This window comes from Panicum hallii, chromosome 2 (genome assembly GCF_002211085.1).
Source record: "Panicum hallii strain FIL2 chromosome 2, PHallii_v3.1, whole genome shotgun sequence".
In the NCBI taxonomy this organism is placed as follows: domain Eukaryota; kingdom Viridiplantae; phylum Streptophyta; class Magnoliopsida; order Poales; family Poaceae; genus Panicum; species Panicum hallii.
In genome coordinates, this window is record NC_038043.1 from 42,238,475 (window position 1) to 42,299,422 (window position 60,948).

Sequence of the window (60,948 nt, forward strand, 5' to 3'; positions counted from 1 at the left end):
AATTCGAATTGAGTAGCATCGATTCTTGACTTCTCTAAATCGCTGAATGTACTCCGCCACTGTTTCTCCTCGTTTCTGGCGGACCTGTGCCAAATCAACAATCCCAGCTTCTGCAGCTTCTGAATGATATTGTATATGGAACTGTTCCTCTAGCTGCTTCCAAGTGCGAATAAAATCAGGACCCAATGATGTGTACCATCCAAAAGCCGGCCCTGTGAGAGACTGCGAGAAAAACCTCACCCGCAATGGATCTAACACCGAAATCATCCCTAGCTGTGCTAGATATCGGCTCACATGTTCTATGGAGCTGGATCCCTCTACCCTGTTGAACTTGATGAACTCAGGTAGCCGATACTTGGGCGGCAGGGGAATCAAATCGTATTCATTTGGATACGGCTTGGTGTAGCCGATCGCTCGACTTCTTGGGAGAATGCCAAATTGATCCCTCAAAATAGCACTGATTTGATCTACTGTATGAGCTCCTGGGGCCGAGTGCGTACCTTCATGACTCGGCCTCGTTGCATAAGTAGCCAGCCATGCCTGTTTATCGGCATCGACTACTGATGTCCCTCCAGTAACTCTTTGCGCTGGGTGCCCACCATCTGGTATATACGCACAAACATATCCGTGCGGCACCTCCTTGGGGGGTTTGCTGAAGAACTGGTGATCAGCAGGGTCACCTCCCACCTTGTATATGACATATGCTGGAGAATTCTGTTGCTCTGGGGCAGCAAATGCATAGGGCACTGGTGGCCTGGCTTGAGAAGGCAATTCCCCCTGTGACTCCTTAAAGCAGGTCCTGTTGGAGAGTACTGGTGTTTCATGATTTCCTGCACCACGCGCAGCGCAACGCGCTCAAGGGTGTTCACCAAACTCTCAAAATATCGATGCAATGAGTGAGCCACCATGTAGTTGACTTCCTGGCGAGAGCTAGCGTACGTTCTTCCGTAGGAGTAGACAGATCTACTTCATCTAATGCACCCTCAGATGAAAATCCCTTCCATCTGATACCGTGGTGTCGAGTTCTTTCAAACGAGCCGATGAGATCGGCTTCAAAAGCAGCTTTTATTTCATCATACCTCTGCTTATGCTCTTCAGATAACTCTTCATAAGTAATCGGGTTCTCACTCGGCATCTTGACAATGGAAGTCGATGAAGCTAAAAAAGATGATGTAGTCGATTGCAGTCGATGTAGTCGAAGTAGTTACTGAAGTAGTCGATGTAGTCGACGCAGTAGTCGATGTAATCGGTGAAGTCGATGAAGTAGTTGATGTGGTCGACGCAGTAGTTGATGTAATCGGTGAAGTCGATGAAGTAGTTGATGTGGTCCCACCGGACGTGCCAGAATGTATTGTCGGTCAAAACCCGCCGGCGAGCAGCGACAGGCAAGACGAGGAGCCGGGAGGCTTTCGGGACTGCTGGTGGGCCCCGGTCCCTCGGTCAACGGCCCAAGAGTTCGGCACACGCCCTGGCTTGGTGAAGTGCTAGGCGTGCCACCTGACCTATACCTGATCAGGAAGGTGTAGAAGTCGTTTGTCAGCTATCTTCCTGCATGCACAGACATGCTAAACATTAGTCCGAGCCGTGATCGGCTCTTACAATGACTCCCAAGATCAGCTAAAGAAGCCGACGAAGTCACTGTACTAGGTCGGACCTGCCTTCATACCAGGTTGGACCTTCGGGTACTTATCAGAATCAGCTAGAAGAAGCTAATTGCCATGTTTAACAGATCGGATCTACTAAACATATGAACGTTTGCACAAATCCGATAGAAAGGATAGAAACATGCTCTGTAATTACCAAGCTAATTCAATCTGCAACGGTGAAAGCTTTCACCGTACAACTGGAATATCCTACGCGTGGTTAAGCCTAACGAACATGAAAGATAACAATACGCTAACCCAAAAAGAGGACTAAAAACCAACTAACAAGTCAATTCCCGGAACAATCCCTCGTCAGGTTATCATAAGGCACCAAACATACAGCCGGAACATTTAACCCGTTTGAATGGTCTAATCATACGGATATTAAACTAATTCTTTGTAACACAAAGAACTACCATAACAGATTAGATCTACTAAGCAATAACGGAGCAAGGCGCTACCCCTGCGCCCGAAATCGAACATAAGGACAGCTAAACGATTACAAGCAGCAAGCAAAGCATGGATTCACTGTTCGGAATCATTGCAGCATCATAATCGTTTAAGATAACTAGTGCTACTCGCCATAAAAAATGCTTCAGTACGAGCAACACAAGGATAAACAGATAAACGCGACGCTGCTCCGACCATGCAGGACATGATCGGAGCAGCATGTCGATTACCTGGAGAAAGCCCTTGGAAAGGGGTGGCGATGCGCCGAGAGTTTGTTGTGGATGATTGATTCTATCTTGATTGAATCTCCCGATACATATTTATAGTCCGGAGACTTAATCTTTTCTAACTAATCCTAGCTGATTACGGTACAATCTCTAACTTATTATATTTAAACTATCCTTAGATACACAGCCATCCTGGCCCTTGACACGTTCGCTCAGAAGCCGATTTGCAGATTATTACGATGACTTCCTTCAGTCCATGTTGCTCTCGGCCCATCCTTTGGCCCAGTCAAACTATGGCGATAACAGGATCGGAGCAAATATATACTATAACAAAAGATTGAAATTAGACATACCCAATATGGTGTGAAGCGTATATAGTATCGGCCACGGCTTGCCAGTTTACCATCATAACCTCTATGTAGACCGCAACTCTCTTCATGACATCTTTGTGATATGACATTCGTTTCTTATTCTTCTCCTCGGATGTTTTACACCCAGCTAGCATGTCATGATTGTCCGCGCACTTACTTGGCCCGCCGTGCCTAGTCTCGCAAATAGCTGTAGGATCAAGATATTTGCTCCTTTCACCTAAAATAATGGCATCATTTGTTTGTATCCTGTAGAATTGAATGTATGACAATTAATTAGATTTGCATATATATAGTAATTAAGACCATACAAGATATTAGTATCGATGAGGCACTTATAAGCACCAGATTCTAACCATTTTGATGTCTAGTTCACCGAGGCGGAACATGTTGTGGATGTCTCAAAAATCAAACATGACATCCATGATGCCCCAACCTTGAAGTCCGAATACTTGCGGATGGTATGGAGCGCATAGGGTACGGAGCCGAAGTCTACGTGCCCTCAGGTACCAATTATGCATCCTCTGCATTTCACTTGGAACCTTTGTGATAGCCCACTCGGGTAGAAATGGTTTACCGCACTCAAATCTTTGAGGATAATCCGGTAAATCTGGCAGTGTATCAACCCCAACATCCTATTTGAAGTCCGTGTCAGTGCATGGCAAGGAAAAGCCCCGTCATCTGCTGGAACCAGAATTAGAATCATCCTTTGACTTAGCTTTTGACTTGTCCTTCGACTTGTCCTTTTTGTTTGCGGTGTGCCATAAATCTGCAATCGCTTTCCCTCCTAGATCGTTCCCTGAAGCCCATATCACTCGGTGCACCAACTGGGGAGCCATTGGCAGAGCCGCTGGAGTATGCTCTCATGATCGAGCAACCTGAGCAGCAATAGGTTGTGCACCAAGCAGTACAATATCTCGTTTATACCACAGAATAGTACTACTGACGCATTCTCCAAGGCAACTCTTCCTATCTGCAGTGGGGATGTCTATCCATTATCATCATAGCTTGATTTCAGGAGTTGCTCCACTTGTACGCATGCATATAGGGGCGGGATCGGTTTTCCCTCAAACAAACCCCCACCCGGATACACCTGGGCCTTGGCAACTTCCTTTGTATTCCCAGCTCTGCCGATCGGATACAACAACAAGCAGGGAGCAATAACGGATATGCAATCTACCGGGTATGGCTGTGCTGTGGTAGATGCGACACTGCTCTGAGCACATGCCGTATTCACTTGGCTCAATACAGGAGGGGCATCATCACCATCTATTGTTGTCCCACCTCTTACGATGGGTTATTCCATAATAACCCGGACTGTTGCTCCTCTACAACTGCTGCCCGAAAATATTGCCTAAACTTACTTTCTAGGGCTTCCTCGATCGCTTCTTGCAATTCTTCCTTGTAGCGGTCATGCTTCCTATAGCTAGCCCGGTCCTGCTGGAACCTATCCTTGATGGTAAACTTAGAGGACAAGCCTCTGACGTGGCCTCCTTGCTCTTTGGACCCGATGGCTGTACTGAGCACATCCGTGTCCCTCTTGGCTTTAAAGTTTCCTTGCTTCTGGAGCTCGTTAAGTTCATACATTTTTTTGCCACCGCTTCGGTCTCGGATTGGTCAAACTATGGCTTGCTATCCACTATCTTAGGCTTCCTTGCTTGAAGCCACATCCAGGCATATTCGTCAAGGCCTTCAAAAGGGTCGGGTTTCCCGACGGCTATTGCCACCTCTCTTTCTCGCCGCCACTTCTCGAGCTACCTTTGGTGTCCACCCGGCCCAAGATGAACTTTATGTATGTTGCTCAGTGCAAGTTCTCTATTTTTCTGGCTTAGGGCTAGAGCTTCCTCAGTGGTCTTTTCCCGAACAAACTACTCCCATTGTGCCCGTGTGATTTCCTCATAATCTACAAATGGCTCTCGGCTCTTCTGGACATACTTGGTATTCAGATCACTCTTCCATCGGCGGAAATTTTCACCAAGCATCTGCTTAGCATAATTCTTAACTCTTTCCTGAGTTCCTCGTGGCAAGATAAATGTCTTGCTCAATAGTGTCCATTTCGCTTCTTTTTTCCCCTCAGGAACCGTGAGCCAATCAGGTATCGTTGGATCCAAAACCATCTTTGTTCTAATTATAGGACCGATTGCGTTTCGAAACTTTGCACAAACCTTAGGGGGCTCTATGGGCTCGCCTGCTGCATTAAACTGCGCTGACCGTCCATTGGCCTATGGGGTATTGTTTTCTTCCTCGTTGACCCTATTTCCTTTTGCTTTGGCTGCCACAGGTCATAGTTTGAGGTTCTGGACTAGAGCTATCATTGCCTTCAAGTTCTTCCTCTATGTGGCTTGGGTGTCGGTGTCGGCGTTTAATCCTTCCTGTCGGAGCCGCCTACACAGATCATAGGATTTTGGATAGTCATTAGGCGTACTTGATGAAAAAAATATACTAAAAGCTAGGTGGTAATTAATTGCGTGTAGTCATTACCTGAACTGGATTCAAAATGTAATCTGGATCGAACTCCGACTTGAACAGCGCTCTCTTGGAGCGATAGGATGTGGATCTATCGGATCGTGCTATTGACCATCCACCGAACCCCCGTGTCCAACCCTAGGTCCTTCATTTTCCAGGTCGTCGTCATCATCATCCCCAGATTGCACACTGTCGTCAGCATCATCGTTCTCGAATTGCACACCAACGAAGGCCAGGTCGTCCCACGACATCTGGGATACAATTAGCTCAACTTCATCAATTTTCGGTGCTGCATCCTCCCTGTGCGGGGATGATGATGACGGTTGATCTATTTACGAGTTCTACATATTTCTTAGAAATATATTTGAATACAAAATTTCAATAGAATCATATTTGAATACAAATTTTGAAAAGAATCATTAGAGTGTCATAATAATTCATTCATAATACAAAATTAAACTAAGCTCACAACTTTTTCAAAAAATGCTTGAAATATACACTATCTCAAAATATTTGAATAAAACTACGGTATTTTTAAATTTTCATATTGAAATTAAAAAAAAGAACTAACAATAGACAAACCTCGTTCTTTCTTATAAGAAGGACTACGCAATATCCATATTATCACTCTCTCTATGTGTCTCTCAGTATGTCTCTCTCTATATTTGTCTATGTATTTGTCTCTCGCAAGAGAGAGAAAGAATGGGACATCGCAAAATCCTTCCTATAATCGAATCGAGGACTACTATTACACTCATATTTATCATATATTCAATTAAAATTTCATTCACAACTCCTCATACATTCCTCACACTCACTTATCAAATAAATTGAAATTGGATACAACTACAATGAAAAAGAACTAATTATCATTCAAATGAATTCACATTCACATTCAAAAGAAAAGAACTAACCATCATTCAAAATGAGAGCACATGTACATGGAATTTCACTAATTCACAATCATTTCATTATTTTTCTGTAACAACTCAATAATTCACTAACTATTCAAATGTCACATTTTTTTTCACTAACTATTGACTTATCAAATAAACTGAAAATGGATATAACTAGACCTAAACCCTAAACATTTCAATAACTATTCAATAATTACAATGGTAAATAATAAAAAATTTAAGAACCTTGCTTGGTTCGGGTCGGCGGGGAGTAGGAGGCGCGAGTAGGGCGGTGTGGGGACGCGACAGGGGCGCGGGGAGGGGTGGCGCCGCCAGGGGAACAGCATGTGCTGGGCTGCAGCGGGAAGGAGGACAAAGCGCCGGCTGCGCGGGTGGAGGAGGAGGAGGCGCCATTGAAGGAGGACGCACTGGTGAGGTGAGGCCACGTGTGGAGGAGGCTCCGAGGCTGGCGGCCATAGATCCGCAGAGAAGAGAACGAGGAGGAGGGGCCGCCGCGCGGCAACGTGAGGCGGCGGCGGTGGCGGTGGCGGCGAGGAGGCTGACGAGGAGGGAGGTGCTGCTGGATCCACGCGGGACGAGTGCTGCGAAGGAGGCTGCCGCGGGACGGAGGGCCGACGGGGAGGAGCGTCACGGGGTCGGAGGGCCACCGGGGAGGAGAGCGCTCGGCGCGGCGGTGGGGAGGAGCTCGAAATTTTGGCAGCCTGACGGTGTTGTGAGCGCGAACCGGAAAAATTGCTAAGTCCCCGCGCCGGCTTGTTTATATAGGAAGGGATATGTAGGTGCGGGTGGGGATGTTACCTACCCCTACAAATGATTTTATTTTTTTGATATTTTGTTTATATTGTAGACTATAGAAAAACACATCCGAAAAAAGTTAAACTTGTACACTAAGGTTATTTTGACCTATAGAACTTAAAAAAAATATGAAAAGCTTGTTTCAATGCGTATTTAGATTAAAAGTGTGGAAACCACAATGTATGGGCTAGCCACACTACTATCTCATACAACTGAAGTCATACTTTGAGGTTTGCACACCCTTATGTATTAAACGTCTTGTTTTATGGGTCAAAAAACTTAGTGTACAAATTTCACCCTTTTTTATGTGTTTTGCTATTTGTTATGATTAAATCTAATTTTTCAGATTAAATTTGAAAATGATTTGTAAGGGCGGGTAAGGACGCCGCGCGCCCCTACAAATATGTTTCCGGGTAAGTGTAAGGATCGATGGACCAAGAGGGGGGGTGAATTGGGCCTTTTTCAATTTCTAAAACAAGGTAAAGCAACCTTAACCTATGCAAAGCTAGTAAGGCACCAATTCACCAAAAGAATAACTAAGCTACCTACACAAGCTAAGAGAGATAAAGAGATAAGTAAAGCCTAGCAAGGTGGAGCAAAGTAATGATCCCTAAGTCAAGCACATGAATAAATTGCATGAAACAAAAAAATGCTTGAATAAAGAAAGTGGACAAGAGACAACCGGATTTTTTCCCGTGGTATCGATGTGTTGGCACACACCCCTAATCCACGTTGTGACACTCACAAAGAGTCTTGTCACCTCCCAAGTCACCGAGACGAGGGCGCTCACTAAGAGTCTCCGTTCACCATCCCGGTGTGGTGGAGATCAAGCCATGTACAATCTTCTTCTCCGGGCTCCCACAATCCTTGGCAAGCTCCGCGAGAAACACCTCGATCACCAAGATCGTCTAGGTGATGCCAATCACCAAGAGTAACAAGCTAAGACCTTCACTTGAGCAAGAACCGATCACCAAGAACGGATGCACACAAGCTTCTCTCTACTCAAGTCCTTAATCTTGCTTCTTGATTGATTGAATGAACAAGTATGTGAAATGATGAAGCTCAAGGTGGCTCTTGACTATAGTATGAGTGTTTGGATGTTGCCCCGTGTCAAGAAGAGCAAAATGACCCATTGGAGGGGTATATATAGGCAGCTCACACAAATAGAGCCGTTGGTGAAAAATCTGCCAGAAAACTGCGTAGCGCCGGTTAATTCGACGTACCTCCAATAGTCATCGCCGGTTTAACCGGTGAATGTAAACTGCCCCTTCTGAAAACTAGCCGTTACAGCTTGGGTAGATTAACCGACGTATCATCGGTTTATCCGGTGAGTGTAGTTGTCCACTGATCAACTGAAAAACCAAGTCTCTGGACAACTGCACCGACGTCCCATTTCAAACATCATCTGTTTAACCGATGTATTGACTGTTCAGACTCTGCTGCCTCCTTTAACCGACGTGTAGAAAATTTAGATCGTCGGTTAAACCGGTGTTAAAGATTTTTCCTGATTTTGCCTTTTCTGATTTGAGTCTTGAATGAAATCCAAATATTCTTGAGATATGAGTTGAGAACCACTTATTTGAACTTCTAGAAACCTGAATGACCATTGTGTGCATCCATTTTCAAATGACCATATCCATGCTCAAGTTACTTAGCCTTAACCCCTCTTAATAGTGCGATCACTACAAAACTATAAAACCTATACTAACCTAAGTGTCCTTCTCAACCTTATGACACTTAGGACTAGAAACATCCTTAGTCTTGACATATAATTGAGTTGAATGCCGAGATCGCTTTTTGAATTAACGAAAATTAGGGGCCTCTTTTGACATATGACCAAATGAGCGATAATGATCTATTGAGCTGCACAAACTCATTAGTCACAATAGTGGTTGTCATTAATCACCGAAACATACCTTGAGGGCCTAGATGCTTACAATCTCCCCCTTTTTGGTGATTGATGACAACACAAGCATAAATAACGAGAGAGCGATAAAAAATAAGGCAAGAATAAACACAAGCAAACTTAGAAAGAGAGAACCAAAGAACTCAACGGCTCAAACGAAATCCATAGATATGTCTCAAAACACAGCATACTCAAGCGACAAATGTACATATCCATGAACTAACACCAAATGTGATATAAAACATCAAAGTCCTGATCACTATGAGCTCTCTCTAACTCTATCCTCCCCCTGACTCCAACTCCCTCTCCCCCTTTGGCATCAAAGCACAAAAAGAGGCGAGCTACTGATCCGGCTGTCGCGGTATAGCGAGAAAACGGTCTGGGTCATCGTCGTCGTCGTCGTCAGACGGAGGATCCTCGGTGACGGACGGGAGCTGCTGGTCAGAACTGCCTGCTGGAGCTGAACAAACTGGAGGTGTAGCTGTCGTCGAGGCTCTCGTGCTGGCACTGCCTGGAAGAGGGTCCGTGGAAGTAGTAACCGGCTCAGCAGAAGATGTGTCAACATCTGAAGTAGTAAGTGCTAAAGCTGCCGGCTGTGTCGACTCCTGAAGCAAGGAACCCTCTCCACCTCCCCCTGAATGTAATGGCTGTGGTACGACTGGGAGGGTGACTGTCTGCACTGCTGACGGAGACTCCTGGAAGAGTGAAGTCGCTGGCAGTGGTGAGAAGAAAGGACGACCCACAGACCCAAGTAGTACGAACATCGAGAACATGGTCTCCGAGGTCGCTGAGGTGGCTGGAGTAGCAGTAGGGGCTAGAGCTGGTGTAACGGCAAGCGGAGGTGCTCCAACACCCTGAAGGCCTGGCTGTTCTGGCTGCTGCGGGGCGAGTCCGGTGTGAGAGTAAAGCTGTGAGATCATCCCGAACATCGCCATCATGCCCTGCTGCATCTGCTGGAACTGAGCGTCTGTCCTCTGAGATACTCTATCAATAAGTCCGACAAAACACTCCTCAGTCGCAGCCCGCTCTCGGGCGGCCTCTCTCTGTATAGCTGCAAGCTGAGCCTCATGGGCTCTCCTGGCCTCCTCCTGTGCACGCCAGTCCTCTCTCTGCTGAGTCACGAGCTGCTGTAGAAGTGCGGTGAGCTCAGACGGTTGAGACACCTGGGACTCAGAAACTGGAGCAGCAGCGGCTGACTCTGGGGCTGGCTCTCTGGACCCCCTGCCTCATGGTTGTGACTAGCTGGGGCTGGTGCAGGGAAGTACTCCTCGTCCTCGCAGGAGTCTGACTCAAGATCGGACCAGTGTATCTTATCCTCTCCTCCGGGAAGCTGTGCCTCGGCGGCTAGCAGTGCCTCGTCTTCCTGTGCCACACGAGCCTGTGCCTCGGGTGACTACCGTGCCATGGCAGCTCTATCGGCCTGTCTGCCTCTCCTCCGGTCCTGTGGTGCTGTCGGACGGTAGACAGGGAACCATGGAACCTCGTCCTGACGGTAGACTGCACTGACAGGTGACTCAGCTGGCATAATCATAGAGCAGATATAGCTGATCCAGTGAGTATATGGAAACTGACGCACAACACCCATCCCGTCAGTGATAACATCCTCGATCTCAGCCAAGATGAAGTCAACTATGTCAAACGGCTCGTGAGTGAGGATGTGTAGAAGTAGGAGCTGCTGCAGTCCTGTAAACCCCTCTGGGTAGCCACTCCTCGGCAGCAAAGTCCTCCGGAGTGCCATGTGTACTGCGTATGCCTCTGGGGTCAGCAGGCTGGGAACTCTGGCGTAGGAGGCAGGGAACGGCTGTCGGAAGCACTGAGAGATCGCTTCGTGAGAAGGTGCAATCCCGCCAATCATGGCTCTGCGCGGTGGATCAGCATCTCCGTAAACCATCTCGTGCAGGGAGACGTCGACCAACTCAACTCCGAGAATCCCTGCTAAAGTAGCCCAGGACAGACCAAAAACCTGGCCTCCAAACATGAAGTGTACAGCTCTGCGCTCTGGGGCTATCCAAGCTGTGGCATAGAAAACCCTAACCCAGTCCTCGATGTATCTGTTCCGCTCAATCTGAAGTAACCAGGGTAGGCCCCTGAAGTGAGCGAAGTGCTCTCTGACGTCTGCTCCCCTTGCGGCTATCCTCAGGGACACCAGTCTAGAACTCTGTGTGGGAAGATCCTGTGGCCCCGCCTCTGGTAGGTCTCGTAGAAACTGGCCTGAAGAAGCGTCCAGAACCTACGGTCGACCCGGCTGTCACGTGTCACGGGTAACCAGTCCTCCTCCTGAACGCTCCACCTGAGCCTCTTGACCTTCGCCGCATTGGCCTTGGTCAAGTTCTGGAGCAGCACACCTGGCTCCAAACGCACAACAGTGTCCATGCGGAACACTGCGCGCTCGGCCGCTAGGGCCTCGGCTCGACGAGCTGCCGCTGCTGCTGCTGTGGACCTGCGAGGCTCCTGTGGCTGGTGACCTCCTCGCGTCCTCGGTCCAGTGCGACGCTCGATCGCTGGCGAAGTGTCTCCTGCTAGGGACGTCTGCCGAGCGTGGCCAGAATGTCGTAGAGTCGATGACTCCTGTGTGCCCTGCCCCTGTGACTGCTCAGACTGCTCTGCCTCTGTATCTGAATCTGTCTCTGCAGCTGAAAGTGACCGATCTGACTCTGCTGCTGCTGTCGCAGTCGTGGCTCTGGTGGCCCTGGCACCTCTAACTCTGCCCATACCACGACCTCTGCCTCTGCCCCTGGCTGGCGTATCCCTGATCGCGAACGAGCGAGCACGGCCTGATGCCTGCTCCTCGGCGGCCTTAGCCACCATCTCGGCCCTCTCGGCCTCTCTCGCTGCACGAGTCCGCTTGCGAGCGGGCTCCTCGACCACAATCTCCTTCCCCTTCCTCTTCTCACGGCCCATCACGACACAGGGAGTTTCAAGGATGCGGCGGCGGCGCGGGTGGCACAGTGACGCGCGGGCGGCGCAGTGGGCGATGGTGGCAGCGGTGGCTGCGCACTGGCGGCGGCGGCGCGGAAGGCGTGCGGGTGCAGGCGGCGGCGGCGCGGAAAGCGCATGGGTGCAGCTGGCGACGGCGTGGTGGTGACGAGCAGGCGGCAGACGGCGCGGCGACGAAAACGAGGGCGTGGGCTGCGGTGCGGGTGGCGACGGCGAGGACGAGAGCGGGTTGCAGAAGGCGGACGGTCGGCACAAGACGGGAGAGCAGGCGAGCGTGCGAGCGACGCGGTGACAAGAGAGATATATGACAGGTGGACCCCTCTGATTTTCTTATCGCCGGTTGATTCGACGCTTAGGTTTCGAACGCCGGTTGATTGCGTCGGTGTAGTTCACCGGAGACTCCACCAAATCTGCATCTGAACGCCGGTTGAACCGATGCTCCGTAATTTGTATACACCGGTTGAACGCTTGAATTGACTGAGCTGATGCTGAAACTTAGTAACGCCGGTTAAACCGATGGGTAAAGGTCCATTGAGCGTCGGTTTAACCGGTGAAGCCAAAAACCCTCTCTCAGCTCATTCTTCTATGCTAAGTTCAATAAACTTATAAAATTCAAATAAACTCAAGTTAATGGACTTGCATAGGCGACTTTACCCCTCAAAGCAAATAGGATAGCTCACTAGCTTAGATAATTTTTTTTTAACCACGAGGAAAAGCCGCACGAGAGACAAAGCGCCAAATAAAATGTATAAGCCATGTCATAGGAATATTGAAGAAGGAAAGCTTCAAACTCATCATGACATTGCTCACTAGGCAATAACGCACCTAACACTTTACTCTTTTCACTTTTCATGAATTAAGATCTTGTATATGAAACAAGTCCCATTTTCATCAAGTGATCTCCTTTGTGACCCTTACGCATGCAATGATAATGCAAACTACAACCACATGCGAAAGTAAGGTAAACATGAATTGCACATCTATATGACAAGAAATGCATAGCAAGAATTTAAATTCTATTTGTCAAGTTTGAGCCCACAGGAAGCTTCTTCATGATGAGCCTTTCTACAAGCCTGGAGAAAAACAAGTGGACCACCACCTCTAGCTATACCCTTGCTCATCACTATCTTACCATGGTTAGACAAGTGTCTTATATGTATGCATTTTTCTATATGACATGGCAACTTACATGACGTTTGCCGCATCTAACACATTAAGCTCATTCGTTAGCCTAACAAAAGTACTCTCGTCTAAAAGTTTTGTGAAAATATCCGCCAATTGCACCTCGGATCTCACACCTTGAAGGGAAATGTCCCCCTTGGCTTCGTGATCACGCAAGAAGTGATGGCGAATATCAATGTGCTTTGTGCGAGAGTGTTGAACCGGATTCTTGGCAATTTTTACGGCACTTTCATTGTCACAAAGGAGTGGCATCCTATCTAGTTTCACACCAAAGTCCAAAAGGGTTTGCTTCATATATAGTATTTGGGCACAACATGCACCGGCTGCTATATATTCCGCTTCCGCGGTGGACAAAACCACGGAATTTTGCTTCTTACTCGACCAAGAAACTAGAGAACGCCCAAGCAAGTGGCAACCCCCGGAGGTACTCTTGCGATCCACACGGCTTCCGGCAAAGTCCGAATCCGAGTATCCCAAGAGATCTAAGCTAGCGCCTATGGGGTACCACAAGCCTATGCTAGAAGTGTGCTTGACATACCGAAGGATCCTATTCACGGCCGAAAGGTGTGATTCCTTTGGGTTAGCTTGAAAGCGGGCACACAAGCACACACTAAACATTATATCGGGCCTAGATGCGGCAAGGTAAAGCAAAGACCCTATCATAGAACGATAGAGGGATTGATCAACCGGTTTACCGTCCACATCCAAGTCGAGATGCCCATTAGTTGGCATGGGTGTCTTGATTGGCTTGCATTCATCCATCTTGAACTTCTTCAAGATATCTTTAGTATACTTTTCTTGATAGATGAATGTCCCTTCCTTCATTTGTTTGACTTGAAAACCAAGTAAGAAGGTCAATTCGCCAATCATGGACATTTCGAATTCCCTAGACATCATGGTAGCAAACTCATGGCTTAGTAAATCATTAGTTGAGCCAAAGATAATATCATCAACATAAATTTGACAAATGAAAAGATCCCCGTTGACGTCTTTTGTGAACAAAGTGGTGTCCACCCTCCCGATCTTGAAGCCTTGCATGATTAGGAAGTCACGAAGCCTCTCATACCAAGCCCTTGGAGCTTGTTTGAGCCCATAGAGTGCCTTGTGCAACCTATAAACATGGTTAGGATTACTCGGATCTTCAAACCCGGGAGGTTGCTCAACATAAACAAGTTCGTTAATAACGCCATTTAAAAATGCACTTTTCACATTCATTTGATATAGCTTAATATTATGATGTGAAGAGTAAGCAAGAAGGATACGGATAGCTTCAAGTCTTGCGACCGGAGCAAAAGTTTCACCAAAATCCAAACCTTCGACTTGAGAAAACCCTTTTGCCACAAGTCTTGCTTTGTTGCGTACCACCACCCCATGTTCATCTTGCTTGTTTCGAAAGACCCACTTTGTGCCGATGATGTTCTTGTCTTTCGGAGGAGCTTCGAGGACCCAAACTTTATTGCGGGTGAAATTGTTCAATTCTTCTTGCATGGCCATCACCCAATCCGAGTCTTCAAGCGCTTCCTCTATGCTAGTGGGTTCAATACAATAAACAAACGAGTGATGTTCGCAAAATGAAGCACGCTTAGAGCGAGTTCTTACTCCTTTGGAAGGACTACCAATGATTTGACCAAATGGATGATCCTTGGAGATGCGACCATGCTTCACTTGTGGTACTTGCGTGGATAGTTGTTGGGGTGGATCATGGGTGACTTGTGCTTGTGGTGGAATATTTTGCTCTTCTTGTTCTTGGACTTGGGGTGTTGGCGTTGACACATTTTCTTGAGGTAGTGGATCATGTTTTTGTTGATCTTCATTCACTTGGGGTGCCGTGAAGGTGCTTGGTGTAGATGAGGAAGATCCTCCCCCTTGATCATTGCCTTCATACACCTCTTCCGGCTTGATATCCCCAATGGACATATTCTTCAAAACTTCATCAATCTCTTCATCACCTACATTTTCATAGCCAACAACCTCCTCTTGGGAGCCATTAGATTCATCAAACTCCACATCACATGTTTCTTCAACTAACCCGGAGGTTTGATTGAATACTCTATATGCTTTAGAGTTTGATGCATAACCAAGAAAGAAACCTTCATCACATCTACTCTCAAACTTACCGAGCCTTTTCTTCTTATAGATGAAGCATTTGCAACCAAAGACTCGAAAATAGGATATATTTGGTTTCCTTCCGGTGATGAGCTCATATGGAGTTTTCTCGAGGAGTCGGTGAGGATACACTCGGTTGGATGCGTGACACGCCGTGTTGATTGCTTCCACCCAAAACTTCTCGGACGTGCCATAATCATCCAACATTGCTCTTGCTAGGGTGATGAGTGTCTTGTTCTTTCTTTCCACCACTCCATTTTGTTGAGGCGTGTAGGTGGCGGAAAACTCATGCTTGACTCCTTCTTCATCGCACCAATCTTCAATCTCCATATTCTTGAACTCGGTGCCGTTGTCACTCCGGATCTTCACAATTGGGGAATTGTACTCCCTTTGAGCTTTTCTTGCAAATGTCTTGAAGATCTCCGGAGTTTCACCCTTATCGCCTAGAAACATGACCCAAGTGTAGCGTGAAAAATCATCAACGATTACTAGGCAACAGAGGTTACCACCAATACTCTTGTATGAAGTTGGACCAAAGAGATCCATGTGTAGTAGTTCGAGCGGCTTGGAGGTAGACAACATCGTTTTGATGGGATGGTGTGTTGCAACTTGCTTCCCGGCTTGACATGCTTTGCATAACTTGTTCTTGTCAAAAGTGACGTCCTTCACGCCGGTGATCATTCCTCTCTTGTCGGCTTTCTTGAGGTTGCTCATGCCAATATGAGCAATTCTTCTATGCCAAAGCCACCCAAGAGACGACTTGGTGAAGAGGCATGTCATGGTGCTTGTTTGCTTTGAAGAGAAATCCACTAAATAGATGTTGCCATGCCTAAACCCCGTGAATACCAATGACTTGTCTTTTTCATGAGTTACTACAACACCATTCTTGTCAAAGGCACACGTTAGTCCAAGATCACATAATTAAGCAATAGAAATAAGATTAAAACTAAGTGCTTCTACAAACAAGACATTTGAAATGGATAAATCTTTTGAAATTGCAATTCTACCCAAACCTAAGACTTTCCCCCTTGAGTTATCACCATAGGTGATATGTTCATGATCGCCGGGGTCTTCAAGAGAGGTGAACATGCTATCATTGCCGGTCATGTGTTGAGAGCAACCGCTATCAAGTACCCAATATTTTCCACCGGCTTTGTAGTTCACCTACACACATGAGAATTCATTTTTGAGTTTTAGAAACCCAAACAAGCTTTGGGCCTTGCACATGTGTGACAAGAGCTTTTGGGACTCAAAGTTTCTTGGGGAGTTTCTTCTTTGACTACTTACCAATTTTGCCAATGAACTTGGACTTCACCTTGCCCTTCACTTTACTCAAGAGAAAATGGTTATTTTGAAACATTGATGAGTAATTCTTGGGTAAATTAGGAAGAGGACGTGATGGTAAAGTGCACTCCCTAGTGTGGTGCCCGGTGACTTGGCAATGTTGGCAATATGAACCAACTTCCTTGATGAAGCTTATCTTGATCTTCGGAGAAGGAGTTGTAGCCATGTTTGGCTCCGGAAATGAACCAAGACCTCTCTTGCCATAGTCACGGGTATTGTTGAAGAGAATCTCCTTGTGAATGTATTCTTCACTTTAGAGTTTCTCCACACTACTCTTGAGGCTTGCCACTTGATCCATCAATTACTTTTCCCTAGAAGGAGCAAGCTTGGGCACAATATTAATGGCATTAGTATCAATGAGTAGGTCATCACATGAAGTACAAGCATTGACCTTTTCAAAAGTTTCATGAGCAAATTTCTCAACACTTGGGTCAATCGCTTCATAGGCAAATTCAAGTTCTTGATACTTGTGAGCCAACTCCCTATGCTCTTGTTTGAGCTTTTTGTGGCTCTCTTCAACTTGCTTAGTAAGTACAAGTGACTCATTGTGCTTTTTGAGCAAGTCATTGTACTTACCAAGCAAGTCGGAGTGGGCAAGCTCTAACTTGGCATGAGTGCTCTCAAGAATTTTGACTTTGCCCTTTTCCCTCTTGATGACGGATGTATACTCATTAATGAGGTTAGTGAATTCATTAGGATCAAACTCTTCATCACTATCATCTTCACTATCTACCTTACATACCTTGGTGTTACCTTTTTCCATGAGGCACATAGGAGGCGGAGGTAGTGGTGGTTCTTCATTGGTGAGGGCGATGGTGACGATGTCTTCTTCATCACTTGAATCTTTGCTTGATGAGACATCGGTCACCCACTCTTGTTTTTCCACCAAGAAACTTTTCTTAGTGTGCCATTTCTTCTTTAGGAAGAGCTTGGTCTTCTTGTTATGGATCTTCTTCTTCCCAAATCTCTTGTTTTTGTTCCTCCTTTGTTCTTCCTCATCATCGCTTGAATCATGGCGATGCTTGCTCTTGTTATCCTTGTTTCTTTTGTCCGGCTTGGGGCAATTTGGATGGATGTGACCTTTTTCTCCACAATTGTAGCAAATTTTATTCTTGACATCCATTGGCCGGAACATTCCCTTTTTGGAGTCAAAGTTGAAACCCTTCTTGTTGATCTTTTCATTCAAGCGTGTGAACTTTCTCATCATGAGAGCAAGTTCTCCATCATCTTCAACATCGGATGAGCTTTCATGATCATCTTCTTCATTGCTTGAGCTTGAATTTTGCTTGATCATCTTGAGCTTGCGGGATTTGTTTGCCTTGGTCTTTAGAGCAATTGATTTGCTTGAAGTTGGCTCTTCGGACATACCAAGAATACTCATTTCATGAGCGTGAATTTCCCCCACAAGTTCTCCCACTTCCATTGCGTCAAGATCCTCCTTTTGAAGCATAGCATTGATGATGTTATACTTGGACTTCGGGAGAAGCATGAGAATCTTGCGATTGATGGAGGCACTGTCAATTCTGGATATTTCAAGTGCATTAATGTCCTTGATAATGACATTCAAGCGAGAATATATATCATTGCAATTTTCATGAGCTAGTATTTTAAAGGAATCATACTTAGTTCTAAACAAGTGATATTTTTGCTCACGAACTTTAGTGGAACTTTCATGAATTTCAATGAGCTCCTTCCAAATATCACTTGCTAAGTCCATGCCATTAACTCTAGCAAAGACTTTCTCACTAATGGCTTCGAAAATTGCATTTCTAGCCTTGGCATTCCATTTTAATTGTTCGGTGGTGGGAGTTCCGGTGAACCCGATCTTAGTTGCCGACCACACTTCGGGGGCAATCGCATCAAGGTATGCGGCCATGCGAACTTTCCAATAAGCAGAGTTCTTGCCCTCGAAGTGAGACGGCGATCCACCTATCTTGGCCATAGCTCTAGGTGGTGAAGCCTAATGATCCAAATGAGCAACGAGTCTCTGATACCAATTGTAAGGATCGATGGACCAAGAGGGGGGGTGAATTGGGCCTTTTTCAATTTCTAAAACAAGGTAAAGCAACCTTAACCTATGCAAAGCTAGTAAGGCACCAATTCACCAAAAGGATAACTAAGCTACCTACACAAGCTAAGAGAGATAAAGAGATAAGTAAAGCCTAGCAAGGTGGAGCAAAGTAATGATCCCTAAGTCAAGCACATGAATAAATTGCATGAAACAAAAAAATGCTTGAATAAAGAAAGTGGACAAGAGACAACCGGATTTTTTCCCGTGGTATCGATGTGTTGGCACACACCCCTAATCCACGTTGTGACACTCACAAAGAGTCTTGTCACCTCCCAAGTCACCGAGACGAGGGCGCTCACTAAGAGTCTCCGTTCACCATCCCGGTGTGGTGGAGATCAAGCCATGTATAATCTTCTTCTCCGGGCTCCCACAATCCTTGGCAAGCTCCGCGAGAAACACCTCGATCACCAAGATCGCCTAGGTGATGCCAATCACCAAGAGTAACAAGTTAAGGCCTTCACTTGAGCAAGAACCGATCACCAAGAACGGATGCACACAAGTTTCTCTCTACTCAAATCCTTAATCTTGCTTCTTGATTGATTGAATGAACAAGTATGTGAAATGATGAAGCTCAAGGTGGCTCTTGACTATAGTATGAGTGTTTGGATGTTGCCCCGTGTCAAGAAGAGCAAAATGACCCATTGGAGTGGTATATATAGGCAGCTCACACAAATAGAGCCGTTGGTGAAAAAGTTGCTAGAAAATTGCGTAGCGCCGGTTAATCCGACGTACCTCCAATAGCATCGCCGGTTTAACAGGTGAATGTAAACTGCCCCTTCTGAAAACTAGCCGTTACACCTTGGGCAGATTAACCGACGTATCATCGGTTTAACCGGTGAGTGTAGTTGTCCACTGATCAACTGAAAAACCAAGTCTCTTGACAACTGCACCGACGTCCCATTTCAAACATCATCGGTTTAACCGATGTATTGACTGTTCAGACTCTGCTGCCTCGTTTAACCGACGTGTAGAAAATTTAGATCGTCGGTTAAACCGGTGTCAAAAGACTTTTCCTGATTTTGCCTTTTCTGATTTGAGTCTTGAATGAAATCCAAATATTCTTGAGATATGATTTGAGAACCACTTATTTGAACTTCTAGAAACCTGAATGACCATTGTGTGCATCCATTTGCAAATGACCATATCCATGCTCAAGTTACTTAGCCTTAACCCCTCTTAATAGTGCGATCACTACAAAACTATAAAACCTATACTAACCTAAGTGTGCTTCTCAACCTTATGACACTTAGGACTAGAAAAATCCTTAGTCTTGACATATAATTGAGTTGAATACCGAGATCGCTTTTTGAATTAATGAAAATTAGGGGCCTCTTTTGACATATGACCAAATGAGCGATAATGATCTATTAAGCTGCACAAACTTATTAGTCACAATAGTGGTTGTCATTAATCATCGAAACATACCTTGAGGGCCTAGATGCTTACAGTAAGGTTGTCACCCACCCCTAGAAATCCATTTGTAGGGGTAGATGGTGTTACCACCCGCCCATATAAATAATTTTCTTTTTAATTTCGCAAAATTTTTTATTTTGTAATTGTACTCTAAGTCTATCGTGACTTATAGAACTCAATAAAAATTGACAAGAATGTTTCAATATATATGCATATTTTTTTAGAGTGTGTGTGTGCACGCTAGCTAGTGTGTGTGTGTTATACCTAAATAAAAAGTAAACCATAAGTAAAATCAAATAGAAAAAGAAATCAAATATGCCTCTCACCTATATGTAAAATTTCATCAACAAGTAGTGAGGCTAGAACATAAAACTTGAGTCCAAGTATCATTAATAAGTCTCATATATATAATTCATTCATAATATATTGATGCATGAGATATTAGAGAAATTACATGAATCTAAAAATAATTTACTAGCTGCATATTTAAGCGGTAGCAATACTCGATTCTCCGTCCTTGCGTGCCCATGGCTTGTCGTCTTTTCTTATGCTTGCTTCAATAATCCTCATCTTCTGTGGTAGGTCTGTGAAAAGGTCCATTTCATCGCATTGATTATATTCTTCTACATCGTCGATACGATCAATTCCTATGATATCTTGTTTTCTAGGGACAACAACGTGCTTTGTCTTCTTTACGGGATTAGCTACATACAATACCTGTTCGACCTTTGAAGCAAGTACCCATGGATCATCTTTGCAACCAACATTGTTGAGTTCAACAATCGTGAGCCCATAGCCGTCCCCTCAACACCTCTTGGGTGTTTTACCCAACGACACCGAAACATCAGAATTTGTATATTGGAACCATAGTGCACTTCCTATATATCATCTCTGACGCCATAGTACATGTACTTTGGCCAGTTCTCTCGTCTAAGGCCTCAATGCGAACACCAATATTCTGAGACACGGTCTTCTTGTCCTTTTCAGCAGTATAAAATGGATATCCATTAATATCATACCCTTGTCATGATGTGACCTGGCTAGATGGGCCAGCTGCCAATCTTTTGATGTTTCTTTTTCCATGGTCTCCCCATCTGGTAGATCCAGGTCCTTCAACCATGCAGTCAATCGACGTTTGTGCTCTCTCATGATCCGATCATCCGAGCACCATTACTTTCTGCACGAATCATGCTCAAGTGTTGATCAACTAAAGATGTCATTATCTTGAGATGCTGCAAGATGCTATAATATGCTTGTTACACACCTTTAAAATCCTTGTCGATGAAGGTTTTCCTCCCAACTGTGCCAACCGTTTCCAACCTCCCCAAAAAGCATGGAATAGACAAACCAATGCCTACTTTATCCTCGATAATTTTCTCGGTACTATATCCCTCTATCATGGACCCCTTAGGATATGCATGATTCAATACGTACCAGTTTAGAATGGACATGAAACGCTCATATATTCACATTTCGTGTAGGTAAAGTGGCTCAAGTGCCCTTATCTGGTTGACCATGTGAATCATTAGGTGTTCCGTTATATCAAAATAGTTATATCAAAATACCCCGGAGGGAAGCACATCTCGAGCTGCGCCATAGTCTCCCCAATAAATTCTTGGAGATCCTAAAATTCATCTTTGTCGATCACCTTTTGAGAAATCTTGTTGAAGAAGTAACACAACCGAGTGATTACCATCTTCACGTATACTGGCTTGACCGCTCTATTGAAATAGGGAGGAACACCGTCAATAACACATGACAATTGTGGCAGTTATAGCCGCATAGCGAGAGGTCATTCATCGAGACTAGTTTCCTTATGTTGGATGAGAAATGACTTGGGACTCTGATCCCCCGTAAGCTCTCACACATTGCCTTCTTCTCATCATGTGTCTAGTTGTAGCTAGCCCGGGGGAAGTTCATATCTTCCATTCCCTTTATCCACAGGGTGAAGATCTTCTCTTATCTTCATGGCTACCAGGTCTTGATGTGACTTCAAGGTATCCTTTGTCTTTGCTGAATCTCCAGATGGAGCCCAATTGTGTTACCAAACACATTCTTCTTCAGATGCATACCATCGATTGCATGGCGGACCTCAAGATCCACCCAACGCGGCAAGTACTTGTAGGAGATGGACTGTTTCTTGAATGGTACACCTTCGATAGGTGCTTTATCTCTTTTTCTCTTCTTTCCATTTTTTGTCATCTTCACGTAGGTGGCCTGGATGGTCCTGACCATTTCAAAAACATAGTACCCATCTTGTTTTATTGGAGAAGAATGTAACTTAGGCTTGCTATCAAAAAAATTGTAGAATTTTTTACTTCGGTACCGATGTCCTTCCACCAAGAAACGCCTGTACCCAAGGTAAACTACCTTTCTAGAACCTTCCAAGAAAGATGATACGAGTCATCCACGGAGACCGTGCATCCCGTCCTCCCTTTGACATGTCATGAAAGGACAAACAAAATCTGGTAATTATGGATGGTGATGAAGATAATGGCTCTTAGATTAAAGAGCTGCCGTGTAAAACCATCAATGATATCGATACCCTCCTTCCATAGAGTTTCCATCTCTTGCATCATAGTTTTAAGAAAAATATCTATATTGATGCCAGGATGCTTGGGGTCTTGTATAAGGATCGATAACAAAATATACTTTCTGTTCTTGCATAACCATGCAGGTAGGTTGAACATCGTCAAGATCACTGGCCATATGCTGTGAGTGCTAGTTCTATCACCAAACCGAATATGCTGTGAGTGGTGGTTCTATCACCAAACCGATTCATTCTATCCGTACTCAACCCACACCGAACATTCCTCGGGTCCTTTCCAAACTCTAGATAATACTGCTCATAGAACTTCTTCCATTGGCGAGCATCAGTTGGATGTCGGAGCTCTTCGTCGCCCTTCTTCCGCTTATCCGAATCCCACCACCGCATCAATTCAACATCCTTTGGATTTGAGAAAAAAAATGCCTCAGTCGATCGGCAACTGGGAGGTACCACATCCAGATCATGTATTCTCTGTCGGAGGGGGTGCTTTCTCGCCATGATACATCCAGATCATGTAATTCTCAACAAAATCACCCACCAACATATACGATCTGATTGTAGTTGTGTTGCTGAATATTCTCAAATTCTTACATGTCTTGCACAGGCAAGGTATCCTCTGTGTTTTCTCATTTCTTGTGTGGTTTTTCACACCTTGAATGAATTTATTATGTTCTCCAAGGAAATAGGCATCCATCCTTTTTGCTTTGTACATCCATATCCTATCCATCTATGAACATCAAAAAATAATTTAAATGGATTAAAACGGACTCTTCAATAATTTTTAAAATATATACCTTTATATACGCGTAGATATGCATGTGTGTAAATATAGAAAAAACTCAATTGATGACTTAGAAATTTTTGATGCTAAAACATAAGGATTAGGTTCAAATGATTACATAATCTTGTTCTCCTACTAAAATAACATACTTTCATCCAAAAGTTTGAGGCAAATAGAGCCCCAAATTAATATCTATAAATAAATATTTTTATATATGCGTACATATTGGAAAAGTCAATTTAACATGTAAAAACTAAAAAAACAAAACTCAACCTATTATTGAACAACTAAATTTTGTTAAAAAAAACTATCATGGATGTGTGTAAATATAGAAGAAAAAACAAATCTTCTTCTCTCTCCTCCATGGATTTAGGAATTTGTTTACTTAGAAATAGGGCTAAAACATAAAGATTGGGCCCAAATAATTTATATAATCTTGTTCTCCTGCTAAAATAACCTACCTTCATCCAAAAATTTGAGGCAAATGGAACCCCAAATGGCAAATCCACACCATGGAGATTTAGATCTAGCTAGAGGTGAGAGAGCTCCATTTGAGCCTTAAAACTATCAAAAAGCTTAGAAAAGACATGTTATTAGCATCAACTTACCTCCTAGAGCCCCCAACTCAAAGGAAATCAAGTTTAAAACCTCCCCTCCCCTTTTTCCTTTTTTTGATTTTGATTTTAGGGTGCACCTCCCCCGAGCAAGCAATGTTCTATCGGGAGAAGGAAGAAAGGTGGTACCTAGATTTTTATGGGTATTTTTAGGGGCGGGTAATGGCGTCACCCGCTCTAAAAAAGAATTTCCAGGGGCGGGTCGCGCCGTCACCCGCCCCTAAAAATAGCTCCATTTTTAGGGATGGGTAATGGCGCTGCCGGCCTCTGGAAATTCCATCTTTAAGGGCGGGTGACGCCATCATCCGTCTCTGAAAATAGGGCTTTTTTTGGGCAGGTAATGGCGTCACCCGCCCCTAAAAATGCTTTTCCAGGGGCGGGTCAACTAGTACAGTAACCCTGCTCCTTTTGTAGGAACGGGTTACATTTTGACCCGTCCCTGGAAAAAAAAGGGTGTTGCTATAAATTAATTTTTTACTAGTGTAGTTCGCTAGAAAATTTAGAGAAAGGAGGAAAAAGCAACCCCTATGTATTAATATTTTTTTATTTGCCGTCGGTGAACATTATATTGACACATACTCAATTCAATACATATTTTTGGCGCTACTCATGAAGACTTATTAGTCATTTAGATGATTATTAATACTTAGCAATGCGACAAAACAACATCCTTGTACTCGGCTAATTTTTTTGTTAAAAATTTCATTTACTTAATTACTTTCTGGAATGGCACTACTTAATTATCCAAGTGACAGCCTTTATTACAATCGTAGTTTATTTGATATTACAGTTGGATAACTCACAATATATAGTAGTTCTAGCAGATAAGAACTTGTACCGTGAGTTTGTAATAATCTACGTCGAGCCTGCTCAACAAATCCATCTTCGATCATATAAAGATATGCCCGCGCATAGGGAACATACAGACATATACCTAGCTCATGTCAAACCCAAGGCCAGCCTCGCCAATCGCCGCATAAGATAACAAACTGATAACAGTTGGATACTACCTTTTCTACAAAGAAATTAACGTTAGAAAATACAGCGGCGTAAGCCTAATTAAAAGTTAAGAGTTCATCAGATATGAAACAACTCATCATGATCTGCCCAAACAAAGAACCGGCGGCGCGGCGTCAACATTGAGATGCATGGTGCTCGAGACTATCACAGCGATGAATGTAATCCAGAAACTAGAGTCCAAAAGATTGCGATGTTACACTGACGTACGGCTTGTGCGTGCATAAAAAAAGGATGGATGGAAGAGACAGTTTATTTGCACACTTAGCCGCGTCTGAGATCCACAAGCTACCGGCGGCCATGTCAATGATCGTTACTCGCTTGCCCGGTCGAATGGTAAAACTAGAGCATATATATAATTGACTAGCTGAGCTAGCTAGATTAATTATTGCGAGTAAGAAGAGTGAAGGTAACGGAGTACTACACCTATTAATTAGTAGAATATCAGCCCTACTAGTTTACCAATGTTGTTGCATTGTCTCTTTCCATGTTGTTTCTCCGCATACGAACATGTCCCAGTAATTAATGTTAATGACCCTCCTCAACTGATCCTAATCATCCTTCTTGTAACAATATTTTTAACCTTAGCTTTGGGACTCCATCTCATCCACCCAAAGATATGTATAGGCTGCTGCTGCTGTAGAGGATGTAGCAAACACAAGAAGTCAGGGTGCTGTTTGCCGGCGGCTTTACGACAACGGTCACACTAATCAAGTGGTTAAACATGTGTGCACAGTCATCCTTTCTTATCACATTTACAGTGATTCGCCGTCAAGCCCAGATTTATGTAGATACGGTTTGTTGATATTACGTGATGGAACGTGAGGTGTTGCTTTCACGGACACTATTTCGGATGAGGTTTCCAGTGTTTTTTTTAATCGTGCCCGCGTCTGAACGTGCACCCTTTTTTGCCCTTTCAATTGGAGACGGCTGGGGTCGTGCTGGTACTTGGTGTTTAGCTAGGGTTTAGAGAATGGGAAAGGCGCCTTATTCTCGGCTGGCTAATTTGTTCGTGTGGAGCCAGCTGGATGAACAGATCATCCTGGTTTTCAGATGGCCGACAGGGCGAGTTGCCTTTATCGACGTCTTGTGATGGGCTGAGAAAACGAGAAAAATGTTGTATGAGAAGGTGACCCAGAATATCTGGATTTGACATATAGGAATTGGTTATATATACATCTTTATGGCACGAAGCTGTATCCTGGCTGTCGTAGAAAATACTAAAAAAAGTTGTTTTCCAAATGGGAAACATGCATATTAAAAAAAGGAGCTCCAAAATAAAATATGGACCCCATCTTTTGTTGATTGATCACCGAGAATACTATTTGCACGATTGATAAACTAACCAGAATTAATGGAACAAAGCTCCGTTTCCAAGCATCTAGGAAGGATCTGCAACTCTATTGAAAATTATGATATCGACTAACTAAGTGTAGATCAACTGGTAAGATTTTTTTTGGTGAAATTAACCATCTATATCCACTTCTCGACTCGGTATCACTACTCATATTTTTCTAGATTTATTCCGAGATTTAACCAGCACTATTATTTTAGTGATAGATGAGGTGCTAATAGAAACGAGACGTTTGGTTGGCTTCGTTAATTTTAAGATGTGCCGGTTTAGTCTCTCGTAGCGCACACCGCATACAGTATATAGGAACATCCATTAAGTGTTTTAAAGAACCACCGGATTTTTCATTACTCCCATATATGACAGTTTATATGTGGCAAAGAGGGGTATTTCTATGAAATAAATGTTCAACCCAGGATTCATGTGCACACATATGGACTCCTAGTTGTTGAGCGCACTGCCAAGAAAGAAATGCACGGGTCACGAGACGACCTAGAACAAGATGGCGCTTTGTGGAGGAATCTGCACCAAGTCTTAAAGAAACACGCCACTGGATACTGATCGCCCACACTTAAACCATTTTTTTTGGAAAGCTTGCCCACACTGAACTAGTACAACAAAAAACCTAGCAGCAGGCAGCTGATCCTTATCCCCTGGTTGACTACCGGGAGGCAACAAGCTAAGCTAGGCAAACCAAACACTCAAGCAAGCCCGCGTGCAGTTCATAGGAGCATGGACTCTGTTGGAGATATTTTATGCTGGGGCCGCCGGCTGCTACGGCCGTGTCAGGCGAGCCGACGGAACAGTCCACCCCGCCACTGCATGCGCCTGCTCCACACCCGCACTCAGGCTTGCTTGCAGTGCAGCCTGCCTGGCTAGCTCTCGACGGAGCTTGGTTTGGTCGGATCGGAGCCAAAGCTTCATCAACCTCGCAACTACTGCAATAATTAGTCAAGCAGGTCTCTGATTCGCGAGAACCTTAATTATTAGCCACCCATCACCAGGAATGCAGAACCGGAACTGACTTAATTTAATACGAAATTAGATGAAATTAAACTGGTCAGATGCCATTAGCATCTCTATAGACGTTGAAATGGTTGATGTAAATGAAGCAGACTTGATTTTTATTTGAATCATCAGGAGTTTATTTCTCTGGCCCATGAAGTAACTATTGCAGATAAAGATGAATAATGGGTTTACATGTAAAAGTCAAGCTTCCAACCTTTCCAGTGTAGTCGATCGGTGTTAGACTAATTACAAGATTAGATTAGAATCGTGGTTACACGAGTTATCCCTCCAAAACTAAGTTTGGTATTTTATCTCTTGATAAGTGAATTTGTTGCAGTTGTTAGTAAAGATCATAAAAACCTATTTTTAAAGGTGTTTAGTTTGAGAATAAGATAGGTTGGATCCATCCTTAAGGGAGAATATTCCCGCCAGATTGAGGTCGAGGTGATCCGCCCAAATCGAGCAGACCACCGCAACCCACTTCGATGTCATTATGCTCCATCTCTTAAACCAGCACGAGAGCGAGCCGGAGGCGGGGCGGGGTGAGCTGAGGCGTGGCCGGCGGGCGGCCTGATGCGCGGCCGAGGGGCAAGCGGGCGGAGCGTGCGGGCAGAGCAGATGAGCCGGAAGCGGGCAGGATGTACGGGCAGAGCAGGCAGATGCAGCAGGAGGAAGAGGAAAGGGAAGCGGAAGAAGAAGGTGAATAGAGATAATGATACGTGGGTTCCAAAAAAGACCGTTAACATTCCGTTTTGCAATTAAATAAATAAAAAACTGGATCCAACCTAACCTAGTAGCAAAATACGTACTAAATTTGATCCAATTCATAAAAACAGGATAGACTCAACCCACACCTGAACCACACGCATATGCCTTCTAACTCCCTCCTCGGCGCGGCGAGGTTCTCCGGCCGGGCCAAGCTCTCCCACGACGGCTTGCTGGCCGCTGCGACAGCTGGGCCTCGGCACGTGCCGCGGCGCCCCCCGCGCCGGACACGTCGGTGGGCGCACGTGCGCCCGGCCCGATCTCGTCCGACGCGGATATTTCCTTCTCCCACGCGCGCGCGCCGTCGCGCGGGGGAGCGTCGGCCGCCCGATCGGATCCGACGGCGAGGGGAGGCGCGGCCCAGGAAGTGGATAGGGCTCCGGGGGGTGGGGGCGGCGTGGTCCCCCCTCGCCTCGGCAGATAAGGCCGTGGGAACTCACGCTTCCAGCTAGCTCCTGTACTGTGCTGCCGCGCTGCGCCACAGCCCCGGCCGCGCGTCTTCCGAACGCCCCCCTGAGGTTTCCGCTATTCGAAGTCAAGTGCCACCGGATTAGGATTCAGGCCTGCAGGGCACACGCCATTTTCTGGTGTCGGGCTTAGGAGCTGCCGGCACCGACGTACGCAGGCACGCCATTATGCGGCCGGTTTCTAGAAAATTCAGTTGACGGGCAGGATTGCGAAAATATCGGCTAGACAGGAAAAGGTCAAAAGATTGTACAACCAAGAACGGAACCACGGGATAAGAAGATCAGAGCCCGTGTCTCGCAAGCAACGCTTCCGTACTGCACTAACCACGAATAAACCCCGCCCAAATTGCACGATTAAGCCTGCGAAAAGGGCGTGCCTGCTGCCTATCCGCAAGGCACCGGGGGCGATGCTCATGCAAGCTACGGGTTCGATCCGCCACGCTTTACTCGTGACCTCCCCGATCAGCTAGCTTCACGGTGTAGGTGGTGCTGCGGCTGCGAGTGCCAGGACGGCAGGCGAAGGTCGCCTTAAGAACGAAATGATAAAAGCGCAGGGTGGTTTCGGCAAACCGGCGACGCGATTATTTTTAGCTGTCTTGCTGCTCCCCTGCTCTGCTCGTCCATCCGCCGCGGGAGCTCAGCTCGGCCCTCTGCTCGGCCGGGCGCGGGTGCCAACGGGAAGCCGGCCTTAAAAAACCCAGCTTGCCAAGCTTATCACATCTCCGGCCGCTCTCCGCTCGCCCCTCTTGCTACTTAAACAAACAGATCGGCCTCCCGGAGCGCAGCTCTTGCGATCCTCAAGGGCCAGCCCACCCGCACGCGACCCGAAGCCAGGAATCGCTTCCCACCCGGCGGCCACCACCAGCACCAGTGCTCTCTCCCTGTCGGCAAATCCGGCCTCCCTCCCGCCCGCTCGCAATCCCCCCTCCCTCGAAAGGGCTTCGCTTGGCTTCGCTCGCTCCGCCAAATCAGTTCCGTCTCTTGCTGAGGCAGCCGGCGGGGCGGTGCGCGATTGAGAGCGAGGGGAGGGCAAATGCTGGTCCGGGTGGGAGCGGAGCGGTCGTCGGCGGCGAACGCGCGGGATTCCCTTGTCCCCTGGCGGTCTGGCGAGATAGTGGGCGTCCGAGCTGGAGCACCTGAGATGTTGCTTCTGCTCGTTCGCCTGGGTTGATCTCGGCCGAAAGCTCTCGGGTTTTTGTTTTTGTTTTCGGAAAGGGAGGGAGCGGGGCGGCGGCCCTTTTGGTCTCTGATTATTGCTTCCCCCGCCGATTCGATTCCTCGCCTGGGTCCTCTCTTCGACCGGATCCTTTGCCTCCTTGTCCGGGCATTCGTGCTCCGCTCCTTGGGTCTGTAAATTGTTTGCTGAATCCCAAATCCTCAGAGGTTTTGGTGGAGATTTGTGTAAGGGGGCGAGTGGGCGGTGAAAGATCAAATCTTGGAGGGGGCGAGGCTGGTTCGTGATCCGGGCGCGCGGGGATGGTGTCGAGATCCTACTCCAACCTCCTGGAGCTCGCCTCCGGGGGCGGTGGCGGCGGGGAGCCGCTGCCGTCGCTGGGGCGCCGCCGGGTGCCGCGCGTCGTCACGGCGTCCGGCATTGTGCCGGGCCTCGACGCCTCCGACGACGACGACGACGACGACGCCGCCGACGCCGCCTCCGCGGCCTCCGACCACTCCTCCCACGCACCGCGTGAGCGCGTCATCATCGTCGCCAACCAGCTCCCCGTGCGCGCCGCGCGCCGCCCGGGCGGCGCCGGGTGGGACTTCGCGTGGGACGAGGACAGCCTCCTGCTGCAGGTCAAGGACAGCCTCCGCGCGCACCACGGCCGCGGGGACGTCGAGTTCGTCTACGTCGGCGGCCTCCGCGACGACGTGCCCCCCGCCGAACACGACCAGGTCGCGCACGAGCTCCTCGAGGGATTCCGCTGCGTGCCCACCTTCCTGCCCGCCGACCTCCGCTCCAGGTTCTACCACGGCTTCTGTAAGCAGCAGCTCTGGCCACTGTTCCATTACATGCTGCCACTGTCGCCGGAGCTCGGCGGACGCTTCGACCGCCTGCTCTGGCAGGCCTACGTCTCCGTCAACAAGATCTTCGCGGACAAGATCCTGGAGGTGATCAGCCCCGACGAGGACTTTGTGTGGGTGCACGATTACCACCTCATGGTGCTGCCCACATTCCTGCGAAAGCGATTCAACCGGGTCAAGCTCGGCTTCTTCCTGCACAGTCCGTTCCCCTCGTCGGAGATCTACAAGACCCTGCCTGTGCGCGAGGAGCTGCTCCGGTCGCTGCTGAATGCCGATCTGATTGGGTTCCACACCTTTGATTATGCCAGACACTTCTTGTCATGCTGCAGCAGGATGCTCGGGCTGAAGTACGAGTCGCAGAGGGGCTACATTGCACTGGAGTACTATGGACGAACAGTCACAATCAAGATCTTGCCAGTGGGGGTTCACTTGGAGCAGTTACAGTCAGTCCTTAATCTCCGAGAGACTGCAGTCAAGGTGGCCGAGCTTCTGAAGCAGTTCAATCATCAGAACCGGATGCTGTTGCTTGGTGTTGATGATATGGATATCTTCAAAGGCATTAGCTTGAAGCTTTTGGCGTTTGAGCAGCTGCTGATGCAGCATCCAGAGTGGCGGGGAAGGGTGGTGCTGGTTCAGATTGCCAATCCGGCAAGGGGGAAGGGAAAGGATGTGAAAGAGGTACAGGAAGAGAGCGATGCAATGGTAAAGCGCATCAATGATGCATTCGGGCAGCCAGATTACCAGCCCGTTATACTGATCGATAAGCCACTACAATTCTATGAGAGGATGGCATACTATGTTGTTGCCGAGTGCTGCTTAGTTACTGCAGTGAGAGATGGCATGAATCTTATCCCGTATGAGTACATTATTGCTCGACAAGGGAATGAGATGATCGACAGGATCCTAGGTCTTGGCCCGTCTTCAAGGAAGAAGAGCATGCTTGTTGTCTCAGAGTTCATTGGCTGCTCGCCCTCCCTAAGTGGCGCGATCAGGGTGAACCCTTGGAACATTGATTCAGTGGCGGATGCGATGGACTCAGCATTGGAGATGCCTGAAGGGGAGAAGGTCTTGAGACACGAGAAGCATCACAGATATGTGAGCACACATGATGTCGGGTACTGGGCGAACAGCTTCCTGCAAGATCTTGAGCGTACTTGCCTCGACCACAACAGGAGGCGTTGCTGGGGCATAGGATTCGGGCTAAAGTTTAGGGTTGTAGCCCTCGACCCAAACTTCAAGAAGCTTGCAGTTGAGCACTTGGTCTCAGCCTACCGGAGGACAACAAAGCGCATCATTCTCTTGGACTATGATGGGACGCTGATGCCTCAGACTTCGTTTGGTAAGAGTCCTACCTCGAAGACGATAGATATGTTGAACAGCCTTTGCCGTGATAAGAACAACATGGTCTTCCTTGTGAGCACAAAGAGTCGGACGACTTTAAACGAGTGGTTCTCACTATGTGAGAATTTGGGACTAGCAGCAGAACATGGCTACTTTCTCAGGTAATTTACTTCCTGCTATTTCCTAGCAATTTAGTCCTCATGATAAATTGACTTTTTTAATGCACTTTTATCTTGTACTGAAAACACCAATGCTGCCAATGGGTGTAGGCTGAGAAGAGATGCAGAATGGGAGACATGTGTCCCGGTGATAGACTGCAGCTGGAAGCAAATTGCAGAGCCTGTGATGAAGACCTACACGGAGACGACGGACGGGTCAACAATTGAGGACAAGGAGACTGCAATTGTTTGGAGCTATGAGGATGCTGATCCAGATTTCGGCTCTTGCCAGGCCAAGGAGCTCCACGACCATCTGGAGAGTGTCCTCTCAAACGAGCCGGTCTCAGTGAAAGCTGGCCTTAACCATGTTGAGGTAAAGCCACAGGTAAGCTTGCTGCTGCACACAACTGCAACAGTTACTGTCTAAACATTCAGTTGCCTTTACCTACATGTCGCTTCACTTCCTACAGTAATACTGAAAATGACAACCCGTGCATTTCCATGTTTTGGGTGCAGGGCGTGAGCAAGGGCCTGGTGGCGAAGCGGATCCTGTCGACCATGCAGGAGCGCGGTGACCTTCCTGACTTCATCCTGTGCGTGGGCGACGACCGGTCCGATGAGGACATGTTCGAGGTGATCATGGTGGCAGCGGCGCGGGGCCCTTCCTCCCTGCACCCGGAGGCGGAGGTGTTCGCGTGCACGGTGGGGCGCAAGCCCAGCAAGGCCAAGTACTACCTGGACGACCCCGCAGACATCGTGCGCCTCGTCCAGGGCCTCGCCAACGTCTCCGACGACCAGGCGGCGCACCGCGACGCGGCCACTGCTGACACCATCCCGAGGTGAACCACGCCGTTCCAACAAGTCAGCTCTAGGAAGGATGAGAACCTTTCGGAATGGAGCATCGCTCGCTCGCTGGTCCAGATGTACATTGTTCTAGGAACGAACTCGAGGAACACGGTCCCGTAAGTGCGTGCTGTGCTTGCGTGCTGTGCTGCTCCGTCAGCCGGTGTGTACATAAAACTCCTCCAGATCATCCCCACCGATCGCGTCCATTTCTCGTCAGGTTCCTGTCGCGCTCGGGCTCCCAAGATCACCGACCCGTGCAGCCGTGCTGCGCTGTTCACACCGGTCGCGTAGTGGGGGCGAAATGATTTTCCATCCCATTCCCCTTGCAAAGGATCATGTTGTAGATGAGGCTTTTTGTAGCCCTGCGGCAAATGATGGCGAGCAACAACAGTGGAGTGGAGTGGAGTGGAGGAGGTGGTTGCACTTGCTGACCCGCACGGCAACGGCACAGTTGGGGCAAGCAAGCCTTATCCCTGTGACCGAACGGGGCCAAGGGTCCTGATCGTGGCATCGTGCCGGTAGGATAAGGCTGCTGTCCGGCGCCATGCATCACGCCTGCCGTGTTCGGCAAAGGGGATCGAGGAGACTCTGGCCGCGGCGTTCTGGGTGGATCAGGTGCGTCTCGTCGCGGGTGGCCGGTTGCCGTCCTGGCCCGGACACCGGCGTCCTGCCTCGGACGGGAGGCGAAAGGAGGGATAGAGTGGGCACACGGTGCTGGAGTGGAGTGCGGCTGCACGCCAGAACACGCTGGCGGCCGGCCAGACAAGGGCAGGGCGGCTCGTTCCCTGCTGCTTCGAACCACTCCTCGTACGGCTCCAGACAGCGGTTTCGCGGCATGATCGCGAGGGGTTACGGCGATCCAAGCAAGGCTTCTTGGTTTGGCATCGCCGCGCCGGCGGCGGCTTGTCGTCCTCGGGGTCGTGGGCGATGACGTGCGCGGTGGCGTGAGCGCGCACGCGGGGGGCGAGGTGCGGGCGCGGCGACATCGCCCGCGGCGGGGGTCGTCGCGTCGCGCTCGCGCCGAGCCGGGCCGACGTGCCCGCGCGTCAGGATCATCGTCGCGATAAGGATCCACCGCCGGGAGCCGGTCGCGTGGGTGGGGCAGGGCCGGGTCCGCGCGACGTCGCGTCGCGGTTATCTGGAGACCGGGAGATGAATCAGTCGGTGTCGGGCTGGGTGATGGAGGCGGCGCCGGAGCAGGATTAGTATTCTACGGGCGACTTGTCTTTGGAGAGTACGGCGTCCGGCTAATCTTTTGGCAGGGTGATGGACGGACCCCTTGTCTGCTGCGCACAGGCTGAAGGATTTGCCAGTTGTCGCTGCTCCGTGGGAGGACTAGTGGGGCCAGTAAACACTTGGGTTTTGATTTCTCCGCACATGAATGGATCGAAGGGCTCACCGGCTCGGAATTTCTATGACACAAGCCCAGAGGCCACAAGGAACAGGGACACCCCTCAAGAGGCCTTATTTCGAAGTAGTTTGCCTCCCCTCAACAACCGTTCCTCCAATCGCTAGCTATTTATATGTTTACAAGACATAGCGGTGTCCAAAACCAAGAAGCTCTTCAACATCCGAAACGATTTGTCGGTAGCTGTTCGGGAAAGTGAGGATAACCGCACATTAAGTACCCACACTGAGCTGACTCATCAACTGAAACAAGTGAAGGTGGTTAGCCCTTCCTTTTCAGAATAGACGGTGTTGTGCTGGCTTCCAGGAGGAGAGCTTTGGGACAGTAATTGCTCAGCACGTATACATCAGAATCAAGCATGCACTAGAGGGAACTGGTTATGGATTTTCGTCCAACCCTTGTCTAATCCATGATAGGTTCATGATGCCTCAGCATTCTTCAGTCCTCATAATGTTTATATGAATGTTTCACGATAATTTGATTCTTCAGAGAAAAAAAAGAAGTTACGCTTCTGGCATCTGCTTTATTCAATTCTTCTAGAACAAGGGGCATAGATATGAAACCCCTCCGTTTGCTTTTACAAGCTGTCCATGAATTTGAGACTCGAACTTTATTTCGAGTTTTTGACGGGAAATTAACCGAACAGGCAGTATGGCTACAGACACAAAATGATGCATATTTGGAAATACTTTCATGTACTCTTTACTTAGGGGAAAAAACATTTAGCACTGTTCTCTAAGAAACAAAGAATTTACACAGAACATCAAGGGAAAGACCAGTGTTCCAGTAAGTGTGATTAAGCAATAGCACAGCTGCAAAATGACAACGTATCCACAGTCTGCAATGGTTATAAGATGCATCGGATATCATTATATCAAGTCACCTAATATCTGGGAAGTTCGTTGAAAAACTATTATCTTTTGAAATGCTACACAAACAGGAGTTTGAGCAGGTCACAAAAAATCAATGGAACATTGCACTTGGAAGTGTATTTAAACGAGTATATAGCATTTTGATCAACTTGTATGAACATTTTTTGGAAGAATATATGCTGCATGGTAAGCTTTGATAGGATATTACAGTAAGAGGGAAAATAAAAATGAATTTCAACGTGCCTGGGGAACATTGAGTAGTCAGATAGGGCTCTGCAGCAGCTGATTCCATATATGCTATTCTGATCAGAAAGGAAGCTGGAAGAATCTGGACCAAACTGTAAATTACTTCTAGAAAGCAATAGTATCATCTTGATTCTGTAAACACCTCCACATGGGTGAACTGAAATTTTGTAAATGTACATGTACTGCTATGGTACAAACAGAAGACGTTTGGGGTTCTATGGTATGAACAGAAAAGAATCCTGGGGCTCTGAAAAAGATCCCCCCCTAAATCTGTGCAAAGAGGAGCTCATTCCACATATCTGGTATACCAGGCAGGCACCAGTGCAAGCAGTCATTGATTCCTGTCGAACCTTTTCTGAAAGTAGAGTTTGAGATATGCCCCTCATCCCGTAGTTTTGAGATAGCAGTGATATCCAAAAGCTTAACCCTAGTCCCCTTCACAGCACTTTCTGCAGGTATATCAATTGAATGGTCCTGCAAGACCTCACTTCCATTAGATAAGGGAATGGTATTTCCACATGTTCCACCTGTGTTCCAGTCACCATTTACAAAGTGCCTTGGTGAAATTGTCCTGAGGAAAACTTTCATCTGAGGATGCCGCGCAAGTTCTGAATCCACCCATCTGGCAATGCTATGCAGTGTATGGTTTTTTGCGCGGTTGAGGTCTGCAAGCCTACTACCATTGCCTATAGGCTTCCCATCGGCATACAATTGCCAATGATTTCCATTGAATTTCCCTCTGTTCCAGTGATGGCCGGTGTTAAGTACTAGAATATCAAAACTGTTAAGATACTTCTTCAAAAATGTAACTGGCCGATCAAGATGCAATGCATAGCTGGTCACTGCACGTTCTGCATTCAAAGGTTCCAACTCAGAGAGAGTAGCAGACCAGTAGAAAAGAACGGTTGTGTTGGTCGCTGGAAATTGATAAGCCCACCCATCAGGTCTTAAAGCACCTGGGGCCTTGACAAGGCCATATTTCCAACCAACATCTTCGACCTCTGGGCTGTATTTGCCACCAGTTGCTATACACATCATCGACTGAAATTGCTGTCTGCCAAGTGAATCACCAACAAAAGCAAGAGTTTGGTTTTTCATCCTGAAATAAACAAAATATGTTAGAAGAACTCCATATTTCACGAAGATGGCCATAAAAAATGGAACTAAAATACCTTTTTAATAAGTTAGGCCCTGTAAACTCAGGCATCTCACAACCATGTGGCTGCCACCGATAATTCTCATAGGAGAAATGTGCACGCCGCATCATTCGACAAGCCCACATTTTCGACAGCCATTGCTTACACTCATTACCAGAATACAGTGGTCGCTTCTCATCTGCTACCCACTTCCCCTTTGCATAGTTACAATCTATGAAGTAATCAAACATTACGTGAGGCAAAGGAAAATAATCTTCAGATTCAACATATATGCTGTGAGTAAGAATGCTCAAATTTCATGTTTGCAAAAACACATTATGGTCAGCAAAAAAATTGTGGCTTCCAATGCTTGAGGTGAATAAACAGGAATAAATGGCACCCCACTGTATAGTTACACTATAGGATGCAAAAGCTGCATTCTATCATGCAAATGTAAATTACTAAGGTTGTAGCATGTAAAATGTGGAGAGACCGCATAAGTTTTGGATTGTAAACAAGCACCAGGAAAAGTGTGGCTACAAAAGCTTGGGTTAAGCCAGTAAGCATGAAACAGCAGTGGAGAAAATGACAAAGACAAACAAGTAATAGTAAGAGTAATACATTGCATAAGGAATTACCTTTGTTCACTTTGCCCCTACTTTTGTGCGTGTGGCTTCTGGAAGCTGGACCTGGAAATCCAGCTAGGCTTGCTCCATCATCTTCAAGATGTTCCTGCTCCTGCTGCTGTAGGATGCCTGATGCCAAGGGGAATACAAACACGTCACAAACACAGCAGAGAGTAGATTTTGAGTTGGTAAATGAAGCAGCAAGACAAAAAAGTTAGCATGCAGATTTCAGACTACCATGAGAGAGAACTTTTAATTGCTCTGGTGTTGTGCTAAAGATTGTGAGGACCGGGGCTCCTTCCAGTAACAAAACAATGATCGGTACAGTGAGGAGAAGCACCAGGCCGAAGCATAGCTTGCTGACGAGGAGCCTATGCGGACATCCACCTTTCATCCTGGGAAGGCAGCATAGGACTTATCTGGCTCCTCGAAGTCAATCAGATAGTAATCTAAATTCAAGTCCCTGGAGATCCAGAGCCTAGAAACCTGCACAGTTCAGGTCCAAATTAAGGAAATGCGCACTCATTGTTGGAGCTATGTTACAGATGAAACCAGCATTGAGATAGTTCAAGAAATAAGAAGCGTGCTGGAAGCGGCATTGCGCTTGATAATTCTAACAGAACAGAACTTTAGAATATAACATCAAAGAGATTTTCATTTCAAAACCATTTAACAAACAGTAGCAATACATGAATGGCAATATGCAATAGAGATGAAAGCAACATGGGGAAGACAGCAACTAGCAAGCAGCCAAGCACTGAATTAGAAAACGGAAATCTCCTTTCCAACTCTGAGCCCTTTCCAACTCTGAGCAATCGTGACACCACAATTTGGGGCACCGAGTGATGTGCTGAGACCAGACAACACGACCTTCTACTGACCGACTGACGACGGGAGATGGCGACACTAGTCAGTCCCTCACCGGAGGCCCGGACCACTCAAATCCTCTAATCTGAATGAACTAGCACATGTATCGCTGGGGGTTCGCCGATCAAATCCGCGCAGGCAGGCACGCGCAAGGCTAACAATCGATCACCCCTGACGATCCGAATAGAGGGCACCCAATCGAGCCGCATTCAGCATTCACAGCGCGGGCGAGATCCACCGCGACAACACAGCACGAAAAGATCGAAACGTCGGGGGAAATTCCCGAGACGCGACGAGGCGTACAGGATCCGAGCCTACAAGTTGTTCCCTAGGGCGAAGAATCTAAGCCTGCTACCAGAGAGTATCGGCGGGCTCACCTGCTCGTTGGGGGCGCACGGGCCTCCGAGCACCGCCGCCAGTGCTGAGGCGGTCGTCGCACGCAGCCTCCGTCGAGGAGGCGGGCGAGGAGATAGAGAGAGAGAGAGGGGAAGGGGAGCGGGGAAGGCAGGCACGTGCGAGAAAGCCGCGCGGAGAGAGGAGGGAGGGAGAGGGGCGCAGGCGGCGAGGGGGCGGACGGGTCGTAGTGGGGACGGAGAGGGAAGAACCGAAAAGAGACGGCGGTGGCAGGGGGCAGGTGAGGCGACGTGGGCCCCGCGTGCCAGCGGCTGATCGGCATGTGCCGGCCTGCCGGGGCGTGGACGTGTCGGCGTGTGTGGCGAGCCACCAGCCGGGCCGGACAGAGCGTCCCCCGTTTGGGTCCAGCCGGGCATGGTCGTGACTTGCAAGTTGCAATGGAGAACTGAACGGTGCCGCCGTGCCGGAGTGCCACGACTTGCCTCGTGTCCAGGCAAAGGAAAGCACAGACTTGCTTCGAGGCTCGGCCAAGGAATGTCTGTTCCCTGCGCTCCAAGCCTCCAACCAACGGGCACGGCGACCAACTGCAAACGTGGACAAGAAATTGTTTGGTTTCTGAAGAAAAAACGTGCCCAAAAAACTCTCTTCGAATAGGGCCCGATACATTGCGTTACCTTGTTGACAAGCCGCGACAAATGCAAGAACCATGTATGCAACTCTTATGTCTGATTAGACGCAATTTTCGGTCCATAACGAAACTTGGGCACGCATGACAAAAAACATCGGCTCCAAAACAAAACGACTGCCAAAGCATTAGCTGAAAATTTCGGTCGGCTGTCCCACATTTTGGCACCAATCAGATCGGCAGCAAAACCAATTGCCATCACCAAATTTCAGTGTGGGGGCAGCTCCAGCCTCCAGCTCTCAACAACCAGGCCCAACTGCCCAAAGTCCATGGGTCTCCGGCTGGCCAGCAGCGCGATAAAGTTCTTCATTGTAATGATTCACTGCCACAGCATAAAAGTGGCATTGGTAGGTTTAGGTTACCCACTGCAGAAAACCCTTAACAAAAGTCAGTGATCTGACCTGGCACTTTCAACAGCTTTTTGCTTGCACACAGTATCACTGCAATTTGCAGCAACAAATCAACTGCTCGCAGCAAGACAGCCAGTGCCTGTACTGCATCTGGATCCACATGCCACACCAAAGATCAGATCCTCCTGCAGCAGCTTGACAAACTTGTGGACATTCAGGAGCTAGCTGGGCGCTGTTGCTTCACCCGCGTATTCTTCAATCATGGCCAAATAAAATCACTGGTGGCCGGTTCTAGAAAAGGTGCCTCTGCATTATTGTCCACCAACCGAAACACTGATGCGCGATGCCACTGACGCTTGGTCACAAGAGGTTCCAGGCATCAGATCACCGGCTCCTGCAGTGTTCATACTTCATATTTTGGAATGCACTGTGCAAAGCTACTTGAAATGAGTGGATGTTCCGCCTTTGATACATTGTGTGGTCCATATAGATTGTACCCTTTTTGCTCATAGACAAAGAAGTTCAATAGTATCAGAAATCCAGAAGTGCAATTGTGAAGATGGGAGAAGAGAGATTAGCAGATTAAGGATATCTTAGTTGCCACTGGGGTATATAGAAATGCATCTAAAAAAAGGAAGCAATGAACATGGTTAAAATAAAAAGGACACTAAACTGATCCAAACTTTAGAATTGAGATGATGAGCTGAAAAGAAAAACTAAAAATGACCAGGTTCACAAAAGGATGTCTGCATATATAGAAGGAAACAAAAGCCGAATTAACCATATTAGATGTGCAACGTTTGGTAGGGCAGAAACCTCATCTGCTGTATGGTTCACTGTAATTTTCACATTCATTTTCAGCACCCTATTCCTACGGAATTCATGTAGCCAATTTCTGAAACTATCTTGTCATGTGAGTCCCTCTTGGACATCAATGAAAATGATTGCAACAAATTAGTGCACAACTTCAACCTACTATATTATCACTGTTATTGAGCATACAAATGCTATATTCCTGGTAAAGTATTTGCTTAATAGCTTCCTTTACTATTATACAGATCTTTTACACCAGGTACGACTGCATAGTCCCCTGCATCAGTTATATTCCATTTTAGAACTGATTTTCAGCAATGTGACATAGCTCTTTTAAACAAAAGCATATCACTTCCTTTTCTCAACCACCAACAAGTTCTGCAGAAAGTGACAAACTAAGAAAGCTTTGCACTAGATCCCCATTTGCTAGTGAAGCATAAAGAAGAGAACCATAAAGGGGCTAAAGGGTTCCAATAAGTTTGTGCTCAAAGAATATGCTAGGTAGATCCCTTTCCAGTGCGAGCCTACAAAAAGACTAAACTCTCCCATGCTGATCATCCATTACATATTGCGGTATCATCACCATCTGAGCTAGCCTCATTTCCCATGGCCTTCGTCTCCGTCTGCAGTTCGTCAATCCACTCCATCGGCACTGCTTGCTGGCGAAGCCATGGATGATCTTCGACTGCAGGGTGGTCATGCCTGAAAGCCTACAGCGCAGAGGGCAACCTCACATCTTTGGCAGAGTCTTGTATGTCTCCTTGTATCGGTTATGGATTCTACATTTATACTACAGCTTCTCCTGAGTTCATCTACTGTTCTCAACTTCTATATTGGAAAGTAATGGCCACTTGTTTGGAAACTCCTTGTATTGCCCGTTATTGTTTCTTTGCTATGTGACTCTGTTGCAGCTTACAATGTTGAATGCAAAAGGCCCATAAGCTACCTTATCTCTAGTCAAGTTAAGACCATACTTCATACTTTTAGTCTGACGAGACTTTTGAGTTTCGTTTATATTGCTACGAAAATTAAAAGATGTTGTATGCCTACCGTTACATGGCAAGCACTCTAAGAAACAGTAGCAATTCGGGCGAGTTATTCCTCCAACCCTCGATTTGCTTCATGTTTACTTTCTGAATTTTAACCAAATCGGCTAATCTCTTATCATGCTACTAAAATAACTTTAGAGGATGTGAGGAACAGATCAGTACTAATTTAGGCTCAGTCTCATACTTTCATGTTGTACTAGGAGTTGAATTGGGCACTGGCACTACAGATCACTTAAAACCATACATTTTGGAAAGTCCTAAGAGCAAAACATATATGATATATCACATCCAGCTACCAACTAGCAACTGCTCATTTATTCTCACTACATTTTCCACTACACAAGTTTGATATTCACCAAGACGAAGAGGAATTTAATCAAAACAATAACCAAACTGACCTTGAAGGGAAGAAAACAAATTGGCCTGCCCACTACTCCGCCGCCTCCGCCTTCTCCTTGGAGAACTGAGAGATGCCGCTGTGCCTGAAAAAATCCTCCCAGTTCCTCCCATCGAATTTCCTGTACTCGACATGCTTCAGGGTGCCAGGGTCGACGCAGGCCACGGTGACGGCGACGCCGTCCGGGTTGGACCTCGGGGAGTAGAAGGAGGTGATGCCGCAGACCTTGCAGAAGGTGTGCTTGGCCGTGTGCGTGCCGTAGGTGTAGGTGGTGATGGACTCCTCGGCGCCGGCCTGCAGCTTGAACTTGGCGGCGGGGACGATGAAGTGGGTGTTCCCGCGCATGGAGCAGTCGGAGCAGTTGCAGATCCACGCCACCACGCTCGCCGCGGCCTCGACCTGCCACCGCACGCGCCGGCAGTGGCAGCCGCCGCTGTGGACGACGACCGCCTCAGAGGCCATGAAGATCCGCGGGCCGGAGAGGAGAAGCTCGCGACCTTCAATTCCTGCAGTTGACTCCGTACCCCCGCAGGCCGCAGCCACAGGCCCAGCGCAGATTTTGTTTTCTTTTTCTTTTTACAAAAAACACGCTCTATTTTTGTTTCCACAGGAAGCCCGATCTGAATTCCCCCCTTTTCTCGATTACTCACTCCCTCAAACGTTCGTTCAATCATGAGCCGTCGTGTAATCCGACTGGGCATATGAGGATTTTGGAAAGGACAATTTCTTTGTTTTTTTAGAAAGAATATTAAAAGTCTTTATGCTATTGTTTTGGGTCAACATCACAATTGTGGTTTGCTACCAGCAATGGAGGTGTCTATCTAGAATGAGGTGATGAGCAAGGTTTACAAGTTCTGCCAAAATCTATGGGATCAAACCAGCGGCAACCATACTAGGACTATATGCAGCCAAACTGTCAACTACATAATACATAATTACTACAAATTTACAAAGTTATGCCACAAACTAAGATTGCATTTATGTAGACTTGAAGGCAACAAGTCCTTATTTGGACACCATACACCTTTCATATTTTGCTATTTTACGTACATCACCGTAGACAGTTAAAGACACCATTTTTTATGTGCGCGTACCATGTTTATCAATAGGCCAAGAAATCAGTCGCTCACTCAGTTTTCTCCCTTCTCTCCACCAATCATCTACCTTCACCAAGAAATGAGCTAAAAATCCTACTCTAGGTGGCAATATAGTTAACGATACGGCATTGGGACTGTCCCTAACAGGTAACCTGAGGGCGTCGTCAAGAATCAAGAAATGGATGCATCCGTCTCCACTGAAGTCTGTTTCAAGGAATGATCCATCTTCGCTACACAAACCACAAACATCAGCCCCCCAAAGAAGCCGGAATTTATTTATGCACTCGGCACACCGCCACAGCGGCAGTGCGGCACACCTGAGCACTGACCAACTCTACTCCTCCGCCGCCTTCTCCTTGGAGAAGCCGGCGATGCGGCTGCTCTCGAACCACTCCTCCCAGTTCCTCCCGTCGGCCTTCCGGTACTCGACGTGCCCCAGCGTGCCGGGATCCACGCAGGCCACCGTGACGGCCACGCCGTCCGGGTTGGACCGCGGGGTGTAGAAGGAGGTGATGCCGCAGACCTTGCAGAAGGTGTGCTTGGCTGTGTGGGTGCCGAAGGTGTAGGTGGCGATGAACTCCTCCGCACCGGGCTGCAGCCTGAACCTGGCGGCCGGGACGACGAAGTGGGGGTTCCCGCGCATGGAGCAGTCGGAGCAGTTGCACACCAACGCCACGACGCTCGCGGGGGCCTCGACGCGCCAGCGCACGCGCCGGCAGTGGCAACCGCCGGCGTGCACGACCTCCTCGGGGGCGGAGGCGCTCATCTTGGGAGGTGCGGAGCAGCGGACGGAGGCGGAACGAGAGGGAGTTGAAGGAAGCTTGGTAGTAGTTGCCAATGTATCTTTCGCTTGGAGAGACGATTTGGCACGGGTCTGTGGAGGAGAGGCACGGGTCCACGCGCCCTGGGTGGGGTAGGTACTAGGTAGCAGGAGCGCCGAGCTGCTAGCTGCTGGTTGATGCCACGCGCTGGCAGCGAGTCAGCGGTGGCGACGACCTCTTCGGAAGATGACGGAGAAGAACGCCGGGCCTGAAGGGGCACGATTTAATTTCCTGCACAATGCAGACGTCGTTTTGGGCCGCACACTAGATCTGCTAGAATGCATGTAGGAAGAAATCTGCGAGAATTTTATACGTCTTTCTGAAAAAATTTTCTTCCTCATATTTTAATGTTTGAGATTCGTGCGAAGATATAAATTCGTTAGATCTTCTTCACCTAAAACCCTAAGATAACTCCTCTCTATACCTTCTGCACTCCCCTGTTCGCGCCGCCGCCGCCATCCGGCCCTACGTGCCGTTGGCGGCCCTGCTCGCCATGGCTTCTTCCCGTGCGCCGTCGCCGGAGAAGAAGATATAGCAATCGATTTTGAAAAAAATGTTGATCTAGATTTTGATATGTTGAATCTATGCTCTTAAGATGTTGAAATAGTTGGTAAAAAATTTTGAATCTACTATTTTTAAATATTGATCAATTTTTCATAAAAATATTGAATTCAATTTTTTGAATTGTTGAATTCAGATCTCTAATTTGGATCCTGTACAATGTTTCTATTGTTAGTGGCCTTAGTGGGCTTTATAGATATATGGCTTATCCACCTTCCGAAAGGTATATAGGAGCTCCCAGGAATATGTGTATAGAAGTAGACAACAATACTGACGTCACCCACGTACGTGCAAATCCAAAACTAAAAAAAGCTATAACTATTAAACCGAGCATCCAAATTCTTATGACAAGATCTTCAAAATAAGATCACACTTGCCTATGTTTGCACAATATTTTCTATAAACATTTGTTAATACTAAATAATTAGTTTCGGCTACTGGGAACAAATATTTTAACAACATGAACAAATAATTAATTTAAAAAAAATTAAACATAACAAACAATTTATATACCTAGAACAAATACTATATGAACAAACAACAACTCTTATAATCTTTAAAAAATTTAAATGGATGAAGTTATGTATAGAAAGTAAGAGAATGTAAACTAAATAAGAATAAAATAAAAAGATAGGTAAAAAATAGATAAGCGATTTAATATGAAATAGAAAGATAAAGTAAAATAATTATTATATAAGAAACGAGGGAAACCAATAAATTAAAATATTAAATTAATAAGAAGAAAAAATGAAACATCAAATATTAATATCTTTATAACAGTTATGCACATAGTTTTAAAAAATAAGACACATGAACCACAAAAGAAATAGATGATATAAATATTAGACGATATAAAATATCTAAAATTAAAAATGGAGAAAATGTGAAAAGAAAGAATAAGAAAAAGGTATTGAAAAAATGACAAAAGCAAAGAATAAGAAAAGCAAGAAGGAATATCTATAAAATAATTACAAAAATAGAAATGAAAAAGAAATAGAAATAAAAAGCATGAAGGAAGCAAGGTTGGAATAAGGAAAAAGTAGAAAGGAAGTATCGGTGTTTTACCGCCACGCCCACCAAAGGATACCCTCGAGGTGGTGAGTTTGTTGGTAGGATGTCGCCGAGATAAGGAACTCGAAGGTGCAAAGGAACGCAGGGGTTTAGACAGGTTCGAGCCGCCGAGAGCGTAATACCCTACGTTCTGTGTGGTTTGTATTGTCTTTGATGATGATTCTCCCTGAGGGGGTCTCTGTCCGTCCTTATATAGTCTGGCGGGATAGGTTTACATGGAAGTGCTAGTCGGGTACAAGCCTAAGAATCCTACTTGAGTATTTCTTGGGTAGTTTCCTATCATGTCCGACTAGTTTCATTACTATACGAGTAACCTTAATATGAATAGTTACAACATATGTAGGCCGTGGATCATGTTCCATCCCGTATCATAGGAAAAGTGTGCCACGTGGACAGTTTTACCCGAATCTGACAGAAAGCAAGCAATAATGAAGAAAAAAACAAAATAAGAAGAAAGAAAAGATACTACATCGAGCAGCATGCTAACATGTGCTGCAGCGAGTCCAAACATTAATAATATAGTAGCAGTGTAATGTCCACCAACATTAATAATATACTAGCAGTGTAATAGTTGGTTGATGGATTAAAAGTAACACATAATAAAAAATTAGTAGACAAATAGATATTAAACTTCGTGCGCTAATTAATATTAGACTGAATTTGTCTCACCAAATTTTCCAGACGATGAATTATTGATTGGCAGCACACGCGACGTATAGCTTCCCCGAAGAACGCCAGGGCTTTTAGCTGGTTGCTCGGTCAGCCCATTAGCTCGTTGAATTTGGGCTATGATCCGAACAGAAGTCGCGACCGGCCCAAGCTTCTACGGCCCACCCACCTAGCGCAGGTGCGGCCGCGCATGCCAACGGGGCGGCACGCTGGTCTGTGACTCGCGCGCGCGCCGCGGGCGCGTCCGCCGCCATAGGCTCATCGTCGCCGCGCCGCCACCGCCCGCCGAACGCTCGCCCGTCCCTCGCGCTGGACCTCCAAGCAACAACAACAATCCCAGATACGCGCCGCACAGGCATCTGCCGCACCGCTGGAACCCTCGACCCGTCTCTGAAAACCCCCGCGCCCTGCGCCGTGCCGTGCCGCGGCGGCCGGCAATGGCCTCCATCGAGTGCCTCGTGCTAGGAACGCGACGCCCGCCTCCTCTCGCTCCCCAGGGCACCGATGCGAACCGCGCTAACGTGTCCGGGTGGATGGATGCAGGGGCGGGTCAGGATGTGGGGAAGAGCTGCGTGGTGGCGACCATCGGCGGGCGGCGCGTCATGTTCGACTGTGGCGTGCACCTGTCCTACAAAGGCCGGTGCAGCTACCCGGAGTTCGACCGGGTCCTCGACGCCTCCGGGGCCACCGACTTCACCGTCGCCATCTCCTGCGTCGTCATCACGCACTCGTAAGTGTGGCATACTGGCATTTCCTCTGCTGGTGATTTTCCGTCAGCTGCTAAGCTTCCCCTGTGCAGCCATTTGGATCGTATCGGGGTGCTGCCCTACTTCACCGAGGTCTGCGGGTACCACGATCCCATCTACATGACGGTGAGAGCTGACTACTTTGTAATTGTTGTTTGGGTTATAGATGGGGAAATTGTTATGTAAGCTTCGTTTGATTCAAGTAAATTGGGAATTTGGGGTTCACCTAAGATTATGGGAGTTCAGTTTTTTCTCTTCTTGACCAACTGATAAGATTTTGAGCTTGCAAAAGTCACTGTGTTAAGTGCTTGCTGGATAAGTCCTTATGTTAGATGTCTTTGTTGCTTCTGTGCTGAAGACTGTGCGGGATTGTGAGTTCTTTTTTTTTTGGGGTAGATTTGATGATTTTGTAAAATCTCAGCATGGGTATTGTCTTAAATTGAAGTATCCTTCATTATTAGCTCATATGCTCGGACTGGTTTCATCTTTGGTCTCTCATGTTCTTGTATCAATGATTTATATCTCTTCATGAGTGATCATTCCATAACTCTTTTCGTGATACCTCAAACAGTATCCAACGAGCATCTCCAACGGATTATTCATCTCTCATACCCTATATATTTTCTCTCTCCATCACCAATAACATTTTTTGTATTTTTGGCTCTCCACCACCAATAACATTTTTTGTATTTTTGGTAGTTAGTGCTGTAGCAGATTACTAAATGTATAGGGTAGAGAGTGGAATCCCTTACATTTGAGCAAGAGGGAGGTGTGTTTTAGCGATCACCAAAAATATTTGGATATTGGGGATGGAATTGGTAATCTGCTGGAGCACCTCCTATTACCAAAAGAACAGTTTTTTAGTATTGGGGGGAGAGAGATGAGTAATCTGTTGGAGATGTCGCTCCAATGATGCTGGAGATTTTCAGAAAGTAATGATAGACCAGCAATGGGGGGAAGGGCATTATAGTTACAAAGATATTCTGAGGTGTATGAAGAAAGGTAACCATAATTAAGGTTGGAATTTCTATCATTGGTTTACTTAAAAACTGGTGCTGACAAGAAGTATGCATGTCCGATAATCCTATTTTGCTTATAATTTGATCTTGCAGTTATACCATTGGACCTGAAGCAGACTGTTCAAGTAGATAAGGACCTTGTGATGCGTGCCTATTATGCTGGACATGTATGCTTCTTATGCTTCTTTATTGTCTAATATTCTGTTTAGTGTCCTTTGGATTATTTGAGTTGAAGTATTGATTTAGTTATCCGCTTTCTAATCTAGTAAAACCGTCATTCCAAATTCAAGGTCCTAGGGGCTGCCATGATTTATGCAAAAGTTGGAGATGCTGCTATGGTCTACACTGGATATTAGAATATGACACCAGATAGACATCTTGGCGCAGTGCAAATTGATTGTCTGAAATTAGATCTTTTGATAACAGAGTATAGTCCAACATCCAATTATAAGCATATTTTTCCTGTTTGATTGTTGCCTCAAGGATTTTAATCAAGTATGATGAATTATGCTGCACTTACTTATACAGTTATTTATTAGCACCACATGAGAATATTTTTTAACTTATTTTCATTGTGTGTTGTCTTGTTGATATCAGATCATGGGAACAGGTTTCCAGATTGATACCTACCTGTGGAAAGTGGACTATTGCCTGGTCCCTTTTGTTACCCAGATTATTCACTTGGAAATTATTTGGAATATAGCTCAGATAACTATATTTATTACCTATTATGTTGTTGAATTTAGTGTCTGAAGTTAAAATAGAATACGATGATTTGCATTTGTTCTTTGGTGTGACTTGTGATGGTATCTCAATGTTTTTACTCATTTTAAGGGGATAAAGAGCATAATTGTTGTGGGTATTTTTTTTCAGTGTAATACTATTAAGTACTAACTTCCATTTTTCTTTCTGCAGGTCCACATATGCTAAAACTACGCATGACTAAAGGTGTGCCCGAGAGAGGGAATTCTTACAAGCTGTATGTAAACCTGACTTTCCATCCTGCCTATACATTTTGGTTTTGTAGATTTTTGTTGCATTTGTTACTTGTAGCAACTATGCTATTCCCTAGCCTTGCTGACTGTCGTGTAGATTTTGTTTTTGCATGCTTAGTAATTTTCTTCTAGCACAATACCATCCAAGTAATTTTCGTCAAATATTTCAGTGCAACTTGTCGTTTTCAAAGGATGCATCTTTTTAAAATTCTGACATCTTAGACCAGAAAATATTCATCTTGACTGTACTAAACAGTTTTTCAGTGGATCTTCACATCATATAATTTTCTTTTGAGGAAGCTGGGAGGGAAGGCCCCCACATACATAGAATTTGTCTACACTACTTTACTTTCATCACTTGACCGTGTGTTTTCTATAGGTTGATGTCTGGCAAACCTACATGGATTGAGTTACACAAGGAAGCCCATATTGAGGTCAGATGTCAGGTTGCTTTTCATTTCATTTTATTCTTTTCTTTTTGAAAAATTATAGAATTTTATAACAATAATGAAGGAGATGACAAATAATTGGCTAATGCACTTGTCTAAACTAGTTGATTTTCTCATTCGTGTAACGTTTTGTTGGCCATGGAAAACCTTACCCATATGCTGTATCATTTTCAAATGTTCAAGATAATAGCTCTGTAAAGGAAACACGAAGTCAAAGGCTTGGGCTTTTGTGACGTTCATGGACATCTCTGCTGCTTCTCGCATGCATGTTATTGTCACATTAATATCCATTTCTCTTATCTGATTCTCTGAATTAATCTGAATTTGGTACCCAACTTCCACAACTCTTTTCACTTCTCGTATGCTATCACTTGACACTCAGTTTTTTCCTGTGCACGCCAGATCCATCAGCTAGCATTCAGTCCCACACTGGCTCCTAAGGGATCATGGACCTGATAGAATTCCTTTCACCCAAATATGTAATTCTCGTTCATGGTGAAAAGCCTTTGATGGCTTGCTTGAAGGAGGGTCGAATCTGAATTGGGGATGCCATGCTATTACCCAGCTAACGACGAGTCCGTCTCCATTCCTACAACCAGAACCACAAAATGAGCGCCACGGAAAGGTTCATTACAAACTGCGCAGGTGAGCAAGCTGAAGACAGTCTGCGAAGGTGGAAGCTAATTTGTGGAAGAAATATAAGCTAATGGTGACCGAAGGCTAGCCGAGGGCACCCTTCTGATGGAGAAGAGCAAGGCTCTGAAAATTCTGTGCGGGGATGAGCTTGTTCAGGTGCTGGGCATGGAGCGGCATCTTGTCCAGTATGAACCAATGGTTTCCTCCAGAATTGCAGCAGCTGGTTAGTTGGAATTGCAACAGCCAGCAGGCCGAGGCAGGGGAATGCAGCAATTTAGTGTGTGAAGGAAAAATGATCGAAAAACTGTACATACTGAGATTCTGGCCATTGTTCCTTTTCGTTTTCCGGAAATGATCAGACCATTATACAGAAGTTAAGATCGTGCTTCACAAAGATGTATATTACCCCCCTAAAATTCAATGAGATTTAAATGTAAGCTCTTGTTGCTTGACACACCCTGTTCATGCATGAGCTAGTGCACAGTACAGGCGATCAGAAACGAGTCATGAAATAATTCCAAGCAACAACAGCTAGAGCAAAGCACTTCGTTTCAAACTGCCGTAGGTTTGGAATATACTTTTTTTTTAAAAAAAGATAGTAGATTTGCAATACTTAACTCACCGCAGTAAAACAAAAACCGGAACTGCCGAGCAAAAAGTAGGACACAAGAGGGGCCATACCATTCTACTTCCTTCAATCCAAAATTTAGGTCATTTTAACTTTCCCAGGTGCATAGCACTATAAATCTTGATATACGTTATATCTAGATGCACAACAAGTATTATAAATCTAATTAAACTAAAATAATTTATATTTTGGAACGGAGGGGACAGGTTAAAATGAAACCAAAACATATATCACATCAACATGACAATTTTTTTGGACAAACAAAATTAACGAACTATTTGTAGTACGTTTTGGTTACGCCTTATGTATTGATGACCAGAGTACGATCGATCAAACAGGCCAATCAGCAACAAAAACAAAAACAGATCCTACGCCTCAGCATCCTGCTGCTCTAACTAAATTCTATTTTCAGTACACTAATCTCTTGCCACACAGTATATAGAAAACGAAAGCTATTACACGAGACAAGAAACATCCGGGCAATCGTCGGCAGACGCTGCAATGCCACATCATTCATACACCCCGCTGCACATCGTACTGCTGCTGCTGGCCGTGGTACCATCGCCCACCGCCCCAGTTCGTGGTGTTCCAGGGCTCGAAGAAATCCCAGGTGTTGATGCCTCGGAGCTCGGAGTCCCAGGCGCTTCTACCCAATTGGCAGCGTCAATAGAAGCCACCAAGCTGGTGCGCTTCAGGTCGTAAATCATCCACTCCTGCTTCAGCACGAGCTCCGCGACGTCGCCTGGGAGGTTTCCCAGCACCGGCAGGAAACCGTACTGCGCGCGGTGGAGATCGCCGGCCTCGAAGAAGACCGCGAAGCCGTCCCGGATCCGGGCCCCCCTGCCGATCGCGTCGAAGCAGAGAGCTACCAGCTCGGCGATCGGCTTCGCCTGGCCTAGGGCTACCTCCTTCGCCTTTGCTGCAGCAGGCGTCTTTAATCCCGAGAGACGGATCAGTAGCGATAGGTTCGCGTGCTGGAGCCGGTTCAGAATTTCCAGACATGGTGCTGGGTCGAGGAGGAACTCCGAGGATTGCGGTTGGGGCTGCGGCTGCGGCTGTGGGTGGGAAGAAGCAACGGGTGCGCCGGCAGACCCCTCGATATGTGAGGCGGCGCCGATGTCGGCGTCGCCGGCGGCGGGCGCGGATAGAACTGCGCCCTTGCTGGTCCAAGGCCTCTTCTTCGGTCTCTCCCCTGCCTCGTCGACCCCCATCTTCTTCCTCTCCTGCCTCACGGTGACACGAGAGAACGGCTGGAATCGTAGCCCTAGGTGGCGTGATGTGACGGTCATGGTTATGCAGCGTCGTGATCGAACGGGTACAGTTCGGGATGCGGATTGGATCAGCCCAGACTACCGGGCTATGCCTCTTGGGCTGGGCTGCCAACAGCCCTCTACGTTGAGTGGCCCAGTGGCCTATAATTCCTTAGCCGGCCCATACCCACCCCTTTCTCGGGCTTCTTCTTGCCTCTAGGTGACTCGGAGGCAGGCGGGCGGCGGCGGTCCCGGCGGCGGCCGCAGCGGTCAACCACGTCTTCAACCTCCCTCGTTCTCCAGTCTCCAGAGCCTCTCCACCGCCATCCCCCGCCTCCGCCCCACGGGCCACCGGCCCCGCAGTCGCCGCACCTCCACGTCCCCTTCCTCCGCCGGCGGCTGTCGGCGGCTGTCGGCGTGGACGCACCGCCCTGACCAACGCCACCGCACCGCGCCGCCCTCTGCGAAGCACGGCGGCGGCGAGCGATGGCAATCGAATGCCTCGTCCTAGGTACACGGCAGCGCCGTCTCCAATTTTTTCCAAAGACACGGCTCGATTAGACCCGCACTGACGCTGCGCGCGCTGGGCTGCGAGTGCAGGGGCGGGGCAGGAGGTGGGGAAGAGCTGCGTGGTGGCCACCATCGGCGGGAAGCGCGTCATGTTCGACTGCGGCATGCACATGGGCTACCACGACCGCCGCCACTACCCGGACTTCGCGCGCGCTCTCGCCTCCTGGGGCGCGCCTGACTTCACCAGCGCCCTCTCCTGCGTCGTCATCACGCACTTGTGCGTATGCAGAAAAATGCTTCACCCTGTCTTCTTCTTCTTTTTTTTTTTGGTCCTGGCGATTTTCTTCAGCTTTCACGCTCGATTGGTTATGGACTCAAGAAGCTTGCTCTGTGCAGCCACTTGGACCATATCGGGGCGCTGCCCTACTTCACCGAGGTCTGCGGGTACCACGGCCCCATCTACATGACGGTGAGCTCTGACGAACATTCGGTTGTTGTTTGGGCTATATTGTGGCAACTGTTTGCTTCAAGTAAATTGAGTTTGAAGTTGGATTGGTTCGTTGATGTTTGGGCTTACTGCGTCTGAGCTAGGCAGTACTGCTAATTGCTTGCTTATGAATCTCAGATCATTGCTATTTGTGTTCCATCGGTGTCGACTTTGAATTCGTTAAATTTGATGATTTTGCCATCCTTTAGTTATGTAGGTACCGTTAATGATGTTGCATAAGCTTTTGAGTTATAATATGCTTGGCTCTTTGTCTTCCTTGGTCTCCCCTGTTCCTGTACGAAGCATCTATATCTGTTGATTATTGATATTCACCCCATAACTTCTGTCATGGTCCTCAAGCAGTATCCTACAAAGGCTTTAGCTCCATTTATGCTGGAGGATTATCGAAAAGTAACAATGGATCAGAGAGGGCAGGAGGAGCAATATAGCTATGAAGATATTCTTAGGTGCATGAAGAAAGGTAACCTTAGTTAACTTTGCAACTTCTATCACCAGCCTACTTACAAACTGATGCTGGTGCAAAAGTAATTGGAATATATCATAATTCTCTTTTGCCCGATGTACTTGACCTTTCAGTCATACCATTGGACTTGAAGCAGACTGTTCAAGTAGATAAAGACCTTGTGATTCGTGCCTATTATGCTGGACATGTATGTTCCTTATACCACTTTTTAATCATTCCATAGTATGTTCCCTGTTCTATAAGTTCTATAAAGTGAAGTATTGATTTAGTTCTCTGCTTTCTAATCTAGTAAAACCATCATTCCAAACTCAAGGTTCTAGGGGCTGCCATGATTTATGCAAAAGCTGGAGATGCTGCTATGGTTTACACCGGGGATTACAATATGACACCAGATAGACATCTTGGGGCTGCCCAAATTGATCGTCTGAAATTGGATCTCTTGATAACAGAGTATGGTCCAACCTCTAACTATACACATGTTTTTTTCTATATAGTTGGTGCCTTTACTTTGATTTTTAACCAAATGTTGTTGTGAATTGTGCTGCATTACATCCATTGGCTCTTTCTTATGTCTTCGCACCACAAGGGCAAGGGGTTATGCTCTTGTTTGACTTCGTTGTGTGATTGCATTTGTTGATACCAGGTCTTGGGAACATGTTACAGACTGGTAACCACTGTGAACCTATTGCTTTTCTCCTGTTGTTAGCCAGTGTGTTCACCTGAACATTTAGGATATAGCTGTGAATTATCTATATAGTCAGTTATTACTTATTATGTTGTTGAATGTAGTTTCTGATACTAAAATAGAGTACATTGAACCTGCATTTGTTTTATAATTGTGGTGGCATCTTATGTTTTACCGTTATAATCAAATTAATAGCACAATTGGTGTGTTGAGTTTTTTTCCTCTGTACATCATGAAGCATAAAGAGCATTTTTCTTTATGCAGGTCCACATATGCTAAAACCATACGTGACTCGAAGCATGCCAGAGAGAGGGAGTTCTTAAAAGCGGTATGAACATGTGAGCTTCTATGCTGCCAATATAGAGATTTTGTCGTTTTTAGTTGCACGTGTAGCCATAATTGTTTTTCCAATGGTCGACTGTTAAGTTTTTTGATTGTACATGCTTAGATTCTTCTGGCACAATAATACTCAGGAAGCGTGTCAACGTTTCAATCCTACAACCATGGTTTTTGAGGTGTTGTGGTATCCTGTGTTATTGGGGGCACACCTGGACACTGAGATGGCAACTAGGCGACAAGGCGCTAGGACCTTTTGGTGTCCTGTGGTGTTAGGGGCAAGCTTGGATGCCTAGGCAACACCTTAAAAACCATGAATACTATCTTTGGCCCCAAAACATATTCATTCTGACTGTATTAATCCGAATCCTATGCACTGTACATATGTTGAATTTCAAGGCTTAACTGAATATATGTTTTCTCTAGGTACATAAATGTGTCTCTGGAGGGGGTAAAGTTCTGATTCCGACATTTGCTTTGGGAAGAGCTCAGGTACCTTAGTTCTATCTTAATTCAACTTTATGAATTATGAGACAAAGTGACGATTAACTATTATCGCTAGTTTAATTAAATGAGCAGTTCCTCTGAGAAGTAGCCCTCTGTTCACATTTTCCGTAAATTGAGTGTCCATTTAGGACGTAGGAGTGACACTGTACAGTTGTGTATTTCAGGAGCTGTGTATGTTACTGGATGACTATTGGGAGAGGATGAACTTGACGGTACCTATTTACTTCTCAGCTGGTATATGTGGTTTCTTGAAAGTTGAAGCCCTATTCTTCATTTTGTATTTTCTGCTTTATGTGAAGTCATGTTTGTTGATATATTCTATAGGTTTAACCATTCAAGCTAACATGTACTACAAGATGCTTATTGGATGGACTAGCCAAAAGATCAAGGATAGCCATGCAGTGCATAACCCATTTGACTTCAAGCATGGTATGGTTGGGTTCTTCAAAAGCTAATCCATCCACTCCTATGTAGAATAAAGATAAAGTGCATATGATTGTGCTAAAACATCTAAATATTCAGTAGATTATTAAATAAACTTACGATTTATTTACATTTTTGTTATAGTTTGTAACTACACAACAATTGAATATCATGTGCTTCTACTTATTTTATTGTTTTTCTGATGAAAGATATTTTTAGCCAATCATAATACCGAGAATAATTGTTGCTATTTCGATTTTGTTAAAATAGGAGATTTTGTCTTTGATTTATTATTTGTAGTTCTCTTGTACCCGAATAACAGAAGCTTTTTTGTTTCACATTTCAGTTTGCCACTTTGAGCGTTCATTCATCAACAACCCTGGTCCCTGTGTACTTTTTGCAACACCTGGTATGATTAGTGGTGGATTCTCCCTTGAGGCATTTAAGAAATGGGCGCCATCAGAGAAGAATCTGATCACACTTCCAGGGTATGCCCCATACCTTTCTTCTTTGCAACATTTTTTCTAATATGGTAAATCATTCTTATTCATACCTGCGACCTTTACCCTAGATGCCACCTTTCTATTACCCATGCAGATATTGTGTTGCTGGAACCGTTGGTCATAAGTTGATGTCTGGGAAACCTACGAGGATTGATTTAGACAAGGACACCCATATTGATGTCAGATGTCAGGTTGCTTTTCACCTCATTTTATATGTTACAGAAAATTGTACAACTTTTTAAAAATAATGTGAGGTGTCAAAAAATGGTTAAGCAGAATCTTTTAATCACTAGTAAATTTACTCAAAAACTTGATAATTAACCCCTGGGGTTCTTTTCACTTCTGATATGCTATGCCCTCACACTGAGCTGTTTTTCCCCCCTTAATTTGTGCACCAGATCCATCAGCTAGCATTCAGTCCTCACACAGACTCCAAAGGGATCATGGATCTGACTGAATTTCTTTCACCCAAACATGTAATTCTTGTCCATGGTGAAAAGCCTCAGATGGCTTTCTTGAAGGAGAAGATCGAATCCGAATTGGGGATGCCGTGCTTTTACCCGGCTAACAATGAGTCCGTGTCCATTCCGACAACCCACAATCTCAAAATGAGCACCACTGAAAGGTTCATTACAAGCTGTGCTGCTGAGCAAGGTAAACAGAGCCTGCGGAAGCGGAACCTGATTCATGGTACTGGTACATCAGAAGTCAATGTCACTGATGAGGGAGAGGCTGAGGGTGTTCTTTTGATGGAGAGACACAAGGCTCCAAAAATTTTGTGTGAGGATGAGCTTCTCCAGGTGCTGGGCATGGAGCGGCATCTTGTCCAGTTTGAAGCAATGAGCTCCTCTAGAATTGAGGCAGCTGTTGAATCGGAGTTGAAGCGAGCTGAGGCAGCCGATTTAGGTAGTGAGGAAAAATGAGTAAAACTGTGCATGCTGTAATTTGCCCCCTACTCTTTTGCCTCCGCCCCCCCCCCCCCCCCCCCCCTAAAAGGTCGGGAGTCAGGACGCTATACACTGTTTATTTCTGAGATGAACCTTTTTATACCATTGGGAGGTATACCAAGAGGCATACTACCAAATTATAACTTGAGTGGTAACAGATTGTTGTACCTCCCTATGTATAGTTTTGTGGTACCTCATGCCAAGGATGCGTCGTATATTATCCCTAGAATTTTAAATCTGTGCTCCTGGTGCTTGAGCAACCTTGTTGATACATGGGCTGGTGCAGGGCAGGATGGATGAGGTCATTTCTGTCAAGAGCGTGATCTGTAGCGTGTCATAAAAATGATTCCAAGCAACGTCAGGTCAAGAGCAAGGTACTTTTTAAACTGCCGCAGATTGTTGCCGTGCAAGATCGTTGCCATGCGTGTGGCCGGTCATTGCAAGTTCCAACCGATCTAGCCGTCAAGATTCAGCGCAAGAGCTATCTGTATTATTCCTGAATGCTGAACAAGTCTAACTTCAGTCATACACTCTGTAGCTCAGAGGATTCGTTCCAAACTACGTTTTTCTCTAGGATTTATGCATGGGACATTCAAACAGTCGTCAGTCCACTCCCGAAATTTTGAAGCCTGGACCCGTGATCTTTGTCGTACTACAAGACATGCGACCTGATATGAATATGTAGCCGGGATCTATGCATGCTTGATGCTTGCAGATCCCAGGTTGCGTCAGTCTAATCCGTCAAAAACGCTTTCTTCGTCCGCGGCAATGTCGCGGAAGTTAACATCATCAGCTGGCCGGCTCACGCTCAACGGTCGTCGGTCGATCGTCTCCATCGTCTGAACGATGGATTAGCTCTCTCTCTCTCTCTCTCTCTCTCTCTCTCTCTCTCTCTGCATGCTATAAGTAGACACCATGGTTTTGAGCTTTAGACGCACAACAACCTGTTACTCACAGCTCGAGCCTTTAGCTAATCATCAGCATTCAAAAGGGCAGCTCGATCGAGAATTCGAGATCCATCCCTCTCGACCGATCGAGAACTCGAGCTAGCTTGCTTGTCGCACGCACGTCCTGATCAAGATGAAGGGAGGAGTGAGAGCAAGAGGTGCGGCTGGAGTGGCGGCAGCGTTGCTTGCGCTGCTGCTCGTCGCGGCGTCGTCGGTGCATGCCGATGCCGCAGCCGCGCCGGCACGGCGCTTGCTAGGAGCTGATGGCGCCACCATGCAGCCGGCGGTGGCGGCGCCGCCGCCGCCACCACTCCAGGTGTCCGTCAGCAAGGCCGCAGGGCCTTCTTGCGGCACGAACGACCCACATAATTCTTGCCCTCCGCGTTCCCACGCGCCATAGAAAGCGAGCTAATAGCTACGACCTAGACGTGCTGCACACACTCTTACTTCCTGCATATAAGTAAGGCATAAGCATGAATATTTCGACGAAAGAGTTTGTTTAGCTTGAATAAGTTTATTGTTTGTAGTAAGGTGGCAGGAAGTAGCCGCGCGCGAATACTTTGACAGAAGTACGTGGATAATAATTTGTTCATTTGAATTATTACCAGTTATTTTGTAATTATAATAAAATAAAGAGCAATCAGCTATTGATTTGGTTTAACTCCTGGGCATATAAGCTCGATCTTTTGTGTGGATCGGATGAGTTGGTCGATACTGTTCTGCGTTACTTACATGAACCCGTCTGCAGCTGTTTCACAAACAAGCCAGTCCCCAATGTTTTTATTCCATCATTTTTTTAGAAACACACTACAAACGTACACATCTTTATACTCTTTCTTAAACGAAATTTGTATTTGTCCTTGACTCCTTGTAGAGATGGAAACTGTGGAACCACAGTCACCTAATTTAACGTGTTTTGAGTTCGGAGACCAGTTATATAAACTTTGTAGTTTCGCTATACCACAAAACATTTAATGTTACCTTTGGGCTATTTTACTAAGTGCAGTGACACACCGTACTATACTAACACTATACATTTCCAATTTCTTTTATATGCCATATATAGTTTTATTAGAAATTGTTGTCACTGATTTTTCCGTTGTCGTCAGGGAAATTATTTCTAAGTGCTAAATTAATCAGTGTACAATTTTTATTTCTCTATCTCACTAGCCCTGTCGATTATTCATTATCGAATGAAAATTCTCAATTCTCTACGGCGTCTTTCACTATAATAAGAGAAAAGTATGGTTTTTTGCCTATTTCACTAGCAGTTTTTAACCATTAGGAAAATTCCCATCTCTAGTAGGGTAGTTAGAAAAAGTGAAAAACCATTAGCCATACAAGAGAAATGCTGTCATGCGTGCATCTGTGCATGCGTATTTCGCTAAATCGATCTGGCCAATGGGGTTAGCTATATCTCTAGGGCCATTATGTGTAAAGAAAAATGAAATGTGCAACATTATGGTAGAACAAAATGTCAAGCCGGCGGACTAGTTGACTTGACCCTAAGGGCAGTTCTAATGCAGAAACTATCAATTAGTTTCTATGAGTGCCATATCAGCAAGAATCTACCTCTAGAAACTACACTACACAATGCTACGTTGGTCTGTGTGGGTCTAAAATTAATTCTATCACTCTCCGGCGTCTCCGCCGTATCATGTTTTTTCCTGTCTTGAGTGCCCGAGCGCCGTTGCCGCGGCCGCCGGCGCTTCGCCAGGGCTTGCGAGCGGCGGAGGAGGAAATGCAGGTGGTTGTTCGCCGGGGCCCGTGCGGCCAGCCAGTGGCGAGGCCATCGCCGGAGGCGGCGGCATGCCCCCTTCAAGCCGGCGAGCCCTGCATCTTGCTGCTTTTCTCTGCTTTGCATTTGGATTGAGATAAGAGCATCGATCCGCTTTGCTTTGAGGGAGGAGGCTTCAGCTAGTATCTACCGCTCTTTATTTATTTGACATGACGAGAGATGCTGAAATTTCCTCTCTGTTCTAACACATAAGCTTGCACGCAAGCATTTGACATGACGAGAGGCGGGCAGGAAAAACTCCACGCCGGCGAGCAGGCCGCAAGCTCGCACCCAGCCTACGCAGCGAGCTCGCGCGCAGGCTGCGGCGAACAGATCGACTGCGGGAGCTCTCACGCAGACTGCGGCGCGTGCAGCACGGGCGGCCAGTGCGAGCTTCACCAGCGGCTGCGGCCACGAGCTCGCACGCGGGCCACGGCGGCGAGGCTTGGGGCCTCAGCGTGGGCGGACAACTCAAGCTCCGTGCCAGCAATGGCTATCTACGAGCAGCCGGCGGCAGCGGCGGGCTCAACCGAAGCGAAGGCGTGCATGCAGTGGGCCCCACGACGATGGAAACGAAGACTCACCCGAGCGCAATTTGGCTCGTTTCTTCACTTCTCGAACCTCGCGTAGACGTGGTTTCTCCTTTCTCTCTCTTTCCTTGTTAATTTGGTTGCCACCTCGTCACAATGCTGACATGGCGATACATTAAATGGTATAGAAACTACATGATGTGGAGCATGAGCACTGCCCTAAAGGTAAAGGATAATTATATTGAAGCCGTCTAATAGGCGATATTATGCAGTGACATGTCATCTTGAGACGACTGAGGTTATAGTTTTTGTTGTCTCAAAGTATATCGTATCCTCTAATTTGTGGAACGGAAAAGAAAATATTATGAATAGTATGACAACAACAGCTCGTACAATAGTGAGTAAGCGGTTTCATAATCCTTAATTTTAGTCTATAAAACGGTTATTTCGTGAAGCAACTACTTCGTTCTCTCTCCTCCACATCATAAAAATTCCTACATGGATTTGTATGAGACAAGCTATAAGATCACTGATGTGTAACAATATACTTGTCCTGATAGAATGTATGTCAACATAAGGCAACAAACCTCCGAGTCAATCCACATATTTCTTTTGGCGTGGAATGTCTACAGCCGCAAAGCTTCATTGGCTGAAGGGACCACAGCCGCTTGAATGTTCTACAGATCGTTCGTACAAGTCTGTACGGAACTCAAGTAGTCAGCAAGAGTGGTGCTGCAAACGACTTCATCAACCAGACCGTATTCCGCAGTTCCAATCCATATAGTAACTTCACAGGTCTGAATACTCTTCTTCTTAATAGAATGGTACGCAGTTCTTCTGCATATTCTCTCAAAGAGAAAACAAGTCTGAACTCTGAATTGAGAGAGCGAGAGAGTTTTGCCGACTTGCCATATGCGGTTATGCACCGTTTATTGGCCAACGGACACCTTTAGGCTTTTACATATCGCAGGCTGGTGGCCCCCCGCCCTGCTGGATCACTGAGCCTGAGCTCGGCTAGCTGATCCATCTCAATATCAATATCCATCGGTACAAAAATAGTTTGCAGGGATGCTCCGTTTTTTCTCTACGGACGGGTCAAAAGATCCTGGCATCTGATCCGCCCCTGAAAAAGTATTTTTAGGGACCGGTGACGCCATCATCCGTCTGTATAAAAGGACATCAGGAGCAGGTGACGCCACCATTTGCTCCTGAAAATGGTGGTATTTCTAGGGTGGGTGATGACGTCACCTATCCTAAAAATATATTTTTAGGGGTGGGTGATGACGTCACTCATCCTAAAATATATTTTAGGGGCGGGTGATGG

General features: G+C 46.4%; 4 protein-coding genes and 2 pseudogenes across 7 annotated transcripts; 3 read left to right on the top strand and 3 right to left on the bottom strand.

Annotated features, from left to right (window-relative positions):
• Window positions 1–28,986: 28,986 nt before the first annotated feature.
• On the top strand, window positions 28,987–33,088 carry LOC112880212 (alpha,alpha-trehalose-phosphate synthase [UDP-forming] 6-like). Its single transcript, XM_025944717.1, has 3 exons — window positions 28,987–31,900; window positions 32,009–32,282; window positions 32,414–33,088. The coding sequence occupies exons 1-3, from the start codon at window positions 29,853–29,855 to the stop codon at window positions 32,738–32,740; spliced, it is 2,649 nt and encodes an 882-aa protein (XP_025800502.1). The 5' UTR covers window positions 28,987–29,852; the 3' UTR covers window positions 32,741–33,088.
• A 2,052-nt stretch (window positions 33,089–35,140) lies between these two features.
• On the bottom strand, window positions 35,141–37,485 carry LOC112880213 (protein trichome birefringence-like 14). The gene is made up of 4 exons (XM_025944718.1): window positions 37,269–37,485; window positions 37,044–37,160; window positions 36,442–36,637; window positions 35,141–36,368 (listed from the first exon to the last, which is right to left on the bottom strand). Exons 1-4 carry the CDS (start codon window positions 37,423–37,425, stop codon window positions 35,534–35,536), a joined length of 1,305 nt encoding a protein of 434 aa, XP_025800503.1. The 5' UTR covers window positions 37,426–37,485; the 3' UTR covers window positions 35,141–35,533.
• Window positions 37,388–42,159, bottom strand: LOC112880215 (centromere protein V-like). Of its 4 annotated transcripts, none has more exons than XM_025944722.1 (2): window positions 41,548–42,159; window positions 37,388–37,517 (listed from the first exon to the last, which is right to left on the bottom strand). In XM_025944722.1, exon 1 carries the CDS (start codon window positions 42,006–42,008, stop codon window positions 41,580–41,582), a length of 429 nt encoding a protein of 142 aa, XP_025800507.1. In that variant the 5' UTR covers window positions 42,009–42,159; the 3' UTR covers window positions 37,388–37,517; window positions 41,548–41,579. The 4 variants fall into 4 exon arrangements, with proteins under 4 accessions (XP_025800507.1, XP_025800505.1, XP_025800506.1 ...); XM_025944720.1 differs by lacking the exon at window positions 37,388–37,517 and adding an exon at window positions 38,962–39,785; XM_025944721.1 differs by lacking the exon at window positions 37,388–37,517 and adding an exon at window positions 38,962–39,911.
• A 673-nt stretch (window positions 42,160–42,832) lies between these two features.
• On the bottom strand, window positions 42,833–43,531 carry LOC112880214 (annotated as a pseudogene).
• Window positions 43,532–46,022: 2,491 nt separating this feature from the next.
• LOC112881074 lies at window positions 46,023–50,026 on the top strand (annotated as a pseudogene).
• A 1,679-nt stretch (window positions 50,027–51,705) lies between these two features.
• LOC112883307 (cleavage and polyadenylation specificity factor subunit 3-II-like) lies at window positions 51,706–56,599 on the top strand. Its single transcript, XM_025948591.1, has 13 exons — window positions 51,706–51,999; window positions 52,089–52,275; window positions 52,395–52,467; window positions 52,849–52,966; window positions 53,083–53,156; window positions 53,283–53,419; window positions 53,919–53,982; window positions 54,417–54,482; window positions 54,662–54,731; window positions 54,822–54,926; window positions 55,267–55,408; window positions 55,518–55,614; window positions 55,822–56,599. Exons 1-13 carry the CDS (start codon window positions 51,975–51,977, stop codon window positions 56,344–56,346), a joined length of 1,683 nt encoding a protein of 560 aa, XP_025804376.1. The 5' UTR covers window positions 51,706–51,974; the 3' UTR covers window positions 56,347–56,599.
• The last annotated feature ends 4,349 nt before the right edge of the window (window positions 56,600–60,948 follow it).

What these genes read in the sequence shown, in the direction of transcription:
- LOC112880212 (XM_025944717.1), top strand. Translation starts at nt 29,853, where the DNA reads ATGGTGTCGAGATCCTACTCCAACCTCCTGGAGCTCGCCTCCGGGGGC. An exon ending in GAACATGGCTACTTTCTCAG is followed by an intron (nt 31,901 to 32,008) that starts GTAATTTACTTC and finishes CAATGGGTGTAG; the next exon opens with GCTGAGAAGAGATGCAGAAT. An exon ending in ATGTTGAGGTAAAGCCACAG is followed by an intron (nt 32,283 to 32,413) that starts GTAAGCTTGCTG and finishes TTTTGGGTGCAG; the next exon opens with GGCGTGAGCAAGGGCCTGGT.
- LOC112880213 (XM_025944718.1), bottom strand. Translation starts at nt 37,425, where the DNA reads ATGAAAGGTGGATGTCCGCATAGGCTCCTCGTCAGCAAGCTATGCTTC. An exon ending in ATTAAAAGTTCTCTCTCATG is followed by an intron (nt 37,161 to 37,268) that starts GTAGTCTGAAAT and finishes CCTTGGCATCAG; the next exon opens with GCATCCTACAGCAGCAGGAG. An exon ending in TAGGGGCAAAGTGAACAAAG is followed by an intron (nt 36,638 to 37,043) that starts GTAATTCCTTAT and finishes ATTACTTCATAG; the next exon opens with ATTGTAACTATGCAAAGGGG.
- LOC112880215 (XM_025944722.1), bottom strand. Translation starts at nt 42,008, where the DNA reads ATGGCCTCTGAGGCGGTCGTCGTCCACAGCGGCGGCTGCCACTGCCGG.
- LOC112883307 (XM_025948591.1), top strand. Translation starts at nt 51,975, where the DNA reads ATGGCAATCGAATGCCTCGTCCTAG. An exon ending in AATCGAATGCCTCGTCCTAG is followed by an intron (nt 52,000 to 52,088) that starts GTACACGGCAGC and finishes CTGCGAGTGCAG; the next exon opens with GGGCGGGGCAGGAGGTGGGG. An exon ending in TGCGTCGTCATCACGCACTT is followed by an intron (nt 52,276 to 52,394) that starts GTGCGTATGCAG and finishes TGCTCTGTGCAG; the next exon opens with CCACTTGGACCATATCGGGG.